Genomic DNA, 60,948 nt, shown 5'->3' on the forward strand with positions numbered 1-60,948 from the left:
TTGTGTTGAAAATCACTTTGTTTTAGGTCTGGTGCTGACGTTAAGTTGTTTGTTTCCTTTCATTTTGTGGTCCTCCCACCATGTCGCCACTTATGCCGGCATGCGGAGGCACCACAGTGTACGCTTCACCTTTTAGGAGACTGGTGGAGAGGCCCCGGGGATGTCCAGGTTGATGTCCAGACCTTAAAGTTTAAAGCTAATCAGCTTAATTGTATAATAACTTTGCCGTTCAGTAAAAGATTTGATGTTAGCTTTAATTCTGCTGCAAACCTTTGAGAATTTTGAACCTGGTTTGAAACAGTAAAAGCCCAGTTTTCTGTGTTTAACGTTGAGAAACTGACTGATAATGCTGCCAAAACAGTTATTGTCAGAATGTTCAATGAGACAGTTAACGCAGACGACATTTGTTTTTGGCTGGGTAGATATTGCGCGGTAAAAGGTCATGTTGTGAAGGTGAGGGATGCGGACGGCATTTGGAATTGCGCTTGGCGGGTACCCATCCAGCAATGGCAGGACCCCCAGGGCTTCCAGGGCCTGAAACATCTCCCATCCATGATAGTCTTGGGCAAAAACCGAGGCTACATCCACTACCAAGGTCAACCCAAGCTCTGCCGCAAATGTGGTGAGCACGGGCACCTGGCAGAAGCATGTGAGCAAATCATTTGTGGGAAATGTAGAGTAATTGGGCATACTTTTGAAGAATGTACCAATGGCAGAAAGTGCAATCTCTGTGGGGAATCAAACCACCTCTACAGAAATTGTCCAAAATCATTTGCCAACAAATTGAAGGCCGGAAAAGAAATGGGACATCTTAATGGAAATGAAGGCAACAAACATGTTGAAAGTCATCAGAAAAATTCAAATCTCCCTCCAAAACCTGTTATTGGAGTAGAGGAAACCGGTGAGGAGGGGGAGGGGCGTGTATTGGCTCCACAGCTTAATGGAAATGAAAGCAACAAACAAGTTGGAAGTCATCAGGAAAATTCAAATCTCCCTCCAAAACCTGTCATTGGAGTAGAGGAAACAGGTGAGGAGGGGGAGGGGCATGTATTGGCTCCACCAACAGGGAGCTCAGAAGAAAGTGGCATGTTGCAAGACCCGCCCACAAGCGAATCAAGTGAAGCCATCTTACAGCAGACTGACAGTGAGGACACTCAGATCCCTTGTGCACAAAAATCTAAAAGGCTTGCATCTGAAAGGTCTTCTGAGTCCCCTTTGACTTTAGAGAAGAGGGGAAAGCTTTGGAGCTCAGACAGTGAGGTGGATGAGCCCAGAGTTTTCCCCTGCAGCACACCAAATGAGCTCTCCTTTTTAAATGTTAAATTGCAATCAACGCCCAAAAGTCACAATACCATGAATATAAGGTTGCGTGAGAAACCATCACCAAATGTTTCTCGGAGAAATGATCATGTACCCAACTCTCCTGCCGTACATATGAAGGAGGAACTGCAGTCCCGAGAAATAACTTAATGGACGGTTTTAATACTCCCTTTTGTGTTTTAATTTTAAATCATACCTGCAACTCTCACCTTCTCAACTATAAATGTTAGAAGTGTGAAATCAAGGATTAGAGCCCAGAACGTCTTGTCCTTTTTAAAAACTACTAAGTCTGATGTGTTTTTAATCCAAGAATGTGGTCTACCTTTTTTAAGAAATTACAAACAGTGGGAGGAAATGTGACCACACCCATCATTATGGAGTGGCTCAAATGAAAATCGGAATGACGGGGTGGCCATTTTAATAAACAATTCCCAAATTGAGGTGAAAAGGAGCACGGTGGTGGAAAATGGACGAGCACTGTTAGCACATCTAACATTTATAGGACAGGATTTTAACCTTTTAAATATTTATGGGTCTAATGATTAACATGATAGGTATGAACTTTTAGAAAACCTGCAGCCCCACATGCTAGGTCGTGTACCATTAATTATGGGAGGGGATTTTAATTGTGTTTTAAATGTAAGGGATAGAAAGGGAGCTGGGGAGGATTTTAAAGTGGACAAAACATCTGTTTTACTGAAAGACATGTGTCGGGTTTTTAAATTAGACGATTGTTTTAAAACCATGCATCCAAGAGAGGAGGGCTTCACGTGGTTCAGTAGTGATAGCACCAGAGCCTCTCGCATAGACTACATATTTACACGTGATTGGCCACCGACGGATGCTAGATTAACGCCTGTTTTCTTCTCAGACCACCTAGTACTGTCATGTACTCTTTCACCGCCTTCTGGTGTCACTATTGGAGGAGGACTGTGGAAGATGAACTGCTCCCTGCTGGAGGATGAGGCCTTGGTTGCTAAATACAGGGAGCAGTACAAGGACTGGCAAACACTTCAAGACTCGGTCGTGCAATACCCAATATTCCCCACTACTGTAATACCGTGCAATACTCAACATTCCCCACTACTGTTAGTCTAGTTTTATTTTTATCCAATGCTGTTCCTTACATTTCACTACAGCACTGCAGCACTGTCACTTAGAGTATTTTTTCCTCTGTACTATGTACAGGCCTAAATGAGTGTTCCTCACATTTTTTATGTAGATGTAGGTTGGTGTGTATACACATGTGTATATACACATGTTACTGCGTATATCTACATAGGTTTGATTCTAAATGTTTGCCGTCAATGTTATACATTAATGGCCACATTATGCCGCCGCCCCTGTGTGACCTATATCTTTGCTACTGTAACAATGAAAATTTCCCCACTGTGGGATCAATAAAGGCATTCTTATTCTTATTCTTATTCTTGTACGAATCGAGGGCACAGTGGTGGGAAATGATAAAGCTAAGAACTCAGAGCTTTTTTAAAAGAGCAGGTAAGGAAAAAAGAAGGAAGGAAATGAAACACATGCTGGGCCTGCAAAACAGACTACAAAGGTATTTTAATTTATCACAAAAGGGCATTAATTTTAACGAGGAAATTAAACAGGTCAAAAAGGAATTGAGACTTCTAGCAAATATCAAAAGTAGAGGCGTAATATTAAGGAGCAAAGAAAAAGAAATAGAGGAAGGAGAAAAATGTACCAGGTATTTCTTCAAAAAAATTATGAGCAAGGGTGGGGGTATCTTCAAGCTGCAAAAAGGAAATGGAGTGATAACGGAAATTAGCAGTGAAATAAACCAGGAAGTCGAAACTTACTACCAGAGACTGTATGACAAGAAAGATACTCAATTAGAGACAATGTCAGAAGTATTACATTTCATTGAGAAAACCGTGATTGACAAAGTGTTATTAACTCAAGATTTTACCCGAGAGGAAATAAATAAATGTGTAAGACAATTCAAAAAAGCAAAGTCTCCAGGAGAGGACGGCCTCTGCCTTGAGTTCTATTTGACCTTTTGGGACTTGTTGGCACCAGATTTAATCACTGTTTTTAATGAGTTGGACAAAACAAGTCGACTACCAGATAGCTTCAGAGTAGGGATAGTCGCACTATTGCACAAAAAGGGAGACAAGACTGACCTTGGTAACTGGCGACCCATTACGCTTTTAAATGTTGATTGCAAACTTTTTAGTAAACTTTTAGCTATGCGTTTGTCTGTCTTACTGGACGAATTGATCGACCCTGATCAAACCTGTGCCATAGCGGGTAGGAAGATCACAGACAGCCTCACGCTGATCCGTGACACAATTTGCTACACAAGAGACAGAAATATGCGGTTAGTAATCTTAAACTTGGACTTTGAGAAGGCCTTCGACCGAGTTTCACATCAATACCTCTTTAGGCTATTGAAAAAATTGGGTCTTCCCAAAAGGTTTATAGGGTGGGTGGAACTGCTGTATCAGAACATTAGCAGCAAATTCATGGTCAATGGGAATTTGACAAAAGCAGTCCAGATTAACTCAGGTGTGCGTCAAGGCTGTCCCTTATCTGCTCTCCTCTATGTTTTATGCATAGAACCACTGGCACAGATTTTGAAACGGGACAAAAAGATTAAGGGGGTGAGCATCCCTGGGGGCGGAGGACTTACAACAAAGTGCATCTTGTACATGGACGATTTTAACATCCTGTGTTCAGATCTTTTATCTGTGACAAGGGCCTTGGACTTGACTGACTGGTACGGAAGGGCCTCTGGGTCAAAACTCAATAGAGCTAAGACCCAAGCACAATTTTATGGACCGTGGAACGCGACAGAAAAGACAGGACTACCCCTGACACTGATACAAACGGATCAGAGAATACTTGGGATCAAATTTGGCAAAGATGGGGCCGGGGAAACAAACTGGGGCGACGTGATAGGGAAAGTGAGAAAAAGACTTGGTTTTTGGGGGCTGAGAGACCTGACTATAGAGGGGAAAGTTTTAATTATAAAAGCTGTTATTCTGCCCTTGCTTTTATTGATCAGTTCTGTTTTTACCCCAACAAGAAATGTGCTTTTAGATTTGGACCACGCCTTCTTTCATTTTATCTGGGGCTCCAAGTGGGAGAGACTGAAAAGAGACACCATGAAGAAAACCAAGGAAAATGGAGGAAAAGGAGTGCCGGACCTCCATCTCTTCTTGGGGAGCCAATATGTAGCCCTGCACCTGCGAAATGCGCTTGGCCCATCAAGTGCCCAGAAAAGCCAAGCAATGACAAGTTTCTGGATGGGTTCATACCTCCGTAAACTAAAATTAATACCGACTGATCATAGAATCCCTGTGTCTTTTACCGGGAGAGACTGCTGAAAAGGAACAAGAGGGGTGAGGAACTCCTATGGGCGCCCTGAGAGGACCAGAGGAATGCTGTTTGAAAGGGTAGGATGAGGTCCCAATTACTAAGGACACTACGCTTCTGTACAACAGGCTTGATATGTTTTATCTAATCTGTCTTTTAAATTTTAGTATTTTATGCATAGTTTACCTTGTCTTATTAAGGTTAACATGATGATTTTTAAGCTAACAAGGATATTGTTTGAACATGTTTTGTGAATAGAGCTGTGCTCCATATTGGAGAGATGTGACTAACATTAGTCCATTGTAACAATAAAACTTGTTCAAAAGAAAAAAAAAATCTGTTCTTATCAGTTTAATATCTGATACGTCTCCTATCTGGGGACTATATATTAAATTGATTTTTGGAACTGGGAGATGGAAAAGGGGCTTGCTCCGTCCACTCCATGCATCGACCTGGTATTGCAGTATCTCCAGGAATGGTGCACCCCCTCTGCTGGTTAACGACAAGCATTAAACTTGGTCTGACGTTTCACGGTGGTGTTTCGGTCATTGCAGCCAATACTCATGATTACGAATGTTTTTGCAGATTCATTTTACCTCATTCATAATGGTTTAGGTAATGCACTGACTGAACGATACTATTCAACCCTTCTGCCTCTTGCGGTATTTTGACCAAAAAATGGACACAATAATTTCTGAATATTTTCTCACTTTCAAAATGTTCAGTGGCACCAGACAAATCCATACATATATAGTATCTATCTATCTATCTATCTATCTATCTATCTATCTATCTATGTATCTATCTATCCATCCTATCTAATCACAACAAACTCTGACAACTAGTCCAGGTGGTCAACAGTCTCTTTGCCGTGGTTGTAGTTGATATAATTAAAAAATTACTTTTGGCTTTCTTTTTCTTCAAAATTTCTTCAAAATTCCCTGAACCATTCAGTCAAGGGTGGAGGGTCGTGGCCGGACAGACAAAAAATTCATAATGGTTTCGGTAATGTACTGACTGAACGATAATATTCAACCCTTCTGCCTCTTGCGGTATTTTGACCAAAAAATGGACACAATCATTTCTGAATATTTTCTCACTTTCAAAATGTTCAGTGGCACCAGACAAATCCATACATATATAGTTTCTATCCATCTATCTATCTATTTCTCTCTTTCTCTCTCTCTCTCTCTCTCTCTTTCTCTCTTTCTCTCTTTCTCTCTCTCTCTCTCTCTCTCTCTCTCTATCTATCTAAAGAACAACTAATGATTTTGCTTCGAGATGACGTATGTGCTTGTGGCATGAGTTTGCGTGAGTCGATTTGATGTGTGTGTGCGTGCGTGCACATACAGGAATATACACTCACGTACACGTGCCTCAGCCGTGCGCGCGTGTGCAAGTGAAAACGCGCGCTCATATTGGAAAATAAAAAGCTGTATTGTGATTGACAAGAAACGTACGTGCGTGCGTGCGTGCGCGAGCGCTTGTGTGCGTGCGTGCGTGTTTGTGAGATGAATGGGACAGTTATGACAAAGAGTGTTTCAGTAAAGTAAGAGTACTTATCAAATGTTCTTGTGTGGATATGAATGTGTGCGCGTGCATGTGCACGTTCACACGCATGCGCACTCAAGACTTTCAGGCTGTGTACGTGTGTCTGCTTACATCAGCCCACAGACTTATACTGTGCAGTGAGAGTTTATGAGTCCCATTCTAAATCATGATTTTTGATGCATTGTAAACCTGATGTGTTTTCGTGCATTTTTCAATGATTACCGAATGAAACTATTGTGTGACGAGTGCACTACGCAGCCAAAGTATAAAATTAGTGTTGAGAGTGTGAACAGCCCTAATCCTCCAGGTGGCGCCAAGATAAGAACCTTCTGATTATGCTGGGGTCATCCCAGTAGCGTTTCTGCTTCCGGGGTGACATTGGCTGCCATTTGCTAAATTTTGCTTTGCCTTTTGCTGTGCCTTTTCAGACGTGTGTAAGTACACGCACATACGTTCACACGCGCCAGCCGTGCACGTGTGCAAAGGAATACGTGCGGTTGTGCTGGAGCTTAGAGGAATTTCACTTTAGGGGTTTGGCGGATGTCTTAACTACTTCATTATTTGTACCAAATTCAAATGATGTGTAGAGAGAGCGAGAGGGAACCAAATGAACATTAGAGTTTATTAACAATTGACTATTAATGACAAACAATTGGTTATTAATGAGTTGAGCCCCCGAATTAGTTAAATAATAAAATGTTCTGGCCAACGTTGCCGCGGTTACTGGAGGTTCTCCGCCGGCGAGTGAGCGAGTGCAACTGCTGCCGAACGTCGGGGAGGAGCTCCGCTGTCGGGGGCGGCCGACCGTTGTGACGACGGTGGACTCCGAAGACGCTGCCCAATCCAGCCGAGGCTCACAGCCTGCGCCTGCAGACGTGAAGACGTGCAGTGAGAACGTAAACAAAACGCACTTGTTGACTGAATGGTTCAGGGAATTTTGAAGAAAAAGAAAGCCAAAAATATTTTTTTAATTATATCAACTACAACCACGGCAAAGAGACTGTTGACCACCTGGACTAGTTGTCAGAGTTTGTTGTGATTAGATAGGATGGATAGATAGATAGATAGATAGATAGATAGATAGATAGATAGATAGATAGAAACTATATATGTATGGATTTGTCTGGTGCCACTGAACATTTGGAAAGTGAGAAAATATTCAGAAATGATTGTGTCCATTTTTTGGTCAAAATACCGCAAGAAGCAGAAGGGTTGAATCGTATCGTTCAGTCAGTACATTACCTAAACCATTAGGAATGAGGTAAAATGAATCTGCAAAAACATTCCCATCATGCCTTGCTTCACTTCACCAAGAATTCAAAGCGGGAATTGTCCCAGCCCCCATGCTTCACTTCCTGTTTGTGTGGTCAGAAACATAATTTTATGCTGCTGACATCGAGTGGTGTAACAGCATTTTAATGAAATTTGAAGTATGACAAATATCCTTGTTTACTTTAGCTCTTTTTGGAGTAGCGTGGGCAGAGCAAGACAGTGTTTTCTTATGGTGGGAAACAAAGGTCTTTCTTGATAAAACTATGACTTTGTATTCTTTTTCCTATCTTGAAAGGGAAAAAGATTCAAATGAAATACTAAACTATATCCTTCTGAAGTGATATTGCAAACTTTCAACATCAGAAGTCTTGCCTTTACTTCTTAGGATACTGCAACATGGGGCATTGGTAATTATGAGTATTGGCTGCAATGACCGAAACACCACAGTGAAACGTCAGACCAAGTCTAATGCTAGTTGTTAACCAGCAGAGGGGGTGCACCATTCCTGGAGGTACTGCAATACCAGGTCGATGCGTGGAGTGGACGGAGCAAGCCCCTTCTCCATCCCCCAGTTCCAAAAATCAATTTAATATATGGTCCCCAGATAGGAGACGTATCAGATATTAAACTGATAAGAACAGATTTTTTTTCTTTTGAACAAGTTTTATTGTCACAATGGACAAATGTTAGTCACATCTCTCCAATATGGAGCACAGCCCCATTCACAAAACAACATGTTCAGACAATATGCTTGTTAGCTTAAAAATCATCATGTTAACCTTAAGACAAGGTAAACTACGCATAAAATACAAAAATTTAAAAGACAGATTAGATAGAACATATCGAGCCTGTTGTACAGAAGCGTAGTGTCCTTAGTAATTGGGACCTCATCCTACCCTTTCAAACAGCATTCCTCCGGTCCTCTCAGGGCGCCCATAGGAGTTCCTCACCCCTCTTGTTCCTTTTCAGCAGTCTCTCCCGGTGAACCAGACCGTCGCTGCCAAGACCTTTTATGTGTAGCTTCGGTTCCCTCCTCCGGGTGGGCACAGACGACTCTTCTTGGTGGCTGCGTCCTTGGCCTGCCGCCAGCAGCTGTCAGGGTAGCTGCGGCCATTCGGAGCACAGCCACAGGGGGGGTCTGTCTGTGTCTCCTTACCAGCAAGTTTCTGGAGGTCCAGATGGCGTCTTTGATGGCGGCGAGGGTGAGCCACTGCTTTTCAAAGTGTTCTTTAGGGTTTTCCAACTGGCTCACCCCATAGAGCACAAGCTGTGCGTTTAATGCCTCCCTTGCTGGCAAGTCCGGGAATTGTAGGTGGCCGGCTGTCGCCCACAGGTCTACAGCAGCACTGCACTCCCAGAGGAGGTGCCTCACCGACTCGTGGGCGCCACAACCAGGTCGGGGGCAATTTGAAGACGCTGACATTCCTCGGGAGTGCATAATGGATCACCGGGAGAATTTCATGGGCCACCATCCATGACAGGTCCCGAAGTCTGTTTGAGAGGGCAGGATGGTTGACATTGCGCCAAACCGTTGTGGGCTCACCAAATGCGAGGCCGGGAACTGGACTCACTGCTTCCCGCTTCTGCACAACAGAGATAAGAGATCTGTGATTTTTTAAAACATGACACTCTTCTTTTTCCAACTCAAACTTTCTTAAAAAATCCTGATAAAAGAATAAAATGGTGGCAGATTAAAAGACACAGGGATTCTATGATCAGTCGGTATTAATTTTAGTTTCCGGAGGTATGAACCCATCCAGAAACTTGTCATTGCTTGGCTTTTCTGGGCACTTGATGGGCCAAGCGCATTTCGCAGGTGCAGGGCTACATATTGGCTCCCCAAGAAGAGATGGAGGTCCGGCACTCCTTTTCCTCCATTTTGCTTGGTTTTCTTCATGGTGTCTCTTTTCAGTCTCTCCCACTTGGAGCCCCAGATAAAATGAAAGAAGGCGCGGTCCAAATCTAAAAGCACATTTCTTGTTGGGGTAAAAACAGAACTGATCAATAAAAGCAAGGGTAGAATAACAGCTTTTATAATTAAAACTTTCCCCTCTATAGTCAGGTCTCTCAGCCCCCAAAAACCAAGTCTTTCTCACTTTCCCTATCACGTCGCCCCAGTTTGTTTCCCCGGCCCCATCTTTGCCAAATTTGATCCCAAGTATTCTCTGGTCCGTTTGTATCAGTGTCAGGGGTAGTCCTGTCTTTTCTGTCGCGGTCCACGGTCCATAAAATTGTGCTTGGGTCTTAGCTCTATTGAATTTTGACCCAGAGGCCCTTCCGTACCAGTCAGTCAAGTCCAAGGCCCTTGTCACAGATAAAAGATCTGAACACAGGATGTTAAAATCGTCCATGTACAAGATGCACTTTGTTGTAAGTCCTCCGCCCCCAGGGATACTCACCCCCTTAATCATTTTGTCCCGTCTCAAAATCTGTGCCAGTGGTTCTATGCATAAAACATAGAGGAGAGCAGATAAGGGACAGCCTTGACGCACACCTGAGTTAATCTGGACTGCTTTTGTCAAATTCCCATTGACCATGAATTTGCTGCTAATGTTCTGATACAGCAGTTCCACCCACCCTATAAACCTTTTGGGAAGACCCAATTTTTTCCAATAGCCTAAAGAGGTATTGATGTGAAACTCGGTCGAAGGCCTTCTCAAAGTCCAAGTTTAAGATTACTAACCGCATATTTCTTTCTCTCGTGTAGCAAATTGTGTCACGGATCAGCGTGAGGCTGTCTGTGATCTTCCTACTCGCTATGGCACAGGTTTGATCAGGGTCGATCAATTCGTCCAGTAAGACAGACAAACGCATAGCTAAAAGTTTATGAAAAAGTTTGCAATTGAACTTGAGAAATCCTCCTGGAGAAATCCAACCTGGACGAGCACTGTTGGCACATCTCACATTTATAGGACAGGATTTTAACCTTTTAAATATTTATGGGTCTAATGATAAACATGATAGGTATGAACTTTTAGAAAACCTGCAGCCCCACATGCTAGGTCGCGCACCATTAATTATAGGAGGGGATTTTAATTGTGTTTTAAATATAAGGGATAGAAAGGGAGCTGGGGAGGATTTTAAAGTGGACAAAACATCTGTTTTACTGAAAGACATGTGTCGGGTTTTTAAATTAGACGATTGTTTTAAAACCATGCATCCAAGAGAGGAGGGCTTCACGTGGTTCAGTAGTGATAGCACCAGAGCCTCTCGCATAGACTACATATTTACACGTGATTGGCCACCGACGGATGCTAGATTAACGCCTGTTTTCTTCTCAGACCATCTAGTACTGTCATGTACTCTTTCACCGCCTTCTGGTGTCACTATTGGAGGAGGACTGTGGAAGATGAACTGCTCCCTGCTGGAGGATGAGGCCTTGGTTGCTAAATACAGGGAGCAGTACAAGGACTGGCAAACACTTCAAGACTTGTACGAATCGAGGGCACAGTGGTGGGAAATGATAAAGCTAAGAACTCAGAGCTTTTTTAAAAGAGCAGGTAAGGAAAAAAGAAGGAAGGAAATGAAACACATGCTGGGCCTGCAAAACAGACTACAAAGGTATTTCAATTTATCACAAAAGGGCATTAATTTTAATGAGGAAATTAAACAGGTCAAAAAGGAATTGAGACTTCTAGCAGATATCAAAAGTAGAGGTGTAATATTAAGGAGCAAAGAAAAAGAAATAGAGGAAGGAGGAAAATGTAACAGGTATTTCTTCAAAAAAAATCAGCAAGGGCCCCCACCCTTGCTGATAATTTTTTCAGCTGCAAAAAGGAAATGGCGCGATAACAGAAATTAGCAGTGAAATAAACGAGGAAGTCGAAACTTATTACCAGAGACTGTATGACAAGAAAGACACTCAATTAGAGACAATGTCAGAAAGTGTTATTAACTCAAGATTTTACCCGAGAGGAAATAAATAAATGTGTAAGACAATTCAAAAAAAGCAAAGTCTCCAGGAGAGGACGGCCTCTGCCTTGAGTTCTATTTGACCTTTTGGGACTTGTTGGCACCAGATTTAATCACTGTTTTTAATGAGTTGGACAAAACAAATTGAAAGTCATCAGGAAAATTCAAATCTCCCTCCAAAACCTGTCATTGGAGTAGAGGAAACAGGTGAGGAGGGGGAAGGGCATGTATTGGCTCCACAGCTTAATGGAAATGAAGGCAACAAACAAATTGAAAGTCATCAGGAAAATTCAAATCTCCCTCCAAAACCTGTCATTGGAGTAGAGGAAACAGGTGAGGAGGGGGAGGGGCATGTATTGGCTCCACCAACAGGGAGCTCAGAAGAAAGTGGCATGTTGCAAGACCCGTCCACAAGCGAATCAAGTGAAGCCATCTTACAGCAGACTGACAGTGAGGACACTCAGATCCCTTGTGCACAAAAATCCAAAAGGCTAGCATCTGAAAGGTCTTCTGAGTCCCCTTTGACTTTAAAGAAGAGGGGAAAGCTTTGGGGCTCAGACAGTGAGGTGGATGAGCCCAGAGTTTTCCCCTGCAGCACACCAAATGAGCTCTCCTTTTTAAATATTAAATTGCAATCAACGCCCAAAAGTCACAATACCATGAATTTAAGGTTGCGTGAGAAACCATCACCAAAAGTTTCTCGGAGAAATGATCATGTACCCAACTCTCCTGCCGTACAGATGAAGAAGGAACTGCAGTCTCGAGAAATAACTTAACGGACGGTTTTAATACTCCCTTTTGTGTTTCAATTTTAAATCATACCTGTAACTCTCACCTTCTCAACTATAAATGTTAGAAGTGTGAAATCAAGGATTAGAGCCCAGAACGTCTTGTCCTTTTTAAAAACTATTAAGTCTGATATGTTTTTAATCCAAGAATGTGGTCTACCTTTTTTAAGAAATTACAAAAAGTGGGAGGAAATGTGGCCTCACCCATTATGGGGTGGCTCAAATGAAAATCTGAATGACGTGGTGGCCATTTTAATAAACAATTCCCAAATTGAGGTTAAAGGGAGCATGGTGGTGGAAAATGGACGAGCACTGTTAGCACATCTAACATTTATAGGACAGGATTTTAACCTTTTAAATATTTATGGGTCTAATGATAAACATGATAGGTATGAACTTTTAGAAAACCTGCAGCCCCACATGCTAGGTCGTGTACCATTAATTTCTCCTGAAGAAATCCAACCTAGACATCCCCAGGGCCTCTCCACCAAAGTCCTTAAAGATGACACATACACTGCGGGGCCTCCGCATGCCGGCATAAGTAGCCGACATGGTGGGAGGACCACAAAGTAAAAGGAAACAATATACAACTTACCGTCAGCACTCAACCTAAAAGGAAAGTAATTTTCAACACAGAATGTTAGGACAATATATCCCCCTGTAGACTAACTCTTTGCCACAACAGGCATAGAACCCACAACCAAAGGAGGTGATCGCAGACTTAGCTAAAAGGCCGAAAAGCGATAATTACATCTCGGCACACGGGTCCACTTCATTCCCGACCGGATGAGCTACAGTGACGGTGACAAACGTCAAATAGCCATAACAAACACATTTACAGCCCAAACAACAACTACGCGCATTTTAGGTAATGACTAGTGCAACTGTGTTGTTTTTGCCCGCCTGCAAATGAAACGAAAGCTGAGCAATTGCTGGGTACTTTGGGTTATGTGGCCCAAAGTGTCCAATAGCAAAGCAGCAATACACGTGTCGTGGACATCTCTGGTGGACACTAATTTTGCTTGCGCTGAACCCAATGATAAGTTTAGGGCTGCACGATAAATCGAAATTTAATCGACGTCGAGGTTTGACCAAGCGCAATACAGTGTCATTTTATATTCAAAAATGTATTTTTTTCCTCCCCTTTGGTGTTTGAGTGATAGACGTATTAGCCAACCAGAATTGTCGATGCTCGGGTTTGAATGGTACTGGCCAATCGATGGGGTCATTATTGAAGCAAAACCATTTACAAATGCGCATTTCAATCCACAAATGTGTAAAAAAAAATCGTATCCGTAAACACAGTCACAAATGCGTAACATGAAGCCACAAATGCCTATTGAGCATCCACAAATGCGTATTGAGAGTTTACCAGAGCTGGGCATTTGACCATTTTTTGTCTGTCCGGCCACGACTCTCCACCCTTGACTTGGGTACTCTTCCGGCCGCAACCCCCCGGCCATATTCATAAACATTGTCGGCCCCGGCCCCGTTCCGCCCTCCAACCAAAAAAAAATTTTAAAAAAGCATCCATGATCTATCTATCTATCTCTCTCTCTCTCTATCTATCTATCTATCTATCTATCTATCTATCTATCTATCTATCTATCTATCTATCTATCTATCTATCTATCTAATCTATCGAATTGTCCAGCACATGTTCAACCTGAGCCTGAAGCTGGGCAGGGTCCCCCAGCTATGGAAAACATCCCGCCTGGTCCCGGTGCCAAAGACCCCCCACCCGAAGGAGCTCAACAGCTTCAGACCAGTGGCGCTGACGTCTCACCTGATGAAGACCCTGGAGAGACTGGTCCTTGTCCACCTGCGACCCCTGGTGAGCTCCACAATGGACCCACTAGAGTTCGCATACCAGCCTGGTATCAGCGTGGATGATGCCATCATCTACCTCCTCCACACTTCACTCTCCCACCTGCAGAAGGCGGGGAGCACTGTGAGGATCATGTTCTTTGATTTCTCCAGTGCTTTCAACACCATCCAGCCCACCCTACTGGGAGACAAGCTGGAGCGGGCGGGGGTGGCGCACCACCTCACCACATGGATCCAGGACTACCTCACAAACCGGCCACAGTATGTGAGGACACAGGACTGTGTGTCTGACGTGCTCCTCTGCAGCACGGGGGCCCCACAGGGAACTGTCTTGGCTCCCTTCCTGTTCACCCTCTACACCTCGGACTTCAACTACAACACCCCTTCCTGTCACCTGCAGAAGTTCTCTGACGGCTCTGCGATTGTCGGCCTCATCACAGGCGGAGATGATCGGGAGTACAGAGAACTTACTCAGGGTTTTGTGGACTGGTGCCAGCAGAACCGCCTCCTGATCAATGCGGGGAAATCCAAAGAAATGGTGGTGGATTTCGGTAGGCGCCAGCACTCTTCACCTGCACCAGTGAATATCCGGGGAACAGATGTTGAGAGAGTCTCAACTTACAAGTTCCTGGGTGTTCATCTGAACAATAAACTGGACTGGTGCGATTCTCTATAGGAAGAGTCAGATCAGACTCTTCCTACTCAGGAGACTGAGGTCTTTTGGGGTTCAGGGGACACTCCTCAGGAACTTTTATGACTCGGTGGTTGCATCGGTCATCTTCCATGGAGTGGTCACCTGGGCAGGCGGCGTCTCGGCCCGGGACAAGAAGCGGCTGGACAAACTGGTCAAGAGGGCCGGCTCTGTCCTGGGCTGCTCCCTGGACTCTGTGGACTCGGTGGGGGACAGGAGGATGTTGGCCAAGCTGTCATCAATGCTGGGCAACCCGGACCACCCCCTCCAGGGCACCTTAACAGCACTCCACAGCACCTTCAGTGACAGACTGTTACACCCTCGCTGTGCAAAGGAGAGATTCCGCCGTTCCTTCTTGCCTGCTGCTGTCAGACTCTTTAACAAGAACATTGTGTAGTCTCTACAAACTGGCGGACATTAGTGCAATTGTGCAGTCCTGCACCTGAGCTCATATCGTGCAATACCCAATATTCCCCACTACTGTAATACCGTGCAATACTCAACATTCCCCACTACTGTTAGTCTAGTTTTATTTTTATCCAATGCTGTTCCTTACATTTCACTACAGCACTGCAGCACTGTCACTTAGAGTATTTTTCCTCTGTACTATGTACAGGCCGAAATGAGTGTTCCTCATATTTTTTATGTAGATGTAGGTTGGTGTGTATACACATGTGTATATACACATGTTACTGCGTATATCTACATAGGTTTGATCCTAAATGTTTGCCGTCAATGTTATACATTAATGGCCACATTATGCCGCCGCCCCTGTGTGACCTATATCTTTTCTACTGTAACAACGAAAATTTCCCCACTGTGGGATCAATAAAGGCATTCTTATCTTATCTTATCTTATCTTATCTATCTATCTATCTATCTATCTATCTATCTATCTATCTATCTATCTATCTATCTATCTATCTATCTATCTATCTATCTATCTATCTATCTATCTATCTATCTATCTATCTATCTATCTATCTATCTATCTATCTATCTATCTATCTATCTATCTATCTATCTATCTATCTATCTATCTATCTATCTATCTATCTATCTATCTATCTATCTATCTATCTATCTATCTATCTATCTATCTATCTATCTATCTATCTATCTATCTATCTATCTATCTATCTATCTATCCATCCGATCTAATCACAACAAACTCTGACAACTAGTCCAGGTGGTCAACAGTCTCTTTGCCGTGGTTGTAGTTGATATAATTAAAAAATTATTTTTGGCTTTCTTTTTCTTCAAAATTCCCTGAACCATTCAGTCAACAAGTGCGTTTTGTTAAAGTTCTCACTGCACGTCTTCACGTCTGCAGGCGCAGGCTGTGAGCCTCGGCTGGATTGGGCAGCGTCTTCGGAGTCCACCGTCGTCACAACGGTCGGCCGCCCCCGACAGCGGAGCTCCTCCCCGACGTTCGGCAGCAGTTGCACTCGCGCACGCACGCACGCACGTACGTTTCTTGTCAATCACAATACAGCTTTTTATGCATGGAGCGCCACTCCCACAGCGCATACACCAGCGAAAGCAATGAGATCCCATTTGCATACAGCATTTTCATTTTCCAATATGAGCGCGCGTTTTCACTTGCACACGCGCGCACGGCTGAGGCACGTGTACGTGAGTGTATATTCCCGTATGTGCACGCACACACACAACAAATCGACTCACGCAAACTCATGCCACAAGCACATACATCATCTCGAAGCGTCATCAGTCACGGGCTTAACTGCGAGACACGTGTCGACACATACACACACATTCACACTGGATAATGCCTCACTCGTCCACCGGTTTAACCCTCCTGCGGTATTAGACAATTTCTTGGATATTTCAGATCAAAGAATTTTACATCAAAGCCAAAGCATAAAAAAATAACACTAGGGAGCTGAACTTTCACCCAGATGGTCAGAACATGCCGAAGTTCAAAATGGCACCATGCTGTCATTTTTGAAATGAGTCCTGCATGAGTTAGCTGGTTTCATTTTTTTAACTACGCAGGACGTATTTTGACATTTTTTGTCTCATTGACTCCCATTATACAGCATGATTTTGGACTTACTGTAAACCTGGTGTATTTTCGTGCATTTTCAATGAATACCCGATGAATACATTGTGTGACTGGTCTACTAAACCGTGAAAATCGAGAATTGGAGTTTAGAGTGTTAACAGCCCTAATCCACCATGTGGCGCTAAAGAACAACTAATGATTTTGCTTCGAGATGACGTATGTGCTTGTGGCATGAGTTTGCGTGAGTCGATTTGTTGTGTGTGTGCGTGCGTGCACATACAGGAATATACACTCAAGTACACGTGCCTCAGCCATGCGGGCGTGTGCAAGTGAAAACGCGCGCTCATATTGGAAAATGAAAATGCTGTATGCAAACGGGATCTCATTGCTTTCGCTGGTGCATGTGTGTGTGCGTGCGCGCGTGTGTGTATATGCGAGCGGGTGGGTGTGTGTGTGTGTGTGTGTGTGTTTTAGTGAAGTAAGAGTATTTATCAAATGTTCATGTGTGGATATGAATGTGTGCGTGTGCGTGCATGCACGTGCACATGCACGGACGTTCACACGCACGCGCACCCAAGACTTTCAGGCTGTGTACGTGTGTCTGCTTACATCAGCCCACAGACTTATACTGTGCAGTGAGAGTTTATGAGTCCCATTCTAAATCATGATTTTTGATGCATTGTAAACCTGATGTGTTTTCGTGCATTTTTCAATGATTACCGTCTGAAACTATTGTGTGACGATTGTACTATGCAGCCAAAGTATAAAATTGGTGTTGAGAGTGTGAACAGCTCTAATCCTCCAGTTGGCGCCAAGACAAGAACCATCTCATTGTACTCTGGTCATCCCAGTAGTGTTTCTACTTCTGGGGTGACATTGGCTGCCATTTGCTAAATTTTTTATTTATTTATTTATTTTTATTATTGAACTTCAAATGTACAAAACGTATTGGCATAGTACAATGTTATTATAAAACAAAAAAAGTATCAGACAAGCCTCAAGAAGTATCACAAAACACCATCATAAAATTAAAATAAATAGAATAAACAATAACCAATAAAGAAATAAAAGAAGAAAGGAAGGGGCACACTAGGGGTTCTCAGCAAGGTTCAGCTCCTCTACTAATCTACACAATGTCACAGCATTTTTCTTTATCATACATTTCAATGATGAAAAGTAATGACACAGTTCTTTATGAAAAAACAAAAAATTAGGTTGAGATTTGATGTATCTACTTTTATGTGTAAAATATTTTCCGAGAATTAAAAGTGTGTTGATTATTAGGTCATGGGTTGACTCTTTGACAGAAATACCATACAAAACATTTTCTTTTGATAGAGTAGAAAGATTGGGCAATTTAGGGAACAACCAGTCATACAAATCTTCCCAGAAGGCATTAACAAATTTACAGTCATAAAATAGATGTTCAGTTGTTTCAATGTCTTGATCACAGAATACACAGTTGTTGTGGTCCAAGTTGAAGCGATTCCTTAAAAAATCAGACGATGGGTATACCCTATTGAGAATTTTATAATGAATTTCCTTTGCTTTGGGGCGGAATGGGGGATTAAAAAAAAATTGATCTCAAACTTTGAACTTCTTTTTTGGAAAAATATTGTAAAATTGAAATTCGGTTTGATGAGAATGGATACAGTTCTTTAACAAAGAATTGTCAGCTTATGACATTAGGTATATTAGGATCCGTGATATTGTGTCCATCCACCAAAAGCAAAGGTAGTGAGGGGTTCACCTTACTTTGAAACAAATTATAAGACATCACAACAACAGATTGAGGAATTGCTTTGAAAATATTATTGCGTTTTGTCACTCAGGTTATACTTATTACAGAAAAACTCAAAGGGTAAAATGTTTCCAGTATTATCCAAGAGGTGCATCGCTGACCAAATTCCTCTCTCTAACCAGTTCTGATAGAACAATGATTTCTTTCTAATGAAGGGTTTTATTATTAGTTTGTGAAGACATATACATGTATGGCTAGTGAAGGGTTTTATTATTAGTTTGTGAAGATATATACATGCATGTTAACCATTTATTAATGATTCAAAGTTGCATTACAAATGAGTAGAAGTAGAGCTGTTTCAAGGTTGCAGTATCAGGGGAGCGGATGTATCAGAGGAACACAATGTGTGGGCGGTTTGATGGTACCAGGTGCCGCCAGTGAAAAACAGGGAGACAAAGGCGGGGGCCACAGTTTCTCTGAAGGCCCCGGCCTCTTGGAATGCAGATAACTTGGTGTTTTCAGGAGCTACAACCCAGCGAGCCATGTGCACAAGAAAAGGCGTCATCTGAGACGGCGGGGAAAAGAGAACCAATCAGCATCTGAAGAAATATATTGCAGATACCATGTAACTGATGAAAGGATAGTGGCTAGTGTTTTTGGTGTGTTTAATTTGCATATTGTTTTCTATAACTGTTCGGGGCAACTCGGGTGTGGTGTCGCTCTCTGATGGCCACAGGAGCGCACAGATCTGTATTGAGAGGGAACCGAGCCCCCGATACTGTATTAGCTTTTGCTGTTAGGAATAAAATCTCGGTGATTCGGCTGATTGGCTTTCTGGTCTTCTCTCTTACGGAACGAGCACGCATAATCGTTAGGTAAGGTGAAGCTAAGGTTAATGTCGGTTCAAATAATAGATGGTATATGGTAAATAATTTGGAGTCAGATAATTAGGGTAAGTATCGTGATTTAGACCTTAAACCTAACACTAAACAAAATGTATCTACAATTCCATAATGGGGTGTAGTGGGGACTAAAATTGTGTTTATAAATCATTCTCCAGTAAAGTAGAACCTGTTGATGGCAGGTGGACAATTTGATAGGGAGTTTATTTATGTCAAAGTCACATCTCAGGAGGAAGGTAATACCTCCTAATTGGTCAAAAATATAATTTGGGACATGAAACCACAAGCTGTTTTCATTCTTCAAAAAAGATCTTAACCAATTAACTTTAATAGTACCGTTAATACAATCTATATCAATGGCTTTAACACCTCCTTCTTCATACTCTTTAACCAACGTACCTTTTCTAATGTAATGTGTTTTTCTCTTCCAAATGTAATTAAAATTAGCCTGATTTATTGATTTAATTGCTTTTTTTTGAGAGTGACAGACAATTGGCCGGGTGAATGAACTTGGATAGGCATTCCATTTTTGTAATAAAAATTCGACCAATGATAGAGATGTCCCTTTGAGACCACAGATTTAAAAGCGATTTACATTTGTCTAAATTGTTCCAAACATTGAGATTATTCAGAGTGTCACTATCCTTAGTAATGTGCATGCCTAAGTATTTAACCGTTGATTTTACAGGAATATCATTTATTGTGTTAAGAGGAGACTCATGAATTGGAAATGGAGTGCATTTTGTAAGGTTCAGTTTTAAACCAGATGCTTTAGAAAAAAATCAATCGTCTTGATAATTTTAGAGACCTGGTCACTATTTTTCATGAAGATGGCTGTATCATCAGCAAGCTGGCTAATCACCAGCTGTCTGCTGAGTACTGTCAATTTTCCAAATTCTGTATTTTTAATAAGAATTGATAGCATTTCTGCTGCTGTGATAAAGAGCACACTCTTTGCTGATTTCAAGCTCTTTTCTCTTACTAGTTCTGCTTATTAATTTACTTTTTGCGATAGAAATATATTTCAAGTACTCCCATTTTCCTATATAAGTCTCAATATTATTGTCTGTAATCACATAATTTATGGCATCAATTACTTCTTGACAGAAAGGTTCATCTTTCAGTAAATTTGAATTAAATTTCCAATAACCTTTTTTAAAATGTGTGTTTGAAGATATAAAACTAAGCGTAATCATATTATGATCTGTTAGAGGAGCAACTGAAATTGAAACTGCTGATTCAAATCCAGGGCCAATATCGGATATTAGCCAAAAATCAATCCTGGATTTAACTGAGCTATTAGGTTTGAACCACGTATAAATTTGGGAATCCGGATTAGCAAAGCGCCAGACATCTTTCAGATTAAACACACTACAAAAATCAAACAAAACAGGAACTTTTGCGTCAGGCAACATAGAGGAGCGGAGGACTGTGCAGCGCCAGCTGAGGAGGAGGATCAGAGAGGGGAAAAGGTCCTACAGGAAGAGGATGGAGGAGCAGCTGCTGCAGAATAACGCCAGGGGAGTCTGGAGGGGCCTGAAGACCATCTCAGGCCACGGACAACCCAAGACCCGGACTGGGGGGGACCTGCAGTGGGCAAATGAGCTAAATCTCTTTTTCAATAGGTTCGATCAGATGCCTGCCTCCACTCCGTCTATCCTGCTGCAGTCTCCACCTACTCCTCCTGCTGGGCGTGTCACCCCCTCCCCTCTTTTCTCCACAGTCTCCAGCTCCCAGCTACACCAGATAGCCACCACTCCTTCCTGTCCAGCCTTGGCCTTCACAACATCTCAGGTGAGGAACCAGCTGAAGAAGATGAAGGCGAGGAAGGCAGCGGGTCCAGATGGCATCAGCCCCCAGCTCCTCAAATCCTGCGCAGACCAGCTGTGTGGAATTGTCCAGCACATGTTCAACCTGAGCCTGAAGCTGGGCAGGGTCCCCCAGCTATGGAAAACATCCTGCCTGGTCCCGGTGCCAAAGACCCCCCACCCGAAGGAGCTCAACAGCTTCAGACCGGTGGCGCTGACGTCTCACCTGATGAAGACCCTGGAGAGACTGGTCCTTGTCCACCTGCGCCCCCTGGTGAGCTCCTCAATGGACCCACTCCAGTTCGCATACCAGCCTGGCATCAGTGTGGATGATGCCATCATCTACCTCCTCCACACTTCACTCTCCCACCTGGAGAAGGCGGGGAGCACTGTGAGGATCATGTTCTTTGATTTCTCCAGTGCTTTCAACACCATCCAGCCCACCCTACTGGGAGACAAGCTGGAGCGGGCGGGGGTGGCGCACCACCTCACCACATGGATCCAGGACTACCTCACAAACCGGCCACAGTATGTGAGGACACAGGACTGTGTGTCTGACGTGCTCCTCTGCAGCACGGGGGCCCCACAGGGAACTGTCTTGGCTCCCTTCCTGTTCACCCTCTACACCTCGGACTTCAACTACAACACCCCTACCTGTCACCTGCAGAAGTTCTCTGACGACTCTGCGATTGTCGGCCTCATCACAGGCGGAGATGATCGGGAGTACAGAGAACTTACTCAGGGTTTTGTGGACTGGTGCCAGCAGAACCGCCTCCTGATCAATGCGGGGAAATCCAAAGAAATGGTGGTGGATTTCGGTAGGCGCCAGCACTCTTCACCTGCACCAGTGAACATCCGGGGAACAGATGTTGAGAGAGTCTCAACTTACAAGTACCTGGGTGTTCATCTGAACAATAAACTGGACTGGTGCGACAACACAGACGCCCTCTATAGGAAGAGTCAGAGCAGACTCTTCCTACTCAGGAGACTGAGGTCTTTTGGGGTTCAGGGGACACTCCTCAGGAACTTTTATGACTCGGTGGTTGCATCGGTCATCTTCCAGGGAGTGGTCACCTGGGCAGGCGGCGTCTCGGCCCGGGACAAGAAGCGGCTGGACAAACTGGTCAAGAGGGCCGGCTCTGTCCTGGGCTGCTCCCTGGCCTCTGTGGACTCGGTGGGGGACAGGAGGATGTTGGCCAAGCTGTCATCAATGCTGGGCAACCCGGACCACCCCCTCCAGGGCACCCTAACAGCACTCCACAGCACCTTCAGTGACAGACTGTTACACCCTCGCTGTGCAAAGGAGAGATTCCGCCGTTCCTTCTTGCCTGCTGCTGTCAGACTCTTTAACAAGAACATTGTGTAGTCTCTACAAACTGGCGGTCATTAGTGCAATTGTGCAGTCCTGCACCTGAGCTCGTATCGTGCAATACCCAATATTCCCCACTACTGTAATACCGTGCAATACTCAACATTCCCCACTACTGTTAGTCTAGTTTTATTTTTATCCAATGCTGTTCCTTACATTTCACTACAGCACTGCAGCACTGTCACTTAGAGTATTTTTTCCTCTGTACTATGTACAGGCCGAAATGAGTGTTCCTCATATTTTTTTATGTAGATGTAGGTTGGTGTGTATACACATGTGTATATACACATGTTACTGCGTATATCTACATAGGTTTGATTCTAAATGTTTGCCGTCAATGTTATACATTAATGGCCACATTATGCCGCCGCCCCTGTGTGACCTATATCTTTGCTACTGTAACAATGAAAATTTCCCCACTGTGGGATCAATAAAGGCATTCTTATTCTTATTATTCCTGTATGTGCACGCACGCACATACACAACAAATCGACTCACGCGAACTCATGCCACAAGCACATACGTCATCTCGAAGCAAAATCATTAGTTGTTCTTTAGCGCCACATGGTGGATTAGGGCTGTTAACACTCTAAACTCCAATTTTCGATTTTCACGGTTTAGTAGACCCGTCACACAATGTACTCATCGGGTATTCATTGAAAATGCACGAAAACACACCAGGTTTACAGTAAGTCCAAAATCATGCTGTATAATGGGAGTCAATGGGACAAAAAATGGCAAAATACGTCCTGCGTAGTTAAAACAATGAAACCAGCTAACTCATGCAGGACTCATTTTAAAAATGACAGCATGGTGCCATTTTGAACTTCGGCATGTTCTGGCCATCTGGGTGAAAGTTCAGCTCCCTCGTGTTATTTTTTTATGCTTTGGCTTTGATGTAAAATTCTTTCATCTGAAATATCCAAGAAATGGTCAAATACCGCAGGAGGGTTAAACCGGTGGACGAGTGAGGCATCATCCAGTGTGAATGTGTGCGTATGTGTCGACACGTGTCTCGCAGATGAGCCGTGACTAAAGAAGCTGTGTGTGCGAAAGAGGTTGGCCTTGGTGAGGAGGACAACTCATACTTACCTGGCAGGGGAGATACCATGATCAAGAAGGTGGTTCACCCAGGGTGAGGCTCAGCCATTGCACTCTGGCTGTGCTGACTCCTGCGAATTCCCCAAATGTGGGAATCTCGACTGCACAATTTCTGGCAGTGGGGGACTGCGTTCGCGCTATCCCCTGATAACTTTGTCAAAATCAAAACACCTGTCAATTTCTTCTTCTTCTTCTTCATGATGCGCATCGTAGGATACATCTGTCAGATAGTGATTGTGGCATAACCATTTTGTCAAACGGACCCTCAGGCCCCGCCGCATGCCCATTTTTTGGGCCGGGGGGTGGTTGGTGTCGGCTGACAAATTTTTAAAAAATAGCTGGACTAAGCAAGTGGCTTTTAGTCGGGCCCACTAATCGGCCCTCATGGGTGCGACGTGCTCGCGGGGCGGCGGAATTTAATCTCAGCCTACTCGGTGAAAGGCTTCTGTTTAGGCTTCTTTCTACTCCCGCGTCGACGCGAGCGACAACTGATGTTATAGGGATTGTGGTATTGCCCCTCAGCACCCCCCGCCTCCTCTTGTAATAGTATGCCCCAGTTGTAGGTGGGAGGCGCGGGTTACGTGATGTGAAAATAAGGAAACACAAACACGCTTGAACGCACGTTGTTGTTGCACGTCTCTTCTTACACAAACAAATGCCACATTGATTAACATGACTAACGCATTGTGAAATACGCCATAGCCAAGCAGCTGTGTATAGTGGTTTGCTGGAATGCTTTTATTTTGAAGGAGGGGACGTGTGGAAGATAAATAAGTAACTTGACTACGACTTCTGGCTGCTGTTTGACCCAAATAATTATACGATAAATCGAGCCCGGGGCTCGCAATGCAAGTAAGCACACGCACGTTGGCTAAGTACTACTGGCGAGATTGAAGCGTGTCCACAGCGGGTTCAAATTGTAAATTAGTCAGCTAATGATCTTTAAAAAGCCTCTGCCGTTAGAGCATTTCTCCCGCGGAGATGTCAATTGTGGATGCTTTGTTTTTTGGTCGCAGGGCGGAACGGGGCCGACAATGTTTATGAATATGGCCGAGGGGTCGCGGCCGTAAGGGTACCCAAGTCAAGGGTGGAGGGTCGCGGCCGGACAGACAAAAAATGGTCTAATGCCCAGCTCTGGTAAACTCTCAATACGCATTTGTGGATGCTCAATAGGCATTTGTGACTGTGTTTACGGATATGATTTTTTTGACACATTTGTGGATTGAAATGCTCATTTGTAAATGGTTTTGCTTCAATAATGACCCCATAGATTGGCCAGTACCATTCAAACCCGAGCATCGACAATTCTGGTTGGCTAATACGTCTATCACTCAAACACCAAAGGGGAGGAAAAAAATACATTTTTGAATATAAAATGACACTTTCTTGCGATTGGATTATTGCGCCAGGTCAAACCTCGACGTCGATTAAATTTCGATTTATCGTGCAGCCCTAAACTTATCATTGGGTTCAGCGCAAGCAAAATTAGTGTCCACCAGACATGTCCACGACACGTGTATTGCTGCTTTGCTATTGGACACTTTGGGCCACATAACCCAAAGTACCCAGCAATTGCTCAGCTTTCGTTTCATTTGCAGGCGGGCAAAAACAACACAGTTGCACTAGTCATTACCTAAAATGCGTGTAGTTGTTGTTTGGGCTGTAAATGTGTTTGTTATGGCTATTTGACGTTTGTCACCGTCACTGTAGCTCATCCGGTCGGGAATGAAGTGGACCCCTGTGCCGATATGTAGTTATCGCTTCTCGGCCTTTTGGCTAAGATCAAGTGTAGTATCTGTTCGTAACTGCTGGCGGCAGGCCAAGGACGCAGCCACCAAGAAGAGTCGTCTGTGCCCACCCGGAGGAGGGAACCGAAGCTACACATAAAAGGTCTTGGCAGCGACGGTCTGGTTCACCGGGAGAGACTGCTGAAAAGGAACAAGAGGGGTGAGGAACTCCTATGGGCGCCCTGAGAGGACCGGAGGAATGCTGTTTGAAAGGGTAGGATGAGGTCCCAATTACTAAGGACACTACGCTTCTGTACAACAGGCTCGATATGTTCTATCTAATCTGTCTTTTAAATTTCAGTATATTATGCATAGTTTACCTGGTATTATTAAGGTTAACATGATGACTTTTAAGCTAACAAGGATATTGTTTGAACATGTTGTTTTGTGAATAGAGCTGTGCTCCATATTGGAGAGATGTGACTAACATTTGTCCATTGTAACAATAAAACTTGTTCAAAAGAAAAAAAAATCTGTTCTTATCAGTTTAATATCTGATACGTCTCCTATCTGGGGACTACATATTAAATTGATTTTTGGAACTGGGAGATGGAAAAGGGGCTTGCTCCGTCCACTCCATGCATTGACCTGGTATTGCAGTATCTCCAGGAATGGTGCACCCCCTCTGCTGGTTAACGACAAGCATTAAACTTGGTCTGATGTTTCACGGTGGTGTTTCGGTCATTGCAGCCAATACTCATGATTACGAATGCCCCATGTCGCAGTATCCTAAGAAGTGAAGGCAAGACTTCTGATGTTGAAAGTTTGCAATATCATTTCAGAAGGATATAGTTTAGTATTTTATTTTAATCTTTTTCCCTTTCAAGATAGAAAAACAATTAAAAGGATACAAAGTCATAGTTTTATCAAGAAAGACCTTTGTTTCCCACCATAAGAAAACATTGTCTTGCTCTGCCCACGCTACTCCAAAAAGAGCTAAAGTAAACAAGGATATTTGTCATACTTCAAATTTTATTAAAATGCTGTTACACCACTCGATGTCAGCAGTGTAAAATTATGTTCCTGACCACACAAAGAAACAGGAAGTGAAGCATGGGGGCTGGGACAATTCCCGCTTTGAATTCTTGGTAGAAGTGAAGCAAGGCATGATGGGAATGTTTTTGCAGATTCATTTTACCTCATTCCTAATGGTTTAGGTAATGTACTGACTGAACGATACTATTCAACCCTTCTGCCTCTTGCGGTATTTTGACCAAAAAATGGACACAATCTTTTCTGAATATTTTCTCACTTTCAAAATGTTCAGTGGCACCAGACAAATCCATACATATATAGTTTCTATCCATCTATCTATCTATCTCTCTCTTTATCTATCTCTCTCTCTCTATCTTCCATACATATATAGTTTCTATCCATCTATCTATCTATCTCTTTATCTATCTATCTATCTATCCATCTATCTATCTATCTCTTTATCTCTCTCTCTCTATCGATCTATCTATCTATCTATCTATCTATCTATCTATCTATCTATCTATCTATCTATCTATCTATCTATCTATCCATCCTATCTAATCACAACAAACTCTGACAACTAATCCAGGTGGTCAACAGTCTCTTTGCCGTTGTTGTAGTTGATATAATTAAAAAAATATTTTTGGCTTTCTTTTCCTTCAAAATTCCCTGAACCATTCAGTCAACAAGTGCGTTTTGTTAAAGTTCTCACTGCACGTCTTCACGTCTGCAGGCGCAGGCTGTGAGCCTCGGCTGGATTGGGCAGCGTCTTCGGAGTCCACCGTCGTCACAACGGTCGGCCGCCCCCGACAGCGGAGCTCCTCCCCGACGTTCGGCAGCAGTTGCACTCGCTCACTCGCCGGCGGAGAACCTCCAGTAACCGCGGCAACGTTGGCCAGAACATTTTATTATTTAACTAATTCGGGGGCTCAACTCATTAATAACCAATTGTTTGTCATTAATAGTCAATTGTTAATAAATTCTAATGTTCATTTGGTTCCCTCTCGCTCTCTCTACACATCATTTGAATTTGGTACAAATAATGAAGTAGTTAAGACATCCGCCAAACCCCTAAAGTGAAATTCCTCTAAGCTCCAGCACAACCGCACGTATTCCTTTGCACACGTGCACGGCTGGCGCGTGTGAACGTTTGTGCGTGTACTTACACATGTCTGAAAAGGCACAGCAAAAGGCAAAGCAAAATTTAGCAAATGGCAGCCAATGTCACCCCGGAAGCAGAAACGCTACTGGGATGACCCCAGCATAATCAGAAGGTTCTTATCTTGGCGCCACCTGGAGGATTAGGGCTGTTCACACTCTCAACACTAATTTTATACTTTGGCTGCGTAGTGCACTCGTCACACAATAGTTTCATTCGGTAATCATTGAAAAATGCACGAAAACACATCAGGTTTACAATGCATCAAAAATCATGATTTAGAATGGGACTCATAAACTCTCACTGCACAGTATAAGTCTGTGGGCTGATGTAAGCAGACACACGTACACAGCCTGAAAGTCTTGAGTGCGCGTGAACGTCCGTGCATGTGCACGTGCACGCACGCACATGCACGCGCACACATTCATATCCACACATGAACATTTGATAAGTACTCTTACTTCACTAAAACACTCTTTGTCATAACTGTCCCATTCATCTCACAAACACACACGCACACACACGCTCACGCGCTCGCGCACGCACGCACGCGCGTACGTTTCTTGTCAATCACAATACAGCTTTTTCTGCATGGAGCGCCACTCCCACAGCGCATACACCAGCGAAAGTAATGAGATCTCATTTGCATACAGCATTTTCATTTTCCAATATGAGCGCGCGTTTTCACTTGCACACGCGCGCACGGCTGAGGCACGTGTACGTGAGTGTATATTCCTGTATGTGCACGCACGCACACACACAACAAATCGACTCACGCAAACTCATGCCACAAGCACATACGTCATCTCGAAGCAAAATCATTAGTTGTCCTTTAGCGCCACATGGTGGATTAGGGCTGTTAACACTCTAAACTCCAATTTTCGATTTTCACGGTTTAGTAGACCCGTCACACAATGTACTCATCGGGTATTCATTGAAAATGCACGAAAACACACCAGGTTTACAGTAAGTCCAAAATCATGCTGTATAATGGGAGTCAATGGGACAAAAAATGGCAAAATACGTCCTGCGTAGTTAAAACAATGAAACCAGCTAACTCATGCAGGACTCATTTTAAAAATGACAGCATGGTGCCATTTTGAACTTCGGCATGTTCTGACCATCTGGGTGAAAGTTCAGCTCCCTCGTGTTATTTTTTTTATGCTTTGGCTTTGATGTAAAATTCTTTGATCTGAAATATCCAAGAAATGGTCAAATACCGCAGGAGGGTTAAACCGGTGGAAGAGTGAGGCATCATCCAGTGTGAATGTGTGCGTATGTGTCGACACGTGTCTCGCAGATGAGCCGTGACTGAAGAAGCTGTGTGTGCGAAAGAGGTTGTCCTTGGTGAGTAGGACAACTCATACTTACCTGGCATGGGAGATACCATGATCAAGAAGGTGGTTCACCCAGGGTGAGGCTCAGCCATTGCACTCTGGCTGTGCTGACCCCTGCTAATTCCCCAAATATGGGAATCTCGACTGCATAATTTCTGGTAGTGGGCAACTGCGTTCACGCTATCCCCTGATAACTTTGTCAAAATCAACACACCTCTCAATTTCTTCTTCATGATGCGCATCGTAGGATGACATCTGTCAGATAGTAATTGTGGCATAACCATTTTGTCGGACCCTCTTCTTTTTAGGCTTCTTTCTACTCCCGCGTCGACGCGAGCGACAACTGATGTTATAGGGATTGTGGTATTGCCCCTCAGCACCCCCCGCCTCCTCTTGTAATAGTATGCCCCAGTTGAAGGTGGGAGGCGCGGGTTACGTGATGTGAAAATAAGGAAACACAAACACGCTTGAACGCACGTTGTTGTTGCACGTCTCTTCTTACACAAACAAATGCCACATTGATTAACATGACTAACGCATTGTGAAATACGCCATAGCCAAGCAGCTGTGTATAGTGGTTTGCTGGAATGCTTTTATTTTGAAGGAGGGGAAGTGTGGAAGATAAATAAGTAACTTGACTATGACTTCTGGCTGCTGTTTGACCCAAATAATTATACGATAAATCGAGCCCGGGCCTCGCAATGCAAGTAAGCACACGCACGTTGGCTAAGTACTACTGGCGAGATTGAAGCGTGTCCACAGCGGGTTCAAATTGTAAATTAGTCAGCTAATGATCTTTAAAAAGCCTCTGCCGTTAGAGCATTTCTCCCGCGGAGATGTCAATTGTGGATGCTTTGTTTTTTGGTCGGAGGGCGGAACGGGGCCGACAATGTTTATGAATATGGCCGAGGGGTCGCGGCCGTAAGGGTACCCAAGTCAAGGGTGGAGGGTCGCGGCCGGACAGACAAAAAATGGTCTAATGCCCAGCTCTGGTAAACTCTCAATACGCATTTGTGGATGCTCAATAGGCATTTGTGACTGTGTTTACGGATATGATTTTTTTGACACATTTGTGGATTGAAATGCGCATTTGTAAATGGTTTTGCTTCAATAATGACCCCATAGATTGGCCAGTACCATTCAAACCCGAGCATCGACAATTCTGGTTGGCTAATACGTCTATCACTCAAACACCAAAGGGGAGGAAAAAAATACATTTTTGAATATAAAATGACACTTTCTTGCGATTGGATTATTGCGCCAGGTCAAACCTCGACGTCGATTAAATTTCGATTTATCGTGCAGCCCTAAACTTATCATTGGGTTCAGCGCAAGCAAAATTAGTGTCCACCAGACATGTCCACGACACGTGTATTGCTGCTTTGCTATTGGACACTTTGGGCCACATAACCCAAAGTACCCAGCAATTGCTCAGCTTTCGTTTCATTTGCAGGCGGGCAAAAACAACACAGTTGCACTAGTCATTACCTAAAATGCGTGTAGTTGTTGTTTGGGCTGTAAATGTGTTTGTTATGGCTATTTGACGTTTGTCACCGTCACTGTAGCTCATCCGGTCGGGAATGAAGTGGACCTCTGTGCCGATATGTAGTTATCGCTTCTCGGCCTCTTGGCTAAGTCTGTGATCACCTCCTTTGGTTGTGTGTTCTACGTCTGTTGTGGCAAATAGCAAATTCACAGAGGGATATATTGTCCTAACGTTTTGTGTTGAAAATCACTTTGTTTTAGGTCTGGTGCTGACGTTAAGTTGTTTGTTTCCTTTCATTTTGTGGTCCTCCCACCATGTCGCCGCTAATGCCGGCATGCGGAGGCACCACAGTGTACGCTTCACCTTTTAGGAGACTGGTGGAGAGGCCCCGGGGATGTCCAGGTTGATGTCCAGACCTTAAAGTTTAAAGCTAATCAGCTTAATTGTATAATAACTTTGCCGTTCAGTAAAAGATTTGATGTTAGCTTTAATTCTGCTGCAAACCTTTGAGAATTTTGAACCTGGTTTGAAACAGTAAAAGCCCAGTTTTCTGTGTTTAACGTTGAGAAACTGACTGATAATGCTGCCAAAACAGTTATTGTCAGAATGTTCAATGAGACAGTTAACGCAGACGACATTTGTTTTTGGCTGGGTAGATATTGCGCGGTAAAAGGTCAGGTTGTGAAGGTGAGGGATGCGGACGGCATTTGGAATTGCGCTTGGCGGGTACCCATCCAGCAATGGCAGGACCCCCAGGGCTTCCAGGGCCTGAAACATCTCCCATCCATGATAGTCTTGGGCGAAAACCGAGGCTACATCCACTACCAAGGTCAACCCAAGCTCTGCCGCAAATGTGGTGAGCACGGGCACCTGGCAGAAGCATGTGAGCAAATCATTTGTGGGAAATGTAGAGTAATTGGGCATACTTTTGAAGAATGTACCAATGGCAGAAAGTGCAATCTCTGTGGGGAATCAAACCACCTCTACAGAAATTGTCCAAAATCATTTGCCAACAAATTGAAGGCCGGAAAAGAAATGGGACATCTTAATGGAAATGAAGGCAACAAACATGTTGAAAGTCATCAGAAAAATTCAAATCTCCCTCCAAAACCTGTTATTGGAGTAGAGGAAACCGGTGAGGAGGGGGAGGGGCGTGTATTGGCTCCACAGCTTAATGGAAATGAAAGCAACAAACAAGTTGGAAGTCATCAGGAAAATTCAAATCTCCCTCCAAAACCTGTCATTGGAGTAGAGGAAACAGGTGAGGAGGGGGAGGGGCATGTATTGGCTCCACCAACAGGGAGCTCAGAAGAAAGTGGCATGTTGCAAGACCCGCCCACAAGCGAATCAAGTGAAGCCATCTTACAGCAGACTGACAGTGAGGACACTCAGATCCCTTGTGCACAAAAATCTAAAAGGCTTGCATCTGAAAGGTCTTCTGAGTCCCCTTTGACTTTAGAGAAGAGGGGAAAGCTTTGGAGCTCAGACAGTGAGGTGGATGAGCCCAGAGTTTTCCCCTGCAGCACACCAAATGAGCTCTCCTTTTTAAATATTAAATTGCAATCAACGCCCAAAAGTCACAATACCATGAATATAAGGTTGCGTGAGAAACCATCACCAAAAGTTTCTCGGAGAAATGATCATGTACCCAACTCTCCTGCCGTACATATGAAGGAGGAACTGCAGTCCCGAGAAATAACTTAATGGACGGTTTTAATACTCCCTTTTGTGTTTTAATTTTAAATCATACCTGCAACTCTCACCTTCTCAACTATAAATGTTAGAAGTGTGAAATCAAGGATTAGAGCCCAGAACGTCTTGTCCTTTTTAAAAACTATTAAGTCTGATGTGTTTTTAATCCAAGAATGTGGTCTACCTTTTTTAAGAAATTACAAACAGTGGGAGGAAATGTGGCCACACCCATCATTATGGAGTGGCTCAAATGACAATCGGAATGACGGGGTGGCCATTTTAATAAACAATTCCCAAATTGAGGTGAAAAGGAGCACGGTGGTGGAAAATGGACGAGCACTGTTAGCACATCTAACATTTATAGGACAGGATTTTAACCTTTTAAATATTTATGGGTCTAATGATTAACATGATAGGTATGAACTTTTAGAAAACCTGCAGCCCCACATGCTAGGTCGCGTACCATTAATTATGGGAGGGGATTTTAATTGTGTTTTAAATATAAGGGATAGAAAGGGAGCTGGGGAGGATTTTAAAGTGGACAAAACATCTGTTTTACTGAATGACATGTGTCGGGTTTTTAAATTAGACGATTGTTTTAAAACCATGCATCCAAGAGAGGAGGGCTTCACGTGGTTCAGTAGTGATAGCACCAGAGCCTCTCGCATAGACTACATATTTACACGTGATTGGCCACCGACGGATGCTAGATTAACGCCTGTTTTTTTCTCAGACCATCTAGTACTGTCATGTACTCTTTCACCGCCTTCTGGTGTCACTATTGGAGGAGGACTGTGGAAGATGAACTGCTCCCTGTTGGAGGATGAGGCCTTGGTTGCTAAATACAGGGAGCAGTACAAGGACTGGCAAAGACTTCAAGATTTGTACGAATCGAGGGCACAGTGGTGGGAAATGATAAAGCTAAGAACTCAGAGCTTTTTTTAAAAAGCAGGTAAGGAAAAAAGAAGGAAGGAAATGAAACACATGCTGGGCCTGCAAAATAGACTACAAAGGTATTTTAATTTATCACAAAAGGGCATTAATTTTAACGAGGAAATTAAACAGGTCAAAAAGGAACTGAGACTTCTAGCAGATATCAAAAGTAGAGGCGTAATATTAAGGAGCAAAGAAAAAGAAATAGAGGAAGGAGAAAAATGTACCAGGTATTTCTTCCAAAAAATTATGAGCAAGGGTGGGGGTATCTTCAAGCTGCAAAAAGGAAATGGAGTGATAACGGAAATTAGCAGTGAAATAAACCAGGAAGTCGAAACTTACTACCAGAGACTGTATGACAAGAAAGATACTCAATTAGAGACAATGTCAGAAGTATTACATTTCATTGAAAAAACCGTGATTGACAAAGTGTTATTAACTCAAGATTTTACCCGAGAGGAAATAAATAAATGTGTAAGACAATTCAAAAAAGCAAAGTCTCCAGGAGAGGACGGCCTCTGCATTGAGTTCTATTTGACCTTTTGGGACTTGTTGGCACCAGATTTAATCACTGTTTTTAATGAGTTGGACAAAACAAGTCGACTACCAGATAGCTTCAGAGTAGGGATAGTCGCACTATTGCACAAAAAGGGAGACAAGACTGACCTTGGTAACTGGCGACCCATTACGCTTTTAAATGTTGATTGCAAACTTTTTAGTAAACTTTTAGCTATGCGTTTGTCTGTCTTACTGGACGAATTGATCGACCCTGACCAAACCTGTGCCATAGCGGGTAGGAAGATCACAGACAGCCTCACGCTGATCCGTGACACAATTTGCTACACAAGAGACAGAAATATGCGGTTAGTAATCTTAAACTTGGACTTTGAGAAGGCCTTCGACCGAGTTTCACATCAATACCTCTTTAGGCTATTGAAAAAATTGGGTCTTCCCCAAAGGTTTATAGGGTGGGTGGAACTGCTGTATCAGAACATTAGCAGCAAATTCATGGTTAATGGGAATTTGACAAAAGCAGTCCAGGTTAACTCAGGTGTGCGTCAAGGCTGTCCCTTATCTGCTCTCCTCTATGTTTTATGCATAGAACCACTGGCACAGATTTTGAGACGGGACAAAATGATTAAGGGGGTGAGTATCCCTGGGGGCGGAGGACTTACAACAAAGTGCATCTTGTACATGGACGATTTTAACATCCTGTGTTCAGATCTTTTATCTGTGACAAGGGCCTTGGACTTGACTGACTGGTACGGAAGGGCCTCTGGGTCAAAACTCAATAGAGCTAAGACCCAAGCACAATTTTATGGACCGTGGACCGCGACAGAAAAGACAGGACTACCCCTGACACCGATACAAACGGACCAGAGAATACTTGGGATCAAATTTGGCAAAGATGGGGGCGGGGAAACAAACTGGGGTGAAGTGATAGGGAAAGTGAGAAAAATACTTGGTTTTTGGGGGCTGAGAGACCTGACTATAGAGGGGAAAGTTTTAATTATAAAAGCTGTTATTCTACCCTTGCTTTTATTGACCAGTTCTGTTTTTACCCCAACAAGAAATGTGCTTTTAGATTTGGACCGCGCCTTCTTTCATTTTATCTGGGGGTCCAAGTGGGAGAGACTGACAAGAGACACCATGAAGAAAACCAAGGAAAATGGAGGAAAAGGAGTGCCGGACCTCCATCTCTTCTTGGGGAGCCAATATGTAGCCCTGCACCTGAGAAATGCGCTTGAACCATCAAGTGCCCAGAAGAGCCAAGCAATGACACGTTTCTGGATGGGTTCATACCTCCGGAAACTAAAATTAATACCGACTGATCATAAAATCCCTGTGTCTTTTAATCTGCCACCATTTTATTCTTTTATCAGGAATTTTTTAAGAAAGTTTGAGTTGGAAAAAGAAGAGTGTCATGTTTTAAAAAATCACAGATCTCTTATCTCTGTTGTGCAGAAGCGGGAAGCAGTGAGTCCAGTTCCCGGCCTCGCATTTGGTGAGCCCACAACGGTTTGGCGCAATGTCAACCATCCTGCCCTCTCAAACAGACTTCGGGACCTGTCATGGATGGTGGCCCATGAAATTCTCCCGGTGAGGTCCGTTATGCACTCCCGAGGAATGTCAGCGTCTTCAAATTGCCCCCGACCTGGATGTGGCGCCCACGAGTCGGTGAGGCACCTCCTCTGGGAGTGCAGTGCTGCTGTAGACCTGTGGGCGACAGCCGGCCACCTACAATTCCCGGACTTGCCAGCAAGGGAGGCATTAAACGCACAGCTTGTGCTCTATGGGGTGAGCCAGTTGGAAAACCCTAAAGAACACTTTGAAAAGCAGTGGCTCACCCTCGCCGCCATCAAAGACGCCATCTGGACCTCCAGAAACTTGCTGGTAAGGAGACACAGACAGACCCCCCCTGTGGCTGTGCTCCGAATGGCCGCAGCTACCCTGACAGCTGCTGGCGGCAGGCCAAGGACGCAGCCACCAAGAAGAGTCGTCTGTGCCCACCCAGAGGAGGGAACCGAAGCTACACATAAAAGGTCTTGGCAGCGACGGTCTGGTTCACCGGGAGAGACTGCTGAAAAGGAACAAGAGGGGTGAGGAACTCCTATGGGCGCCCTGAGAGGACCGGAGGAATGCTGTTTGAAAGGGTAGGATGAGGTCCCAATTACTAAGGACACTACGCTTCTGTACAACAGGCTTGATATGTTCTATCTAATCTGTCTTTTAAATTTCAGTATATTATGCATAGTTTACCTGGTATTATTAAGGTTAACATGATGACTTTTAAGCTAACAAGGATATTGTTTGAACATGTTTTGTGAATAGAGCTGTGCTCCATATTGGAGAGATGTGACTAACATTTGTCCATTGTAACAATAAAACTTGTTCAAAAGAAAAATCTGTCCTTATCAGTTTAATATCTGATACGTCTCCTATCTGGGGACTATATATTAAATTGATTTTTGGAACTGGGAGATGGAGAAAGGGCTTGCTCCGTCCACTCCATGCATTGACCTGGTATTGCAGTATCTCCAGGAATGGTGCACCCCCTCTGCTGGTTAACAACAAGCATTAAACTTGGTCTGACGTTTCACGGTGGTGTTTCGGTCATTGCAGCCAATACTCATGATTACGAATGCCCCATGTCGCAGTATCCTAAGAAGTGAAGGCAAGACTTCTGATGTTGAAAGTTTGCAATATCATTTCAGAAGGATATAGTTTAGTATTTTATTTTAATCTTTTTCCCTTTCAAGATAGGAAAAACAATTAAAAGAATACAAAGTCATAGTTTTATCAAGAAAGACCTTTGTTTCCCACCATAAGAAAACATTGTCTTGCTCTGCCCACGCTACTCCAAAAAGAGCTAAAGTAAACAAGGATATTTGTCATACTTCAAATTTTATTAAAATGCTGTTACACCACTCGATGTCAGCAGCGTAAAATTATGTTCCTGACCACACAAAGAAACAGGAAGTGAAGCATGGGGGCTGGGACAATTCCCGCTTTGAATTCTTGGTAGAAGTGAAGCAAGGCATGATGGGAATGTTTTTGCAGATTCATTTTACCTCATTCCTAATGGTTTAGGTAATGTACTGACTGAACGATACTATTCAACCCTTCTGCCTCTTGCGGTATTTTGACCAAAAAATGGACACAATCATTTCTGAATATTTTCTCACTTTCAAAATGTTCAGTGGCACCAGACAAATCCATACATATATAGTTTCTATCCATCTATCTATCTATCTCTCTCTTTATCTATCTCTCTCTCTCTATCTTCCATACATATATAGTTTCTATCCATCTATCTATCTATCTATCTATCTATCTATCTATCTATCTATCTATCTATCTATCTATCTATCTATCTATCCATCCTATCTAATCACAACAAACTCTGACAACTAATCCAGGTGGTCAACAGTCTCTTTGCCGTGGTTGTAGTTGATATAATTAAAAAAATATTTTTGGCTTCCTTTTTCTTCAAAATTCCCTGAACCATTCAGTCAACAAGTGCGTTTTGTTTACATTCTCACTGCACGTCTTCACGTCTGCAGGCGCAGGCTGTGAGCCTCGGCTGGATTGGGCAGCGTCTTCGGAGTCCACCGTCGTCACAACGGTCGGCCGCCCCCGACAGCGGAGCTCCTCCCCGACGTTCGGCAACAGTTGCACTCGCTCACTCGCCGGCGGAGAACCTCCAGTAACCGCGGCAACGTTGGCCAGAACATTTTATTATTTAACTAATTCGGGGGCTCAACTCATTAATAACCAATTGTTTGTCATTAATAGTCAATTGTTAATAAACTCTAATGTTCATTTGGTTCCCTCTCGCTCTCTCTACGCATCATTTGAATTTGGTACAAATAATGAAGTAGTTAAGACATCCGCCAAACCCCGAAAGTGAAATTCCTCTAAGCTCCAGCACAACCGCACGTATTCCTTTGCACACGTGCACGGCTGGCGCGTGTGAACGTATGTGCGTGTACTTACACACGTCTGAAAAGGCACAGCAAAAGGCAAAGCAAAATTTGGCAAATGGCAGCCAATGTCACCCCGGAAGCAGAAACGCTACTGGGATGACCCCAGCATAATTAGAAGATTCTTATCTTGGCGCCACCTGGAGGATTAGGGCTGTTCACACTCTCAACACTAATTTTATACTTTGGCTGCGTAGTGCACTCGTCACACAATAGTTTCATTCGGTAATCATTGAAAAATGCACGAAAACACATCAGGTTTACAATGCATCAAAAATCATGATTTAGAATGGGACTCATAAACTCTCACTGCACAGTATAAGTCTGTGGGCTGATGTAAGCAGACACACGTACACAGCCTGAAAGTCTTGAGTGCGAGTGAACATCCGTGCATGTGCACATGCACGCACGCACATGCACGCGCACACACTCATATCCACACATGAACATTTGGTAAGTACTCTTACTTCACTAAAATACTCTTTGTCATAACTGTCCCATTCATCTCACAAACACACACGCACGCACGCACACACGCACACACACGCTCACGCGCACGCACGCACGCATGCACATACGTTTCTTGTCAATCACAATACAGCTTTTTATGCATGGAGCGCCACTCCCACAGCGCATACATCAGCGAAATCAATGAGATTTGCATACAGCATTTTCATTTTCCAATATGAGCGCGCGTTTTCACTTGCACACGCGCGCACGGCTGAGGCACGTGTACGTGAGTGTATATTCCTGTATGTGCACGCACGCACACACACAACAAATCGACTCACGCAAACTCATGCCACAAGCACATACGTCATCTCGAAGCAAAATCATTAGTTGTCCTTTAGCGCCACATGGTGGATTAAGGCTGTTAACACTCTAAACTCCAATTTTCGATTTTCACGGTTTAGTAGACCCGTCACACAATGTACTCATCGGGTACTCATTGAAAATGCACGAAAACACACCAGGTTTACAGTAAGTCCAAAATCATGCTGTATAATGGGAGTCAATGGGACAAAAAATGGCAGAATACGTCCTGCGTAGTTAAAACAATGAAACCAGCTAACTCATGCAGGACTCATTTTAAAAATGACAGCATGGTGCCATTTTGAACTTCGGCATGTTCTGACCATCTGGGTGAAAGTTCAGCTCCCTCGTGTTATTTTTTTTATGCTTTGGCTTTGATGTAAAATTCTTTGATCTGAAATATCCAAGAAATGGTCAAATACCGCAGGAGGGTTAAACCGGTGGAAGAGTGAGGCATCATCCAGTGTGAATGTGTGCGTATGTGTCGACACGTGTCTCGCAGATGAGCCGTGACTGAAGAAGCTGTGTGTGCGAAAGAGGTTGTCCTTGGTGAGTAGGACAACTCATACTTACCTGGCAGGGGAGATACCATGATCAAGAAGGTGGTTCACCCAGGGTGAGGCTCAGCCATTGCACTCTGGCTGTGCTGACCTCTGCGAATTCCCCAAATGTGGGAATCTCGACTGCACAATTTCTGGTAGTGGGGGACTGCGTTCGCGCTATCCCCTGATAACTTTGTCAAAATCAACACACCTGTCAATTTCTTCTTCTTCTTCTTCTTCTTCATGATGCGCATCGTAGGATACATCTGTCACATAGTAATTGTGGCATAACCATTTTGTCAAACGGACCCTCAGGCCCCGCCGGATGCCCATTTTTTGGGCCGGGGGGTGGTTGGTGTCGGCTGACAAATTTTTAAAAAATAGCTGGACTAAGCAAGTGGCTTTTAGTCGGGCCCACTAATCGTCCCTCATGGGTGCGACGTGCTCGCGGGGCGGCGGAATTTAATCTCAGCCTACTCGGTGAAAGGCTTCTTTTTAGGCTTCTTTCTACTCCCGCGTCGACGCGAGCGACAACTGATGTTATAGGGATTGTGGTATTGCCCCTCAGCACCCCCCGCCTCCTCTTGTAATAGTATGCCCCAGTTGTAGGTGGGAGGCGCGGGTTACGTGATGTGAAAATAAGGAAACACAAACACGCTTGAACGCACGTTGTTGTTGCACGTCTCTTCTTACACAAACAAATGCCACATTGATTAACATGACTAACGCATTGTGAAATACGCCATAGCCAAGCAGCTGTGTATAGTGGTTTGCTGGAATGCTTTTATTTTGAAGGAGGGGACGTGTGTAAGATAAATAAGTAACTTGACTACGACTTCTAGCTGCTGTTTGACCCAAATAATTATACGATAAATCGAGCCCGGGGCTCGCAATGCAAGTAAGCACACGCACGTTGGCTAAGTACTACTGGCGAGATTGAAGCGTGTCCACAGCGGGTTCAAATTGTAAATTAGTCAGCTAATGATCTTTAAAAAGCCTCTGCTGTTAGAGCATTTCTCCCGCGGAGATGTCAATTGTGGATGCTTTGTTTTTTGGTCGCAGGGCGGAACGGGGCCGACAATGTTTATGAATATGGCCGAGGGGTCGCGGCCGTAAGGGTACCCAAGTCAAGGGTGGAGGGTCGCGGCCGGACAGACAAAAAATGGTCTAATGCCCAGCTCTGGTAAACTCTCAATACGCATTTGTGGATGCTCAATAGGCATTTGTGACTGTGTTTACGGATATGATTTTTTTGACACATTTGTGGATTGAAATGCGCATTTGTAAATGGTTTTGCTTCAATAATGACCCCATAGATTGGCCAGTACCATTCAAACCCGAGCATCGACAATTCTGGTTGGCTAATACGTCTATCACTCAAACACCAAAGGGGAGGAAAAAAATACATTTTTGAATATAAAATGACACTTTCTTGCGATTGGATTATTGCGCCAGGTCAAACCTCGACGTCGATTAAATTTCGATTTATCGTGCAGCCCTAAACTTATCATTGGGTTCAGCGCAAGCAAAATTAGTGTCCACCAGACATGTCCACGACACGTGTATTGCTGCTTTGCTATTGGACACTTTGGGCCACATAACCCAAAGTACCCAGCAATTGCTCAGCTTTCGTTTCATTTGCAAGCGGGCAAAAACAACACAGTTGCACTAGTCATTACCTAAAATGCGCGTAGTTGTTGTTTGGGCTGTAAATGTGTTTGTTATGGCTATTTGACGTTTGTCACCGTCACTGTAGCTCATCCGGTCGGGAATGAAGTGGACCCCTGTGCCGATATGTAGTTATCGCTTCTCGGCCTTTTGGCTAAGTCTGCGATCACCTCCTTTGGTTGTGTGTTCTACGCCTGTTGTGGCAAAGAGCTAATTCACAGGGGGATATATTGTCCTAACGGTTTGTGTTGAAAATCGCTTTTTTTTCTTAGGTCGGGTGCTGACGGTAAGTTGTTTGTTTTCCTTTAATTTTGTGGTCCTCCCACCATGTCGGCCACTTATGCCGGCATGCGGAGGTACCACAGTGTACGCTTCACCTTTAAGGACACTGGTGGAGGGACCCCGGGGATGTCCAGGTTGGACTTCTCCAGGAAGTATGTCCAACAGACCTTAAAGTTTAAAGCTAATGAGCTTAATTGTATAATAACTTTGCCGTTTAGTAAAGGATTTGATGTTAGCTTTAATTCTGCTGCAAACCTTCGAGAATTTTGGACCCGGTTTGAAAATGTAAAAGCCCAGTTTTCTGTGTTTAACGTTGAGAAACTGACTGATAATGCTGCCAAAACAGTTATTGTCAGAATGTTCAATGAGACAGTTAACGCAGACGACATTTGTTTTTGGCTGGGTAGATATTGCGCGGTAAAAGGTCAGGCTGTGAAGGTGAGGGATGCGGACGGCATTTGGAATTGCGCTTGGCGGGTACCCATCCAGCAATGGCAGGACCCTCAGGGCTTCCAGGGCCTGAAACATCTCCCATCCATGATAGTCTTGGGCGAAAACCGAGGCTACATCCACTACCAAGGTCAACCCAAGCTCTGCCACAAATGTGGTGAGCACGGGCACCTGGCAGAAGCATGTGAGCAAATCATTTGTGGGAAATGTAGAGTAATTGGGCATACTTTTGAAGAATGTACCAATGGCAGAAAGTGCAATCTCTGTGGGGAATCAAACCACCTCTACAGAAATTGTCCAAAATCATTTGCCAACAAATTGAAGGCCGGAAAAGAAATGGGACAGCTTAATGGAAATGAAGGCAACAAACAAATTGAAAGTCATCAGAAAAATTCAAATCTCCCTCCAAAACCTGTTATTGGAGTAGAGGAAACCGGTGAGGAGGGGGAGGGGTGTGTATCGGCTCCACAGCTTAATGGAAATGAAAGCAACAAACAAATTGGAAGTCATCAGGAAAATTCAAATCTCCCTCCAAAACCTGTCATTGGAGTAGAGGAAACAGGTGAGGAGGGGGAGGGGCATGTATTGGCTCCACCAACAGGGAGCTCAGAAGAAAGTGGCATGTTGCAAGACCCGCCCACAAGCGAATCAAGTGAAGCCATCTTACAGCAGACTGACAGTGAGGACACTCAGATCCCTTGTGCACAAAAATCCAAAAGGCTAGCATCTGAAAGGTCTTCTGAGTCCCCTTTGACTTTAGAGAAGAGGGGAAAGCTTTGGAGCTCAGACAGTGAGGTGGATGAGCCCAGAGTTTTCCCCTGCAGCACACCAAATGAGCTCTCCTTTTTAAATATTAAATTGCAATCAACGCCCAAAAGTCACAATACCATGAATTTAAGGTTGCGTGAGAAACCATCACCAAAAGTTTCTCGGAGAAATGATCATGTACCCAACTCTCCTGCCGTACATATGAAGGAGGAACTGCAGTCTCGAGAAATAACTTAATGGACGGTTTTAATACTCCCTTTTGTGTTTTAATTTTAAATCATACCTGCAACTCTCACATTCTCAACTATAAATGTTAGAAGTGTGAAATCAAGGATTAGAGCCCAGAACGTCTTGTCCTTTTTAAAAACTATTAAGTCTGATGTGTTTTTAATCCAAGAATGTGGTCTACCTTTTTTAAGAAATTACAAACAGTGGGAGGAAATGTGGCCACACCCATCATTATGGAGTGGCTCAAATGAAAATCGAAATGACGGGGTGGCCATTTTAATAAACAATTCCCAAATTGAGGTTAAAAGGAGCACGGTGGTGGAAAATGGACGAGCACTGTTCGCACACCTAACATTTATAGGACAGGATTTTAACCTTTTAAATATTTATGGGTCTAATGATAAACATGATAGGTATGAACTTTTAGAAAACCTGCAGCCCCACATGCTAGGTCGCGCACCATTAATTATAGGAGGGGATTTTAATTGTGTTTTAAATATAAGGGATAGAAAGGGAGCTGGGGAGGATTTTAAAGTGGACAAAACATCTGTTTTACCGAATGACATGTGTCGGGTTTTTAAATTAGTCGATTGTTTTAAAACCATGCATCCAAGAGAGGAGGGCTTCACGTGGTTCAGTAGTGATAGCACCAGAGCCTCTCGCATAGACTACATATTTACACGTGATTGGCCACCGACGGATGCTAGATTAACGCCTGTTTTCTTCTCAGACCACCTAGTACTGTCATGTACTCTTTCACCGCCTTCTGGTGTCACCATTGGAGGAGGACTGTGGAAGATGAACTGCTCCCTGCTGGAGGATGAGGCCTTGGTTGCTAAATACAGGGAGCAGTACAAGGACTGGCAAACACTTCAAGACTTGTACGAATCGAGGGCACAGTGGTGGGAAATGATAAAGCTAAGAACCCAGAGCTTTTTTAAAAGAGCAGGTAAGGAAAAAAGAAGGAAGGAAATGAAACACATGCTGGGCCTGCAAAACAGACTACAAAGGTATTTTAATTTATCACAAAAGGGCATTAATTTTAATGAGGAAATTAAACAGGTCAAAAAGGAACTGAGACTTCTAGCAAATATCAAAAGTAGAGGCGTAATATTAAGGAGCAAAGAAAAAGAAATAGAGGAAGGAGAAAAATGTACCAGGTATTTCTTCAAAAAAATTATGAGCAAGGGTGGGGGTATCTTCAAGCTGCAAAAAGGAAATGGAGTGATAACGGAAATTAGCAGTGAAATAAACCAGGAAGTCGAAACTTACTACCAGAGACTGTATGACAAGAAAGATACTCAATTAGAGACAATGTCAGAAGTATTACATTTCATTGAGAAAACCGTGACTGACAAAGTGTTATTAACTCAAGATTTTACCCGAGAGGAAATAAATAAATGTGTAAGACAATTCAAAAAAGCAAAGTCTCCAGGAGAGGACGGCCTCTGCCTTGAGTTCTATTTGACCTTTTGGGACTTGTTGGCACCAGATTTAATCACTGTTTTTAATGAGTTGGACAAAACAAGACGACTACCAGATAGCTTCAGAGTAGGGATAGTCGCACTATTGCACAAAAAGGGAGACAAGACTGACCTTGGTAACTGGCGACCCATTACGCTTTTAAATGTTGATTGCAAACTTTTTAGTAAACTTTTAGCTATGCGTTTGTCTGTCTTACTGGACGAATTGATCGACCCTGATCAAACCTGTGCCATAGCGGGTAGGAAGATCACAGACAGCCTCACGCTGATCCGTGACACAATTTGCTACACAAGAGACAGAAATATGCGGTTAGTAATCTTAAACTTGGACTTTGAGAAGGCCTTCGACCGAGTTTCACATCAATACCTCTTTAGGCTATTGAAAAAATTGGGTCTTCCCCAAAGGTTTATAGGGTGGGTGGAACTGCTGTATCAGAACATTAGCAGCAAATTCATGGTTAATGGGAATTTGACAAAAGCAGTCCAGATTAACTCAGGTGTGCGTCAAGGCTGTCCCTTATCTGCTCTCCTCTATGTTTTATGCATAGAACCACTGGCACAGATTTTGAGACGGGACAAAATGATTAAGGGGGTGAGTATCCCTGGGGGCGGAGGACTTACAACAAAGTGCATCTTGTACATGGACGATTTTAACATCCTGTGTTCAGATCTTTTATCTGTGACAAGGGCCTTGGACTTGACTGACTGGTACGGAAGGGCCTCTGGGTCAAAACTCAATAGAGCTAAGACCCAAGCACAATTTTATGGACCGTGGACCGCGACAGAAAAGACAGGACTACCCCTGACACTGATACAAACGGACCAGAGAATACTTGGGATCAAATTTGGCAAAGATGGGGGCGGGGAAACAAACTGGGGTGACGTGATAGGGAAAGTGAGAAAAAGACTTGGTTTTTGGGGGCTGAGAGACCTGACTATAGAGGGGAAAGTTTTAATTATAAAAGCTGTTATTCTACCCTTGCTTTTATTGACCAGTTCTGTTTTTACCCCAACAAGAAATGTGCTTTTAGATTTGGACCGCGCCTTCTTTCATTTTATCTGGGGCTCCAAGTGGGAGAGACTGAAAAGAGACACCATGAAGAAAACCAAGGAAAATGGAGGAAAAGGAGTGCCGGACCTCCATCTCTTCTTGGGGAGCCAATATGTAGCCCTGCACCTGAGAAATGCGCTTGAACCATCAAGTGCCCAGAAGAGCCAAGCAATGACACGTTTCTGGATGGGTTCATACCTCCGGAAACTAAAATTAATACCGACTGATCATAAAATCCCTGTGTCTTTTAATCTGCCACCATTTTATTCTTTTATCAGGAATTTTTTAAGAAAGTTTGAGTTGGAAAAAGAAGAGTGTCATGTTTTAAAAAATCACAGATCTCTTATCTCTGTTGTGCAGAAGCGGGAAGCAGTGAGTCCAGTTCCCGGCCTCGCATTTGGTGAGCCCACAACGGTTTGGCGCAATGTCAACCATCCTGCCCTCTCAAACAGACTTCGGGACCTGTCATGGATGGTGGCCCATGAAATTCTCCCGGTGAGGTCCGTTATGCACTCCCGAGGAATGTCAGCGTCTTCAAATTGCCCCCGACCTGGTTGTGGCGCCCACGAGTCGGTGAGGCACCTCCTCTGGGAGTGCAGTGCTGCTGTAGACCTGTGGGCGACAGCCGGCCACCTACAATTCCCGGACTTGCCAGCAAGGGAGGCATTAAACGCACAGTTTGTGCTCTATGGGGTGAGCCAGTTGGAAAACCCTAAAGAACACTTTGAAAAGCAGTGGCTCACCCTCGCCGCCATCAAAGACGCCATCTGGACCTCCAGAAACTTGCTGGTAAGGAGACACAGACAGACCCCCCCTGTGGCTGTGCTCCGAATGGCCGCAGCTACCCTGACAGCTGCTGGCGGCAGGCCAAGGACGCAGCCACCAAGAAGAGTCGTCTGTGCCCACCCGGAGGAGGGAACCGAAGCTACACATAAAAGGTCTTGGCAGCGACGGTCTGGTTCACCGGGAGAGACTGCTGAAAAGGAACAAGAGGGGTGAGGAACTCCTATGGGCGCCCTGAGAGGACCGGAGGAATGCTGTTTGAAAGGGTAGGATGAGGTCCCAATTACTAAGGACACTACGCTTCTGTACAACAGGCTCGATATGTTCTATCTAATCTGTCTTTTAAATTTCAGTATATTATGCATAGTTTACCTGGTATTATTAAGGTTAACATGATGACTTTTAAGCTAACAAGGATATTGTTTGAACATGTTGTTTTGTGAATAGAGCTGTGCTCCATATTGGAGAGATGTGACTAACATTTGTCCATTGTAACAATAAAACTTGTTCAAAAGAAAAATCTGTTCTTATCAGTTTAATATCTGATACGTCTCTTATCTGGGGACTATATATTAAATTGATTTTTGGAACTGGGAGATGGAAACGGGGCTTGCTCCGTCCACTCCATGCATCGACCTGGTATTGCAGTATCTCCAGGAATGGTGCACCTCCTCTGCTGGTTAACAACAAGCATTAAACTTGGTCTGATGTTTCACGGTGGTGTTTCGGTCTTTGCAGCCAATACTCATGATTACGAATGCCCCATGTCGCAGTATCCTAAGAAGTGAAGGCAAGACGTCTGATGTTGAAAGTTTGCAATATCATTTCAGAAGGATATAGTTTAGTATTTTATTTTAATCTTTTTCCCTTTCAAGATAGAAAAACAATTAAAAGAATACAAAGTCATAGTTTTATCAAGAAAGACCTTTGTTTCCCACCATAAGAAAACATTGTCTTGCTCTGCCCACGCTACTCCAAAAAGAGCTAAAGTAAACAAGGATATTTGTCATACTTCAAATTTTATTAAAATGCTGTTACACCACTCGATGTCAGCAGCGTAAAATTATGTTCCTGACCACACAAAGAAACAGGAAGTGAAGCATGGGGGCTGGGACAATTCCCGCTTTGAATTCTTGGTAGAAGTGAAGCAAGGCATGATGGGAATGTTTTTGCAGATTCATTTTACCTCATTCCTAATGGTTTAGGTAATGTACTGACTGAACGATACTATTCAACCCTTCTGCCTCTTGCGGTATTTTGACCAAAAAATGGACACAATCTTTTCTGAATATTTTCTCACTTTCAAAATGTTCAGTGGCACCAGACAAATCCATACATATATAGTTTCTATCCATCTATCTATCTATCTCTCTCTTTATCTATCTCTCTCTCTCTATCTTCCATACATATATAGTTTCTATCCATCTATCTATCTATCTCTTTATCTCTCTCTCTCTATCGATCTATCGATCTATCTATCTATCTATCTATCTATCGATCTATCTATCTATCTATCCATCTATCTATCTATCTCTTTATCTATCTATCTATCTATCTATCTATCTATCTATCTATCTATCTATCTATCTATCTATCTATCTATCTATCTATCTATCTATCTATCTATCTATCTATCTATCTATCTATCTATCTATCCATCCTATCTATCCATCCTATCTGATCACAACAAACTCTGACAACTAGTCCAGGTGGTCAACAGTCTCTTTGCCGTGGTTGTAGTTGATATAATTAAAAAAATATTTTTGGCTTTCTTTTCCTTCAAAATTCCCTGAACCATTCAGTCAACAAGTGCGTTTTGTTAAAGTTCTCACTGCACGTCTTCACGTCTGCAGGCGCAGGCTGTGAGCCTCGGCTGGATTGGGCAGCGTCTTCGGAGTCCACCGTCGTCACAACGGTCGGCCGCCCCCGACAGCGGAGCTCCTCCCCGACGTTCGGCAGCAGTTGCACTCGCTCACTCGCCGGCGGAGAACCTCCAGTTACCGCGGCAACGTTGGCCAGAACATTTTATTATTTAACTAATTCGGGGGCTCAACTCATTAATAACCAATTGTTTGTCATTAATAGTCAATTGTTAATAAATTCTAATGTTCATTTGGTTCCCTCTCGCTCTCTCTACACATCATTTGAATTTGGTACAAATAATGAAGTAGTTAAGACATCCGCCAAACCCCTAAAGTGAAATTCCTCTAAGCTCCAGCACAACCGCACGTATTCCTTTGCACACGTGCACGGCTGGCGCGTGTGAACGTATGTGCGTGTACTTACACACGTCTGAAAAGGCACAGCAAAAGGCAAAGCAAAATTTAGCAAATGGCAGCCAATGTCACCCCGGAAGCAGAAACGCTACTGGGATGACCCCAGCATAATCAGAAGGTTCTTATCTTGGCGCCACCTGGAGGATTAGGGCTGTTCACACTCTCAACACTAATTTTATACTTTGGCTGCGTAGTGCACTCGTCACACAATAGTTTCATTCGGTAATCATTGAAAAATGCACGAAAACACATCAGGTTTACAATGCATCAAAAATCATGATTTAGAATGGGACTCATAAACTCTCACTGCACAGTATAAGTCTGTGGGCTGATGTAAGCAGACACACGTACACAGCCTGAAAGTCTTGAGTGCGCGTGAACGTCCGTGCATGTGCACGTGCACGCACGCACATGCACGCGCATACATTCATATCCACACATGAACATTTGGTAAGTACTCTTACTTCACTAAAATACTCTTTGTCATAACTGTCCCATTCATCTCACAAACACACACGCACACACGCACACACACGCTCACGCGCTCGCGCACGCACGCATGCACATACGTTTCTTGTCAATCACAATACAGCTTTTTATGCATGGAGCGCCACTCCCACAGCGCATACATCAGCGAAAGCAATGAGATTTGCATACAGCATTTTCATTTTCCAATATGAGCGCGCGTTTTCACTTGCACACGCGCGCACGGCTGAGGCACGTGTACGTGAGTGTATATTCCTGTATGTGCACGCACGCACACACACAACAAATCGACTCACGCAAACTCATGCCACAAGCACATACGTCATCTCGAAGCAAAATCATTAGTTGTCCTTTAGCGCCACATGGTGGATTAAGGCTGTTAACACTCTAAACTCCAATTTTCGATTTTCACGGTTTAGTAGACCCGTCACACAATGTACTCATCGGGTATTCATTGAAAATGCACGAAAACACACCAGGTTTACAGTAAGTCCAAAATCATGCTGTATAATGGGAGTCAATGGGACAAAAAATGGCAAAATACGTCCTGCGTAGTTAAAACAATGAAACCAGCTAACTCATGCAGGACTCATTTTAAAAATGACAGCATGGTGCCATTTTGAACTTCGGCATGTTCTGACCATCTGGGTGAAAGTTCAGCTCCCTCGTGTTATTTTTTTTATGCTTTGGCTTTGATGTAAAATTCTTTGATCTGAAATATCCAAGAAATGGTCAAATACCGCAGGAGGGTTAAACCGGTGGAAGAGTGAGGCATCATCCAGTGTGAATGTGTGCGTATGTGTCGACACGTGTCTCGCAGATGAGCCGTGACTGAAGAAGCTGTGTGTGCGAAAGAGGTTGTCCTTGGTGAGTAGGACAACTCATACTTACCTGGCAGGAGAGATACCATGATCAAGAAGGTGGTTCACCCAGGGTGAGGCTCAGCCATTGCACTCTGGCTGTGCTGACCTCTGCGAATTCCCCAAATGTGGGAATCTCGACTGCACAATTTCTGGTAGTGGGGGACTGCGTTCGCGCTATCCCCTGATAACTTTGTCAAAATCAACACACCTGTCAATTTCTTCTTCTTCTTCTTCATGATGCGCATCGTAGGATACATCTGTCACATAGTAATTGTGGCATAACCATTTTGTCAAACGGACCCTCAGGCCCCGCCGGATGCCCATTTTTTGGGCCGGGGGGTGGTTGGTGTCGGCTGACAAATTTTTAAAAAATAGCTGGACTAAGCAAGTGGCTTTTAGTCGGGCCCACTAATCGGCCCTCATGGGTGTGACGTGCTCGCGGGGCGGCGGAATTTAATCTCAGCCTACTCGGTGAAAGGCTTCTTTTTAGGCTTCTTTCTACTCCCGCGTCGACGCGAGCGACAACTGATGTTATAGGGATTGTGGTATTGCCCCTCAGCACCCCCCGCCTCCTCTTGTAATAGTATGCCCCAGTTGTAGGTGGGAGGCGCGGGTTACGTGATGTGAAAATAAGGAAACACAAACACGCTTGAACGCACGTTGTTGTTGCACGTCTCTTCTTACACAAACAAATGCCACATTGATTAACATGACTAACGCATTGTGAAATACGCCATAGCCAAGCAGCTGTGTATAGTGGTTTGCTGGAATGCTTTTATTTTGAAGGAGGGGACGTGTGTAAGATAAATAAGTAACTTGACTACGACTTCTGGCTGCTGTTTGACCCAAATAATTGTACGATAAATCGAGCCCGGGGCTCGCAATGCAAGTAAGCACACGCACGTTGGCTAAGTACTACTGGCGAGATTGAAGCGTGTCCACAGCGGGTTCAAATTGTAAATTAGTCAGCTAATGATCTTTAAAAAGCCTCTGCCGTTAGAGCATTTCTCCCGCGGAGATGTCAATTGTGGATGCTTTGTTTTTTGGTCGCAGGGCGGAACGGGGCCGACAATGTTTATGAATATGGCCGAGGGGTCGCGGCCGTAAGGGTACCCAAGTCAAGGGTGGAGGGTCGCGGCCGGACAGACAAAAAATGGTCTAATGCCCAGCTCTGGTAAACTCTCAATACGCATTTGTGGATGCTCAATAGGCATTTGTGACTGTGTTTACGGATATGATTTTTTTGACACATTTGTGGATTGAAATGCGCATTTGTAAATGGTTTTGCTTCAATAATGACCCCATAGATTGGCCAGTACCATTCAAACCCGAGCATCGACAATTCTGGTTGGCTAATACGTCTATCACTCAAACACCAAAGGGGAGGAAAAAAATACATTTTTGAATATAAAATGACACTTTCTTGCGATTGGATTATTGCGCCAGGTCAAACCTCGACGTCGATTAAATTTCGATTTATCGTGCAGCCCTAAACTTATCATTGGGTTCAGCGCAAGCAAAATTAGTGTCCACCAGACATGTCCACGACACGTGTATTGCTGCTTTGCTATTGGACACTTTGGGCCACATAACCCAAAGTACCCAGCAATTGCTCAGCTTTCGTTTCATTTGCAGGCGGGCAAAAACAACACAGTTGCACTAGTCATTACCTAAAATGCGCGTAGTTGTTGTTTGGGCTGTAAATGTGTTTGTTATGGCTATTTGACGTTTGTCACCGTCACTGTAGCTCATCCGGTCGGGAATGAAGTGGACCCCTGTGCCGATATGTAGTTATCGCTTCTCGGCCTTTTGGCTAAGTCTGCGATCACCTCCTTTGGTTGTGTGTTCTACGCCTGTTGTGGCAAAGAGCTAATTCACAGGGGGATATATTGTCCTAACGGTTTGTGTTGAAAATCGCTTTTTTTTCTTAGGTCGGGTGCTGACGGTAAGTTGTTTGTTTTCCTTTAATTTTGTGGTCCTCCCACCATGTCGGCCACTTATGCCGGCATGCGGAGGTACCACAGTGTACGCTTCACCTTTAAGGACACTGGTGGAGGGACCCCGGGGATGTCCAGGTTGGACTTCTCCAGGAAATATGTCCAACAGACCTTAAAGTTTAAAGCTAATGAGCTTAATTGTATAATAACTTTGCCGTTTAGTAAAGGATTTGATGTTAGCTTTAATTCTGCTGCAAACCTTCGAGAATTTTGGACCCGGTTTGAAAATGTAAAAGCCCAGTTTTCTGTGTTTAACGTTGAGAAACTGACTGATAATGCTGCCAAAACAGTTATTGTCAGAATGTTCAATGAGACAGTTAACGCAGACGACATTTGTTTTTGGCTGGGTAGATATTGCGCGGTAAAAGGTCAGGCTGTGAAGGTGAGGGATGCGGACGGCATTTGGAATTGCGCTTGGCGGGTACCCATCCAGCAATGGCAGGACCCTCAGGGCTTCCAGGGCCTGAAACATCTCCCATCCATGATAGTCTTGGGCGAAAACCGAGGCTACATCCACTACCAAGGTCAACCCAAGCTCTGCCACAAATGTGGTGAGCACGGGCACCTGGCAGAAGCATGTGAGCAAATCATTTGTGGGAAATGTAGAGTAATTGGGCATACTTTTGAAGAATGTACCAATGGCAGAAAGTGCAATCTCTGTGGGGAATCAAACCACCTCTACAGAAATTGTCCAAAATCATTTGCCAACAAATTGAAGGCCGGAAAAGAAATGGGACAGCTTAATGGAAATGAAGGCAACAAACAAATTGAAAGTCATCAGAAAAATTCAAATCTCCCTCCAAAACCTGTTATTGGAGTAGAGGAAACCGGTGAGGAGGGGGAGGGGTGTGTATCGGCTCCACAGCTTAATGGAAATGAAAGCAACAAACAAATTGGAAGTCATCAGGAAAATTCAAATCTCCCTCCAAAACCTGTCATTGGAGTAGAGGAAACAGGTGAGGAGGGGGAGGGGCATGTATTGGCTCCACCAACAGGGAGCTCAGAAGAAAGTGGCATGTTGCAAGACCCGCCCACAAGCGAATCAAGTGAAGCCATCTTACAGCAGACTGACAGTGAGGACACTCAGATCCCTTGTGCACAAAAATCCAAAAGGCTAGCATCTGAAAGGTCTTCTGAGTCCCCTTTGACTTTAGAGAAGAGGGGAAAGCTTTGGAGCTCAGACAGTGAGGTGGATGAGCCCAGAGTTTTCCCCTGCAGCACACCAAATGAGCTCTCCTTTTTAAATATTAAATTGCAATCAACGCCCAAAAGTCACAATACCATGAATTTAAGGTTGCGTGAGAAACCATCACCAAAAGTTTCTCGGAGAAATAATCATGTACCCAACTCTCCTGCCGTACATATGAAGGAGGAACTGCAGTCTCGAGAAATAACTTAATGGACGGTTTTAATACTCCCTTTTGTGTTTTAATTTTAAATCATACCTGCAACTCTCACATTCTCAACTATAAATGTTAGAAGTGTGAAATCAAGGATTAGAGCCCAGAACGTCTTGTCCTTTTTAAAAACTATTAAGTCTGATGTGTTTTTAATCCAAGAATGTGGTCTACCTTTTTTAAGAAATTACAAACAGTGGGAGGAAATGTGGCCACACCCATCATTATGGAGTGGCTCAAATGAAAATCGAAATGACGGGGTGGCCATTTTAATAAACAATTCCCAAATTGAGGTTAAAAGGAGCACGGTGGTGGAAAATGGACGAGCACTGTTCGCACACCTAACATTTATAGGACAGGATTTTAACCTTTTAAATATTTATGGGTCTAATGATAAACATGATAGGTATGAACTTTTAGAAAACCTGCAGCCCCACATGCTAGGTCGCGCACCATTAATTATAGGAGGGGATTTTAATTGTGTTTTAAATATAAGGGATAGAAAGGGAGCTGGGGAGGATTTTAAAGTGGACAAAACATCTGTTTTACTGAATGACATGTGTCGGGTTTTTAAATTAGTCGATTGTTTTAAAACCATGCATCCAAGAGAGGAGGGCTTCACGTGGTTCAGTAGTGATAGCACCAGAGCCTCTCGCATAGACTACATATTTACACGTGATTGGCCACCGACGGATGCTAGATTAACGCCTGTTTTCTTCTCAGACCACCTAGTACTGTCATGTACTCTTTCACCGCCTTCTGGTGTCACCATTGGAGGAGGACTGTGGAAGATGAACTGCTCCCTGCTGGAGGATGAGGCCTTGGTTGCTAAATACAGGGAGCAGTACAAGGACTGGCAAACACTTCAAGACTTGTACGAATCGAGGGCACAGTGGTGGGAAATGATAAAGCTAAGAACTCAGAGCTTTTTTAAAAGAGCAGGTAAGGAAAAAAGAAGGAAGGAAATGAAACACATGCTGGGCCTGCAAAACAGACTACAAAGGTATTTTAATTTATCACAAAAGGGCATTAATTTTAATGAGGAAATTAAACAGGTCAAAAAGGAACTGAGACTTCTAGCAAATATCAAAAGTAGAGGCATAATATTAAGGAGCAAAGAAAAAGAAATAGAGGAAGGAGAAAAATGTACCAGGTATTTCTTCAAAAAAATTATGAGCAAGGGTGGGGGTATCTTCAAGCTGCAAAAAGGAAATGGAGTGATAACGGAAATTAGCAGTGAAATAAACCAGGAAGTCGAAACTTACTACCAGAGACTGTATGACAAGAAAGATACTCAATTAGAGACAATGTCAGAAGTATTACATTTCATTGAGAAAACCGTGACTGACAAAGTGTTATTAACTCAAGATTTTACCCGAGAGGAAATAAATAAATGTGTAAGACAATTCAAAAAAGCAAAGTCTCCAGGAGAGGACGGCCTCTGCCTTGAGTTCTATTTGACCTTTTGGGACTTGTTGGCACCAGATTTAATCACTGTTTTTAATGAGTTGGACAAAACAAGACGACTACCAGATAGCTTCAGAGTAGGGATAGTCGCACTATTGCACAAAAAGGGAGACAAGACTGACCTTGGTAACTGGCGACCCATTACGCTTTTAAATGTTGATTGCAAACTTTTTAGTAAACTTTTAGCTATGCGTTTGTCTGTCTTACTGGACGAATTGATCGACCCTGATCAAACCTGTGCCATAGCGGGTAGGAAGATCACAGACAGCCTCACGCTGATCCGTGACACAATTTGCTACACAAGAGACAGAAATATGCGGTTAGTAATCTTAAACTTGGACTTTGAGAAGGCCTTCGACCGAGTTTCACATCAATACCTCTTTAGGCTATTGAAAAAATTAGGTCTTCCCCAAAGGTTTATAGGGTGGGTGGAACTGCTGTATCAGAACATTAGCAGCAAATTCATGGTTAATGGGAATTTGACAAAAGCAGTCCAGATTAACTCAGGTGTGCGTCAAGGCTGTCCCTTATCTGCTCTCCTCTATGTTTTATGCATAGAACCACTGGCACAGATTTTGAGACGGGACAAAATGATTAAGGGGGTGAGTATCCCTGGGGGCGGAGGACTTACAACAAAGTGCATCTTGTACATGGACGATTTTAACATCCTGTGTTCAGATCTTTTATCTGTGACAAGGGCCTTGGACTTGACTGACTGGTACGGAAGGGCCTCTGGGTCAAAACTCAATAGAGCTAAGACCCAAGCACAATTTTATGGACCGTGGACCGCGACAGAAAAGACAGGACTACCCCTGACACTGATACAAACGGACCAGAGAATACTTGGGATCAAATTTGGCAAAGATGGGGGCGGGGAAACAAACTGGGGTGACGTGATAGGGAAAGTGAGAAAAAGACTTGGTTTTTGGGGGCTGAGAGACCTGACTATAGAGGGGAAAGTTTTAATTATAAAAGCTGTTATTCTACCCTTGCTTTTATTGACCAGTTCTGTTTTTACCCCAACAAGAAATGTGCTTTTAGATTTGGACCGCGCCTTCTTTCATTTTATCTGGGGCTCCAAGTGGGAGAGACTGAAAAGAGACACCATGAAGAAAACCAAGGAAAATGGAGGAAAAGGAGTGCCGGACCTCCATCTCTTCTTGGGGAGCCAATATGTAGCCCTGCACCTGAGAAATGCGCTTGAACCATCAAGTGCCCAGAAGAGCCAAGCAATGACACGTTTCTGGATGGGTTCATACCTCCGGAAACTAAAATTAATACCGACTGATCATAAAATCCCTGTGTCTTTTAATCTGCCACCATTTTATTCTTTTATCAGGAATTTTTTAAGAAAGTTTGAGTTGGAAAAAGAAGAGTGTCATGTTTTAAAAAATCACAGATCTCTTATCTCTGTTGTGCAGAAGCGGGAAGCAGTGAGTCCAGTTCCCGGCCTCGCATTTGGTGAGCCCACAACGGTTTGGCGCAATGTCAACCATCCTGCCCTCTCAAACAGACTTCGGGACCTGTCATGGATGGTGGCCCATGAAATTCTCCCGGTGAGGTCCGTTATGCACTCCCGAGGAATGTCAGCGTCTTCAAATTGCCCCCGACCTGGTTGTGGCGCCCACGAGTCGGTGAGGCACCTCCTCTGGGAGTGCAGTGCTGCTGTAGACCTGTGGGCGACAGCCGGCCACCTACAATTCCCGGACTTGCCAGCAAGGGAGGCATTAAACGCACAGTTTGTGCTCTATGGGGTGAGCCAGTTGGAAAACCCTAAAGAACACTTTGAAAAGCAGTGGCTCACCCTCGCCGCCATCAAAGACGCCATCTGGACCTCCAGAAACTTGCTGGTAAGGAGACACAGACAGACCCCCCCTGTGGCTGTGCTCCGAATGGCCGCAGCTACCCTGACAGCTGCTGGCGGCAGGCCAAGGACGCAGCCACCAAGAAGAGTCGTCTGTGCCCACCCGGAGGAGGGAACCGAAGCTACACATAAAAGGTCTTGGCAGCGACGGTCTGGTTCACCGGGAGAGACTGCTGAAAAGGAACAAGAGGGGTGAGGAACTCCTATGGGCGCCCTGAGAGGACCGGAGGAATGCTGTTTGAAAGGGTAGGATGAGGTCCCAATTACTAAGGACACTACGCTTCTGTACAACAGGCTCGATATGTTCTATCTAATCTGTCTTTTAAATTTCAGTATATTATGCATAGTTTACCTGGTATTATTAAGGTTAACATGATGACTTTTAAGCTAACAAGGATATTGTTTGAACATGTTGTTTTGTGAATAGAGCTGTGCTCCATATTGGAGAGATGTGACTAACATTTGTCCATTGTAACAATAAAACTTGTTCAAAAGAAAAATCTGTTCTTATCAGTTTAATATCTGATACGTCTCCTATCTGGGGACTATATATTAAATTGATTTTTGGAACTGGGAGATGGAAAAGGGGCTTGCTCCGTCCACTCCATGCATCGACCTGGTATTGCAGTATCTCCAGGAATGGTGCACCCCCTCTGCTGGTTAACAACAAGCATTAAACTTGGTCTGATGTTTCACGGTGGTGTTTCGGTCTTTGCAGCCAATACTCATGATTACGAATGCCCCATGTCGCAGTATCCTAAGAAGTGAAGGCAAGACTTCTGATGTTGAAAGTTTGCAATATCATTTCAGAAGGATATAGTTTAGTATTTTATTTTAATCTTTTTCCCTTTCAAGATAGAAAAACAATTAAAAGAATACAAAGTCATAGTTTTATCAAGAAAGACCTTTGTTTCCCACCATAAGAAAACATTGTCTTGCTCTGCCCACGCTACTCCAAAAAGAGCTAAAGTAAACAAGGATATTTGTCATACTTCAAATTTTATTAAAATGCTGTTACACCACTCGATGTCAGCAGCGTAAAATTATGTTCCTGACCACACAAAGAAACAGGAAGTGAAGCATGGGGGCTGGGACAATTCCCGCTTTGAATTCTTGGTAGAAGTGAAGCAAGGCATGATGGGAATGTTTTTGCAGATTCATTTTACCTCATTCCTAATGGTTTAGGTAATGTACTGACTGAACGATACTATTCAACCCTTCTGCCTCTTGCGGTATTTTGACCAAAAAATGGACACAATCTTTTCTGAATATTTTCTCACTTTCAAAATGTTCAGTGGCACCAGACAAATCCATACATATATAGTTTCTATCCATCTATCTATCTATCTCTCTCTTTATCTATCTCTCTCTCTCTATCTTCCATACATATATAGTTTCTATCCATCTATCTATCTATCTCTTTATCTCTCTCTCTCTCTATCTATCTATCTATCTATCTATCTATCTATCTATCTATCTATCTATCTATCTATCTATCTATCTATCTATCTATCTATCTATCTATCTATCTATCTATCTATCTATCTATCTATCTATCTATCTATCTATCCTATCTATCTATCCATCCTATCTGATCACAACAAACTCTGACAACTAGTCCAGGTGGTCAACAGTCTCTTTGCCGTGGTTGTAGTTGATATAATTAAAAAAATATTTTTGGCTTTCTTTTCCTTCAAAATTCCCTGAACCATTCAGTCAACAAGTGCGTTTTGTTAAAGTTCTCACTGCACGTCTTCACGTCTGCAGGCGCAGGCTGTGAGCCTCGGCTGGATTGGGCAGCGTCTTCGGAGTCCACCGTCGTCACAACGGTCGGCCGCCCCCGACAGCGGAGCTCCTCCCCGACGTTCGGCAGCAGTTGCACTCGCTCACTCGCCGGCGGAGAACCTCCAGTAACCGCGGCAACGTTGGCCAGAACATTTTATTATTTAACTAATTCGGGGGCTCAACTCATTAATAACCAATTGTTTGTCATTAATAGTCAATTGTTAATAAATTCTAATGTTCATTTGGTTCCCTCTCGCTCTCTCTACACATCATTTGAATTTGGTACAAATAATGAAGTAGTTAAGACATCCGCCAAACCCCTAAAGTGAAATTCCTCTAAGCTCCAGCACAACCGCACGTATTCCTTTGCACACGTGCACGGCTGGCGCGTGTGAACGTATGTGCGTGTACTTACACACGTCTGAAAAGGCACAGCAAAAGGCAAAGCAAAATTTAGCAAATGGCAGCCAATGTCACCCCGGAAGCAGAAACGCTACTGGGATGACCCCAGCATAATCAGAAGGTTCTTATCTTGGCGCCACCTGGAGGATTAGGGCTGTTCACACTCTCAACACTAATTTTATACTTTGGCTGCGTAGTGCACTCGTCACACAATAGTTTCATTCGGTAATCATTGAAAAATGCACGAAAACACATCAGGTTTACAATGCATCAAAAATCATGATTTAGAATGGGACTCATAAACTCTCACTGCACAGTATAAGTCTGTGGGCTGATGTAAGCAGACACACGTACACAGCCTGAAAGTCTTGAGTGCGCGTGAACGTCCGTGCATGTGCACGTGCACGCACGCACATGCACGCGCACACTTTCATATCCACACATGAACATTTGATAAGTACTCTTACTTCACTAAAACACTCTTTGTCATAACTGTCCCATTCATCTCACAAACACACACGCACACACACGCTCACGCGCTCGCGCACGCACGCACGCGCGTACGTTTCTTGTCAATCACAATACAGCTTTTTCTGCATGGAGCGCCACTCCCACAGCGCATACACCAGCCAAAGTAATGAGATCTCATTTGCATACAGCATTTTCATTTTCCAATATGAGCGCGCGTTTTCACTTGCACACGCGCGCACGGCTGAGGCACGTGTACGTGAGTGTATATTCCTGTATGTGCACGCACGCACACACACAACAAATCGACTCACGCAAACTCATGCCACAAGCACATACGTCATCTCGAAGCAAAATCATTAGTTGTCCTTTAGCGCCACATGGTGGATTAAGGCTGTTAACACTCTAAACTCCAATTTTCGATTTTCACGGTTTAGTAGACCCGTCACACAATGTACTCATCGGGTATTCATTGAAAATGCACGAAAACACACCAGGTTTACAGTAAGTCCAAAATCATGCTGTATAATGGGAGTCAATGGGACAAAAAATGGCAAAATACGTCCTGCGTAGTTAAAACAATGAAACCAGCTAACTCATGCAGGACTCATTTTAAAAATGACAGCATGGTGCCATTTTGAACTTCGGCATGTTCTGACCATCTGGGTGAAAGTTCAGCTCCCTCGTGTTATTTTTTTTATGCTTTGGCTTTGATGTAAAATTCTTTGATCTGAAATATCCAAGAAATGGTCAAATACCGCAGGAGGGTTAAACCGGTGGAAGAGTGAGGCATCATCCAGTGTGAATGTGTGCGTATGTGTCGACACGTGTCTCGCAGATGAGCCGTGACTGAAGAAGCTGTGTGTGCGAAAGAGGTTGTCCTTGGTGAGTAGGACAACTCATACTTACCTGGCAGGGGAGATACCATGATCAAGAAGGTGGTTCACCCAGGGTGAGGCTCAGCCATTGCACTCTGGCTGTGCTGACCTCTGCGAATTCCCCAAATGTGGGAATCTCGACTGCACAATTTCTGGTAGTGGGGGACTGCGTTCGCGCTATCCCCTGATAACTTTGTCAAAATCAACACACCTGTCAATTTCTTCTTCTTCTTCTTCTTCATGATGCGCATCGTAGGATACATCTGTCACATAGTAATTGTGGCATAACCATTTTGTCAAACGGACCCTCAGGCCCCGCCGGATGCCCATTTTTTGGGCCGGGGGGTGGTTGGTGTCGGCTGACAAATTTTTAAAAAATAGCTGGACTAAGCAAGTGGCTTTTAGTCGGGCCCACTAATCGGCCCTCATGGGTGTGACGTGCTCGCGGGGCGGCGGAATTTAATCTCAGCCTACTCGGTGAAAGGCTTCTTTTTAGGCTTCTTTCTACTCCCGCGTCGACGCGAGCGACAACTGATGTTATAGGGATTGTGGTATTGCCCCTCAGCACCCCCCGCCTCCTCTTGTAATAGTATGCCCCAGTTGTAGGTGGGAGGCGCGGGTTACGTGATGTGAAAATAAGGAAACACAAACACGCTTGAACGCACGTTGTTGTTGCACGTCTCTTCTTACACAAACAAATGCCACATTGATTAACATGACTAACGCATTGTGAAATACGCCATAGCCAAGCAGCTGTGTATAGTGGTTTGCTGGAATGCTTTTATTTTGAAGGAGGGGACGTGTGTAAGATAAATAAGTAACTTGACTACGACTTCTGGCTGCTGTTTGACCCAAATAATTATACGATAAATCGAGCCCGGGGCTCGCAATGCAAGTAAGCACACGCACGTTGGCTAAGTACTACTGGCGAGATTGAAGCGTGTCCACAGCGGGTTCAAATTGTAAATTAGTCAGCTAATGATCTTTAAAAAGCCTCTGCCGTTAGAGCATTTCTCCCGCGGAGATGTCAATTGTGGATGCTTTGTTTTTTGGTCGGAGGGCGGAACGGGGCCGACAATGTTTATGAATATGGCCGAGGGGTCGCGGCCGTAAGGGTACCCAAGTCAAGGGTGGAGGGTCGCGGCCGGACAGACAAAAAATGGTCTAATGCCCAGCTCTGGTAAACTCTCAATACGCATTTGTGGATGCTCAATAGGCATTTGTGACTGTGTTTACGGATATGATTTTTTTGACACATTTGTGGATTGAAATGCGCATTTGTAAATGGTTTTGCTTCAATAATGACCCCATAGATTGGCCAGTACCATTCAAACCCGAGCATCGACAATTCTGGTTGGCTAATACGTCTATCACTCAAACACCAAAGGGGAGGAAAAAAATACATTTTTGAATATAAAATGACACTTTCTTGCGATTGGATTATTGCGCCAGGTCAAACCTCGACGTCGATTAAATTTCGATTTATCGTGCAG

The 60,948-nt window shown here is 43.8% G+C and overlaps 9 non-coding genes and 3 pseudogenes across 9 annotated transcripts; 11 read left to right on the top strand and 1 right to left on the bottom strand.

The window, feature by feature from the left end:
• Positions 1-4,972: 4,972 nt before the first annotated feature.
• LOC147145302 (U2 spliceosomal RNA) lies at positions 4,973-5,151 on the top strand (annotated as a pseudogene).
• A 2,823-nt stretch (positions 5,152-7,974) lies between these two features.
• On the bottom strand, positions 7,975-8,162 carry LOC147145303 (U2 spliceosomal RNA). Its single transcript, XR_015087648.1, has one exon. It is a non-coding gene; the product is annotated as a U2 spliceosomal RNA (small nuclear RNA).
• A 15,471-nt stretch (positions 8,163-23,633) lies between these two features.
• LOC147145304 (U1 spliceosomal RNA) lies at positions 23,634-23,797 on the top strand. The gene has a single exon (XR_015087675.1). It is a non-coding gene; the product is annotated as a U1 spliceosomal RNA (small nuclear RNA).
• Positions 23,798-25,406: 1,609 nt separating this feature from the next.
• LOC147145305 (U2 spliceosomal RNA) lies at positions 25,407-25,486 on the top strand (annotated as a pseudogene).
• Positions 25,487-25,884: 398 nt separating this feature from the next.
• On the top strand, positions 25,885-26,062 carry LOC147145306 (U2 spliceosomal RNA; annotated as a pseudogene).
• Positions 26,063-28,934: 2,872 nt separating this feature from the next.
• LOC147145307 (U1 spliceosomal RNA) lies at positions 28,935-29,098 on the top strand. The gene has a single exon (XR_015087707.1). It is a non-coding gene; the product is annotated as a U1 spliceosomal RNA (small nuclear RNA).
• Positions 29,099-35,892: 6,794 nt separating this feature from the next.
• On the top strand, positions 35,893-36,077 carry LOC147145308 (U2 spliceosomal RNA). Its single transcript, XR_015087641.1, has one exon. It is a non-coding gene; the product is annotated as a U2 spliceosomal RNA (small nuclear RNA).
• A 2,804-nt stretch (positions 36,078-38,881) lies between these two features.
• On the top strand, positions 38,882-39,045 carry LOC147145309 (U1 spliceosomal RNA). The gene has a single exon (XR_015087612.1). It is a non-coding gene; the product is annotated as a U1 spliceosomal RNA (small nuclear RNA).
• A 7,015-nt stretch (positions 39,046-46,060) lies between these two features.
• LOC147145310 (U2 spliceosomal RNA) lies at positions 46,061-46,245 on the top strand. Its single transcript, XR_015087636.1, has one exon. It is a non-coding gene; the product is annotated as a U2 spliceosomal RNA (small nuclear RNA).
• A 2,972-nt stretch (positions 46,246-49,217) lies between these two features.
• Positions 49,218-49,381, top strand: LOC147145311 (U1 spliceosomal RNA). The gene has a single exon (XR_015087701.1). It is a non-coding gene; the product is annotated as a U1 spliceosomal RNA (small nuclear RNA).
• Positions 49,382-56,390: 7,009 nt separating this feature from the next.
• Positions 56,391-56,575, top strand: LOC147145312 (U2 spliceosomal RNA). Its single transcript, XR_015087631.1, has one exon. It is a non-coding gene; the product is annotated as a U2 spliceosomal RNA (small nuclear RNA).
• A 2,903-nt stretch (positions 56,576-59,478) lies between these two features.
• LOC147145313 (U1 spliceosomal RNA) lies at positions 59,479-59,642 on the top strand. The gene has a single exon (XR_015087623.1). It is a non-coding gene; the product is annotated as a U1 spliceosomal RNA (small nuclear RNA).
• Positions 59,643-60,948: the final 1,306 nt, after the last annotated feature.

Source organism: Filicampus tigris, chromosome 7, assembly GCF_054856515.1.
Source record: "Filicampus tigris isolate MCC_2025a chromosome 7, RoL_Ftig_1.0, whole genome shotgun sequence".
Classification (NCBI taxonomy): domain Eukaryota; kingdom Metazoa; phylum Chordata; class Actinopteri; order Syngnathiformes; family Syngnathidae; genus Filicampus; species Filicampus tigris.